Here is a 69,189-nt window from a genome sequence, read left to right as displayed (position 1 = left end):
CACTCACACACTCAGCCACGGCCCAGGCGACCACGCACACGTGCCGGGCACCGCACTCACCAGTGTGCACCTGGCACCTCACTGAACCCGGCACCGACCCACGAGGAAGGTTCTAGAACAGCCCCAGCTCACACACCTACTCCAGGAGCTCGGAGTCGGCCGGGCCCATGTCACCCTCCTCCTTCCAGAGCCTGGCTCCAGCTGAGACGCTCTCTCCAGCACCTCAGCCGAGGTCTCCCCCACCCCCATCCCCACCCCCGGACCAGCCCTGGGCCCAGGCTCCGTGCCACAGCCAGAGCGTCCCGGACAGCAGTGAGCTCCCGCCAGGGGAGGGTCAGCTGCCGCGGCGTCAGCCAGCACCCCCGCGTGACCGACGTCCCATACAGCAAACGAAGAGAACCCCATCGGCTGACACGCTCCGTCCGCACGGGGTTAGGGCCCAGCAGGAAGGGAAGGCGTTGAACCGAGACGCAGGCCTCGGCGCGGCCCCTGCCCTGGGGTCCCCGAAGCTTCCTCCTGGGCCCACAGAGCCAGGCCGCTGATTTGTGCCTTGTCCGTCCGTCTGTCCTGCCGCCCAGGCGCAAGGCCGCAGGCTGCTCCGAGGCCTCCCTGGCCGTGCGCGGGGGGGTGGGGGGGGGGGGACAGGTGGGACAGAGGACGCTGAGCGGGAGGCGTGACGGCGTGGCCCTGCCGTGGGGGACACTCCCTGCGGCGGGCATGTAAAAGGACTCATTCCTGGGGGGCGTGGCCGTCTCGTGCTGAACTGCACCCCGAAACCTGCCTGTCCCCTGGGGGCCCCTCTCTGCCTGCCTCCCGCCAGGCCCCTGCGCGCTTGGAGCCTGGGCAGGTGGCCCCGATGCCACGCCCTGCCCGTCTTCCTCCTGGTCAGTCGCTGCCACGGTGTCACTGCGAGCAGGACCCTCCCCGCCCGTGTCCTGCCGACGGCATTGATGGCGCCTCTCCTGGGGCCAGGCCTGGGTCCGAATGAGAGGCTCCTGCCCCACACGCTTGTCCCTCGCCAAAGCCATCATGTCCAGACACGAAGGACCATGCTGGGCGATCCCACTCACAGGCGGTCCCCGGAGCAGTCAGACCCACGGAGCCGGGGGGTGGGGGAGTGGGGGGCTGGGAGTGATTCAGGGGACGGACGGGTGGCGGCTGCACAGCGTGGATGCGGGTAATGCCGCTGCCATGGGCCCGAAAGCACGGCCTACACGGTACATTTACGGCGCGTGCGTTTGACCAGGATAAATGTAAACAGGCCGCAGGCACGCTGGGCCTGGGGGGCAGAGGGCCTCCCTCGCTGCTGCCAGGACTCAGCGCCGAGAACCTGCGGGCACAGCCCTGGGCCACCTGGGCAGGGGGCAGCGGAAAGCCCGCCGCCGGCCACCACGGCCTCGCCACCCGGAGAGGCAGGCCCACGCGGGGACTTCACCATCGTGTCAGCGTCACCGGCAACGTCAGGGGGCGTCCCCTTCTAAAGACACCCCCCTCTTTCCTGCCCGGCTCCCACCAGCGGCGCCAGGAAGCCCTCGGCGGCCCTGACTGGACACCAGGCTCGCGGCCGCTCCAGCCCGTGAGCAGCGGCCGGTCTGTCGGTCAGTCGGCCAGGGATCCGCCCGGTGCCGGCGGGAGGCGCGGAGCGGCCGCGAGCGCCGTAATTACAAGGAGATAAGACGATCAGGTGTAATTAAACCGCGTCCGCGGCCAGACCCTCCCCTCCCTGGACCGCAAAATAAATTACCCGGACGTCGGCAGGGCTGAGCTATGGAAACAATTAAACAGAAATTAAATCTAATTCCCGCCTGCTCCCAGCACAGAGGAGCGCGTGGCTTCCCTCTCCCTCCTCGCCGCTCGCCGCTGGGACGGTGACGGGAATTAATCACCGGGCAGGCGACGAACGCGATCATCACCCGCCAGCGCACCGGCCGACTGACCGCCGCTCTCGGCCGCTGGGAAATGCGGAGGAGACGCTGTCTGGGAGGAAGCAGGCCAGGCCGAGGGGGTGGCTGACAAGTGCGCCTGGCCCCGGGGACGGACCAGCTTCCTCCGGGCGGGGTCCAGCCGGAAGGAGGCGTGGAGACAGCCCGTGTCCCTGGGCCTTCATATCCTCCGAGCGAGGCGCACACGTGTGCATACACTCATGTACACGTGTGTGCGTGTGAATACACGTGCACATGCACAAACACGCATGCATGCACACACATGCACACCCCCCGCACCCCCCAGAGAGGCCCGGGGTTCGGCTCTGGATCCACGGCGCAGAGAGAACGGAGCCACGTTGGCGTCACCCACGAGGGGACGCACCAGGGAAGGACTCTGGAGCCAACGCTCCCTTGGTCTCGAGCAGAACCGGTGGCGACCGCCTCGCCTGCCCCACTTGCTCTCGGAGCCTCCGGAGCTGCCGCCCGGCCCGCCTCCGCCTCCCGGCGACCGTCCTCCCGCACTCGCCCTCCCCAGCCTGAGCGTCTCTCATTACCACTGCGCTCGGGGCCAGCCGGGCTCTGCACTCTGCACGCTGCCCACCCCCAGGCCTCACAAAATTACCGGCCTAAACGTGCGCCTGCTACAGACGGTCACACACTTTATCGCCCCGCCCGACGCCCGGGCAGGGCCAGACCGAGGGATTTCTCGGGCCTCCTACGGCCTGAGGGCCCGACGTTCCCCCCCCTGCGGTACGAGAAGCAGAGGGCGGGCGGCCCGTCCGTGCGCCTGGCGGTCCCGTGCGATCTCTCCCAGCCCCGACCCAGCTGGTTCTCGCACGTCTGTGGTGACGGGGGCGCCTGCTTCCCCACAGGCCCACGTGTGCGTGCCTACCCCGTCCTCCAAGGAGGCTCGCCGTGCACATGGCGCCGTCTGCAAACCGGGGGCCCCTCCATCTGCTCCCACGCTCCCCCCTTCCCCTGAGGAACTGCTCGGGGTGCCGTGCGCACAGCAGATGAGCCGACTATTTCTGTGACCCAGTTGGTCCTGGAGCGCCGGCAGCCACAATAATAGAAGCGCGCGCCCGGACCAAGTGAGGGGGGGGGTGGTTGCAGGCAGGTGGCCCCTCACTGGGACCAGCAGGGGGAGGGCTGGCCGAGGGGGGAGGGCATGGCCGGGTCCCAGCAGAGCAGCACTCAGAATCCCGCCCCCTCTGCTTGCTTGGGATTTGCAGGGTTCAATTGTGTGCGCCCCCCCCCGGCCCCCCAGCCCCCAGAACAATAGGGCCTAACCTCTGGTACCTTAGTGGGAACAGGGACTCTGCAGATGTGATTACGGTGTAGCTGAAGGCCGGCCGGCGTGGCTCAGTGGTTGAGCGTCCACCTAGGAACCAGGAGGTCCGGGTTCGATTCCCAGTCGGGGCACAGGCCCGGGTTGCGGGCTCCATCCCCAGTGTGGGGCGTGCAGGAGGCAGCCGATCCATGATTCTCTCTCATCAGGGATGTTTCTAACTCTCTCTCCCTCTCTCTTCCTCTTGAAAATCAATAAAAAATATTTTTTTAAAAAGATGTAGGTTAAGATGAGGTGATGCTGGCGTAGGCTGGGCCCTGGCCCCATATTATGGGCCCTTACAAGAGGAGGGGGCACGCAGGGAGGGGCCAGGTGAGGCTGGGGCTGCAGCCAGCAGGAGCCGGAGGGGGCGGACGGAACCTCCCCCAGAGGCTGCACACCAGCCGAGGCTGCCCAAGGCCCTCTCACCCCCCGACCCCGCACCCCCACAGGCTCTGTCCCCACTGCAGCCAGGCGGCCCCGCGGCCCCGCCCACAGGGCTCTCCCAGCGCCTCCCCTGCCCACCTGCGGCCTCACAGGTGTGGCAGAACTGGGGCAGCGTCTATTTTTAACGCCCACGGTGCCCTCACTCCCGCTTCAGGGCCTCAGGGAAGGCGCTCGAAACACACCTGCAGAAAGAAGGCGGGAGCTGAGTGGCCGCCCCGGAGGACGAGGGGGGGGGGGACGGACTAAGTGAGCAGGTGGAGATGAAAACACTGCTCAGTGTCAACCCCCGACGGTTCCCTCTAAGACCCCACTTCACGCCCCGAGGACGCTGCTGCCATCACACGCCCGCCGCCTGTCTGTACACACGTGTCCCTAGGACAGGGATGGCGAACCTTTTGAGCTCGGCGTGTCCGCATTTTGAAAAAGCCTAACTTAACTCTGGTGCCGTGTCACATAGAGAAATTTTCTGATATTTACAACCATAGTAAAACAAAGACTTATATTTTTGATATTTATTTTATATATTTAAATGCCACTTAACAAAGAAAAATCAACCAAAAAAATGAGTTCATGTGTCACCTCTGACACACGTGTCATAGGTTCGCCATCACTGCCCTAGGACATGGCCGCGTGTAGGCCCCACGTGTCCCCTGGGCGGCCGCACTGTGGCCTCCATTTAACCCTCGTGCCACGGAGTGGGGTCAGCGCCCGGTGTGACTCGGGACAGGAAGCCCAACGAGGCCAATCCCAGAGTCCAGATGGGGCCCAGGGGCCAGAACGGTGTCGGGGCAAAACCTCACTTGGGGAGAACTGAGGCTGTCAGGGACCCACCGCCAGCCACCCAGAGCGGGCAACGGGGGGTGGTCTCTCCCAGGGTTCACCCCTCACTCCAGCCTGCACAGCCCGGGCCTCGGGGGCAAATGAGACTGTGTCCGGCCTCGGGGTGCCCATGGCGGAGCTGGGGGGACGGCAATAAAGCCCAGATCAATCATCACAGAGCAGCCTGGCGCTCTGGCGGGTGTATGCCCCCTGGCGGGGTGAGCACGGAGCTGGGGGTCACAAAGGACGGCCCTGGGAGCCCGAGGAGCAGCGGATTCCAAGCAGCGTGGGGGTTAGTGGTGCAGAGTGGCACTGTATGTGGGGGGGCATTCTGATGCGTGCTCCGCCCCCCCAGGCCTTCAGGGCGTTGCCCCTGCAGGAGGGGGTCCCTGCGCCCAGGTCTGCGCACAGGTGCCTGCCCTTCGCTTCGGCCCTAGAGGCCCCAGGCGGGCGGGAAGCTGGCGGCACCAGCTCTCTCTCCAGCCTCAGCATCCCCGGCACCTGAGTCACCCCACTTTTAAGCGCCGGTGAAGGACAAGCACGCTGTGCGTGGAGAAGGCGCCGTGGCTGGGGCTCATCGAGGCATGGGGGGAGGGGGGCCGAGGAGCCGGATAGCCACCGTGTCCAGCCACGTGGGCGCTAGCTGGAGGGACCGCCTCTCCCACACGGAAAGTCGACGGCCCCTCCAAGGCCTGGCCCCGGCCCAGCCCCGAAGGCCAGCCCCCAGGCCACTGTTCCCCACCCAGGGGACCTCGGACCCCATCCCCCGCACCCCCTTCCCTTTCTCACATTTGGCTAAAAATATAGCAAAACACCCTCCCCCTCCCTCCCCCAACAGACGCTCCGGGAAGCCCGGCCAGGGAGAGCGCTGCCTCCGGAGCCCCGCTGGGCCCTGCAGATGCGTGTTGGGCAGGTTTTTGTCAACCATCCTGTCCTCCGTGACTCACCTGCACCCCGGACACGCTTCCCTCCGGCCAGCGGCCACCAGCCAGCCCCGCCCACACACGGGATGCGGGTCACGCACACGGCTCACGGCTCACGGCACACGGCACGCGGCCAGCGGTGCTGAGCAAACCCAGCCTGGGAAGGGTCACGGCTGGGAGAGAGAACGGCCAGGAAGGGGCAGACGGGTTCTCTGCGGTCACTCCTGTCTCATGCCAGTCGGGAGAGCAGCTCTCGGTGTGGCCCCGGGACCCGGGTGGGCATAGAGGTGCTGAGGGTCAGAGGGGCGACCGGGGTCCCCCCGGGTCGGGGAGACTGAGCTGCTTTTGGCAGGACCCGTGGTTATAATTTTGTCCTCGTTATAAAATAAAACACATTCACAGTAGAAAATGTAGACACTACACACATCGAAAAAAGAAACATTTAAAATAGCCCGTAATCCCACTCACCCGAAATAACTCCGTCCGCACTGCGGCACGCGGCCTCCCAGACGGGCCTGTGCGGAGCGCGTGGTCCCCGCGGACCGCTCTGTACGTTCCGGACGTTCCCCTCCGTGGCTTTTCCACTCAACGGTGTCTCAGACGGACCGGCAGGTCTGCCCCTGCAGCCTCCTCCTCGCGGCCGCCTTAGCCCACGCTCACGCTCACGGACAGGGCAACCGGGGCCGCGAGGGGAGCGCCACCAGCACGGAGCGCGGCAGGGAGGCATTAAGTAGGAAACTGCCCTTTACGAACAAGTGGGCTTTGTGATTGCAGAAAATATGGTTCAAAAAATTCTTTTAAATGTGTTTTCATTGATTTCAGAGAGGAAGGGAGAGGGGGAGAGAAACATCCATGATGAGAGAGAGAAACGGATAGGCCGCTTCCTGCACGCCCCACACGGGGAATCGAGCCCAGGGCGTGTGCCCTGGCCCGGAATTGAACTGAGACCTCCTGGTTCATGGGTTGATGCTCAACAACAGCCACGCCGGCCGGACTAAAATAATCATTTTTCTCTTTAGTCCAGATTCTGCAACATCAAAACACCAAGAATGCTGCCTGGCTTGAGGACATGACACTCAAAAGCGAGATGCCTCGGTCGGAGACACGTCTTCACCAGGACACGGCACCACGGGTCCGGAGGGCTGACCGCTTACGGCCAGGGCTGCGGCCTGAACATGTTCCCTCAAAATTCATCCGTTGACGCCCTGACCCTCAGTGTGACGATATTGGGAGATGAGCCCTTTGGGAGGTGGTTCGGGTTAGATGAGGTCATAAGGTCATAGGGGTGGGACCCCCATGATGAGATCAGTGCCCTTATGAAGAGTGACAGGCAGCCCTGGCTGAGCCCCTGGGCATGGGACGGCCTTGGTGCTGCAGGCATGGGTACCCTCTGCGGGAACTGTCGCCTAACCCGCGTGGCGTCAGGCTCTGCGCACCGGGTGCCCCAGAGGGGATGTCAGCCTCGCAGTCCGCCCTGATCTTTGTCCGGGACGCTCGGTGTGTGAGCTCTAACCAGCTTCCAATGGAGTGAGGACCGCGGCCTCAGCACAGACAGAGCACGGCCCGGCCTTCAGCCCCAGCCGGGAAAGAATTCATACGTTTCCTACTGGCCTCCGCCCCGCAATGAACAGGAGAAGTAAATTAGATTCCGGGCTCAGCGTATATTCATGCAATTTCATTACGTGCCCATGAGCCAGCCTGGTTTCCTCCAAGATAAAAACAAGCTCTCGGAAACACACGCTAAATGAATGGAGCGATTTAACCGCCTAACGGGGCGCGCGGGAGCGGAGCCGAGGACAGGTCACCCACAGGGACAGGACGAGAGGGGCTGACGCCCACCGCCCTGGCCGCGCGGAGGCCCCCGGCGTCCGAGCCTCGCGCCCGCGGTGCGTGCTGTGCCCGGCCCGTGAGCGGCAGCCGCTGCCCTCCGTGCTCTGGAGACTCAAGGGCAGGAGGGGACCCGGGTTGTCCCTGGTGATGCAGGGGCTGGTGCCACAGCCGCTCTGCACACGGGTCTGCAGGAAAGCAGGCCCCAGAGCCCCAGACCCCACGGGTCAGAGCGAGCCCTGGCCGTAAGGGGCGCCAGGGAGGCCCTGGGACGCGCCGCCTCCTGGTGCGGCCTGCGGTGTCCAGGTGGTGATGGTGTGGGGAGGAGGATCAAGGACATATGGGGGGGGGGGGCAGCTGCCGGGACTGAGATGGAGAATGAGGAGCAGGAAGGAAGGGGGGGGGGAGGAGCGACAGAGAGAACACTCCCCACAGCCCGGAGGCTGCTGCTCCCGCCGAAGCTGCCCCACACCCCACACCACACGCCCCACGCCCCACGCCCCACACCGCCCACCGCCCACCACCCACCGCCACGCCGACGGACACCCTGATGTCCACCTGTGGGGGCACCAGCTGCAGCACGGCCCCGGGCTCCCGGACGCCTTTCTGGAGGCCCTGAGGCGGACGTCCCTGCCTCCTGGCTCCATCGCGTCCCTGAGCCCCCCCGCCACACACACACACACACACACACCCGCACACACACTTACATAACTCGGGTCCGTCCTCACCCCACGCAGCACCGTCCTCAATCCCACCTCCTAGACACGGGGGTGTAACATCTGCTTGCACGTTCTCCCCAAGAGAACGCACGCCTCCCCACACCCGCACCCCAAACGCGAACACTGTCACCTCCCCACGCGGCCAGGGACAAGAAATAACACCCGCACCACCGCCCGCCACATCACTAAGGGCAAGAGAACGAGCCTGCAGAGCAAGCCTCTCGTTCTAGGAAGTCAGCAACGCAGCCTGGGGGCAGGAGGCGGGAGGGGACGGGACGCTCGCCCCCCCTGTCGCTGCGGAAGTCTCGTCCACAGGCCCCACTTTTATTTTTTACTTCTTTATTTTATTGATGTCAGAGAGGGAGGGAGGGGGAGGGGGAGAAACATCCATGATGAGAGAGAACCATGGATCAGCTGCCTCCTGCACGTCCTACACGGGATGGAGCCCACAACCCAGGCATGTGTCCTGACCGGGAATTGAACTGTGACCTCCTGGTTCCTAGGTCGACGCTCAACCACTGAGCCACACTGGCTGGGCATAGATCTTACGTTTTAAAAAAGAAAGAGAGGCGTTCGCGCAGATGTGGCGCCCACTGACGCTCCCCAATGCTCTGGGGGACGAGGTGTGGGGACGGGGTGTAGGGATGGGTGTGGGGATGGGTGTGGGGACGGGGTGTGGGGATGGGTGTGGGGATGGGGTGTGGGGACGGGGTGTGGGGATGGGGTGTGGGGACGAGGTGTGGGGATGGGGTGTGGGGACGGGGTGTGGGGACGGGGTGTGGGGATGGGGTGTGGGGACGAGGTGTGGGGACAGGGTGTGGGGACGAGGTGTAGGGATGGGTGTGGGGATGGGGTGTGGGGATGTGGGGATGGGGTGTGGGGACAGGGTGTGGGGATGGGGTGTGGGGACGAGGTGTGGGGACGGGGTGTGGGGACGGGGTGTGGGGATGGGGTGTGGGGACGAGGTGTGGGGACGAGGTGTGGGGATGGGGTGTGGGGACGAGGTGTGGGGATGGGGTGTGGGGATGGGGTGTGGGGACCGCAGTGAGGCCCGGCTGGCCACTCTCTCCCCAGAGGCAACCAGAGGCCACTCAGGCCCCTGGAGGCCGAGGGCGGGGCAGGGCGTGTGTGTCACACATTAGCAGACTCATTAGTAAAAGCAACTCTCACCCCAAACAGCTGTGATCGTGTGAAACGATGGCTTTCCCATGACCTATGGACCCTTTTTTAAAAATATTTTTTCATTGATTTCAGAGAAGAAGTGAGAGGGAGAGAGAAACATCAATGATGAGAGAGAATCAGGGATCGGCTGCCTCCTCTCGCGGGCACTGGGGTCTCCCCCTCTCTCCCCCCAAAATCAAGGAAGTGACAAGCTGAGCCGCGCAGGATGCCGATGAGCCTGCGTCCGTCCGGATAGAAATCGCGCACTGCTGGCCGGTCGGGGGGAGTCTGATTAGTTCTCGTCCCCCCGGCAGCACCAGCCACGACGGCTAAACATCTCACTCCGATTAGCCAGCGAGGCCGTGCTAAGCCCATACACACACGTCCCCGCAGCTCCTGGAACACGCCCGCGGCCCACACCTCCCCGGCCACGGCCACGGCCACGGCCACGGCAGAGTCTGGGAGGGGGCCCCTCCTCCCGGTCCGGGCCCCCAGGGATGGATCCGTGGGTGACGGGGCCCAGGTGAGGGGCTCCCACCCAGGATCCCAGCAGGAAGGACTCGGCGAGCGGCAGGGATTTTACCTCCGCAGAGCGACTGCCTGGATGCCAGCCTCCCCCCCTCCCCCCCCCTCCCCCGCTGGGGAGACCCGGCTGGGGCGGGAACCTGAGCCGAGGCCGGCACCCCACGGCCTCGCTGCCTCGGAGCAGGTGCGTGGGGGGGGGGGGGGGGAGCGGCCGCGGAGGCCTGACGTTTCTCCGGGAACATCTGAGACGATGTGGATCTGAGCAAACAAGCCGCCGGGATCAATAACCCACAGAAACCGCCACAACAAAGAGAGGCCTTAGCGTGTGGGAGCGCAGTCAGCGAGTCTTCGGGAAAAAATCGAAACCTCCGTGAGCAGGAAGAGGATGCCGGGCCCGAGGCTGAGGCCGGGCCGAGCGGGGACGCGCCCTCGGGAACGCGTGTCTGTCTGGGGGAAGGGCAGGGCCGCTGGCTACCCCCCACCCCCACCTTCGTGCAGCACCCTCCTCCATGAAGACAGACACTCCCTGCCCGGCCCGTGTGGCTCAGTGGTTGAGCATCGACCAGGAACCAAGAGGGTGCTGGTCCGATTTCCGGTCAGGGCACATGCTGGGGTGCGGGCTCCATTCCCAGGGGGGCGGGCAGGGGCGTGCAGGAGGCAGCCGATCCATGATTCCCTCCCATCAATGATGTTTCGCTCTCTCTCCCTCTCCCTTCCTCTCTGAAATCAATAAAAACGTATTTTTTATTGAAAAAAAGAGTACTTGTGTTGTGGTTTCTGAAACCCACCCTCCCCCCGACCCCACCTCCGGGCGAGGTAGGGGACAGCCAGGCGTGCCCTTACCCAGAACAAAAGGCAAACCCGGGCCCCTGGGAACTGGCCCAGCGGAGCCCCGGCCTGGCTCCCCCCCCCCCGGCCTGCCTGTCCCCCAGGCCGCCGCCCGCCTACACATCACGCAGCCCTGTTTCCATCTCCCTGGACGCCTGCTCCTTCCCCACAGGCCCCGACGGACACGAGTGTGTGAGGGTGCTTGTGCCGCGGCGTTCGGCCCGGGCGCTTAAACCCGGATGTCGGGCTGTAATGAAGTTTGTCTCCAGCGCAGTATCTCATGTGGTCTCGCGGCCTCGCGGCAAGCGCGAGGGTTCGGGGTTCGGGACACTCGGCCGGCCATGGGTGCTCGCGAACTTGACATGCGGGGTCTGGCTTCCTCCTCCCGCCCCTCCAGCCGTCTGACCAAGGACCCTCGCTGCCCACTGCCTAGCCCCCTCCTGCCCCGAGAGGAGAAGAATCTCACAGGGGCCACGGGAGAGGAGAGAGCCCCACGGGAGAGGAGACAGCCCCACGGGAGAGGAGACAGCCCCACGGGAGAGGAGAGAGCCCCACGGGAGAGGAGAGAGAGAGCCCCACGGGAGAGGAGAGAGCCCCACGGGAGAGGAGACAGCCCCACGGGAGAGGAGAGAGCCCCACGGGAGAGGAGAGAGAGCGCCCCACGGGAGAGGAGAGAGCCCCACGGGAGAGGAGAGAGAGCGCCCCACGGGAGAGGAGAGAGAGAGCCCCACGGGAGAGGAGAGAGCCCCACGGGAGAGGAGAGAGCCCCACGGGAGAGGAGACAGCCCCACGGGAGAGGAGACAGCCCCACGGGAGAGGAGAGAGCCCCACGGGAGAGGAGAGAGCCCCACGGGAGAGGAGAGAGCCCCACGGGAGAGGAGAGAGCCCCACGGGAGAGGAGAGAGAGAGCCCCACGGGAGAGGAGACAGCCCCACGGGAGAGGAGACAGCCCCACGGGAGAGGAGAGAGCCCCACGGGAGAGGAGAGAGCCCCACGGGAGAGGAGAGAGAGAGCCCCACGGGAGAGGAGACAGCCCCACGGGAGAGGAGACAGCCCCACGGGAGAGGAGACAGCCCCACGGGAGAGGAGACAGCCCCACGGGAGAGGAGAGAGAGAGCCCCACGGGAGAGGAGACAGCCCCACGGGAGAGGAGAGAGCCCCACGGGAGAGGAGAGCGCCCCACGGGAGAGGAGAGAGCCCCACGGGAGAGGAGACAGCCCCACGGGAGAGGAGAGAGCCCCACGGGAGAAGAGAGAGCCCCACGGGAGAGGAGAGAGAGAGCCCCACGGGAGAGGAGAGAGCCCCACGGGAGAGGAGAGAGAGAGCCCCACGGGAGAGGAGAGAGCCCCACGGGAGAGGAGACAGCCCCACGGGAGAGGAGAGAGAGAGCCCCACGGGAGAGGAGAGAGACAGCCCCACGGGAGAGGAGAGAGCCCCACGGGAGAGGAGAGAGAGAGCCCCACGGGAGAGGAGAGAGCCCCACGGGAGAGGAGACAGCCCCACGGGAGAGGAGAGAGCCCCACGGGAGAGGAGAGAGCCCCACGGGAGAGGAGAGAGCCCCACGGGAGAGGAGACAGCCCCACGGGAGAGGAGAGAGCCCCACGGGAGAGGAGAGAGCCCCACGGGAGAGGAGACAGCCCCACGGGAGAGGAGACAGCCCCACGGGAGAGAAGACAGCCCCACGGGAGAGGAGAGAGCCCCACGGGAGAGGAGAGAGCCCCACGGGAGAGGAGAGAGAGAGCCCCAAGGGAGAGGAGACAGCCCCACGGGAGAGGAGACAGCCCCACGGGAGAGGAGACAGCCCCACGGGAGAGGAGACAGCCCCACGGGAGAGGAGAGAGAGAGCCCCACGGGAGAGGAGAGAGCCCCACGGGAGAGGAGAGAGCCCCACGGGAGAGGAGAGAGCCCCACGGGAGAGGAGACAGCCCCACGGGAGAGGTGAGAGCCCCACGGGAGAAGAGAGAGCCCCACGGGAGAGGAGAGAGAGAGCCCCACGGGAGAGGAGACAGCCCCACGGGAGAAGAGAGAGCCCCACGGGAGAGGAGAGAGACAGCCCCACGGGAGAGGAGAGAGCCCCACGGGAGAGGAGACAGCCCCACGGGAGAGGAGAGAGAGAGCCCCACGGGAGAGGAGAGAGAGAGCCCCACGGGAGAGGAGAGAGAGAGCCCCACGGGAGAGGAGACAGCCCCACGGGAGAGGAGAGAGCCCCACGGGAGAAGAGAGAGCCCCTCGGGAGAGGAGAGAGAGAGCCCCACGGGAGAGGAGAGAGCCCCACGGGAGAAGAGAGAGCCCACGGGAGAGGAGAGAGAGAGCCCCACGGGAGATGAGAGAGCCCCACGGGAGAGGAGACAGCCCCACGGGAGAGGAGAGAGAGAGCCCCACGGGAGAGGAGAGAGACAGCCCCACGGGAGAGGAGAGAGAGAGCCCCACGGGAGAGGAGACAGCCCCACGGGAGATGAGAGAGCCCCACGGGAGAAGAGAGAGCCCCACGGGAGAGGAGAGAGAGAGCCCCACGGGAGAGGAGACAGCCCCACGGGAGAGGAGACAGCCCCATGGGAGAGGAGACAGCCCCACGGGAGAGGAGAGAGCCCCACGGGAGAGGAGACAGCCCACGGGAGAGGAGAGAGCCCCACGGGAGAGGAGACAGCCCCACGGGAGAGGAGACAGCCCCACGGGAGAGGAGAGAGACCCACGGGAGAGGAGACAGCCCCACGGGAGAGGAGAGAGCCCCACGGGAGAGGAGACAGCCCCACGGGAGAGGAGACAGCCCCATGGGAGAGGAGACAGCCCCACGGGAGAGGAGAGAGCCCCACGGGAGAGGAGACAGCCCCACGGGATAGGAGAGAGCCCCACGGGAGAGGAGACAGCCCCACGGGAGAGGAGAGGAGACAGCCCCACGGGAGAGGAGACAGCCCCACGGGAGAGGAGACAGCCCCACGGGAGAGGAGACAGCCCCACGGGAGAGGAGACAGCCCCACGGGAGAGGAGACAGCCCCACGGGAGAGGAGACAGCCCCACGGGAGAGGAGAGAGCCCCACGGGAGAGGAGACAGCCCCACGGGAGAGGAGAGAGCCCCACGGGAGACGGAACAAGCTCAGGACCCAGACCACAGGCTGCGCCCCCCGAACCCTCAATGATGCCCGCAGCTCCTTCCTCCAAACAGGTCCCCCCACAATTCTGCTGGGCAGACGAGCGGGGACTAGGAGAACCTGGTGGCGCGTGAGGTCGCCAAAGACACCCGGGACCCCAAGGGGTGGCCTCAGCAAGAAGGCGTCGGCCCCATAGGAGGAGGAGGGTGGCGGGGGTGCCTCGGGGGCCGGGGGGACTCCGGTGGCCAGGAAACCGCACCAGAGGGCACGGGCCTCTCCCAGCGCGTCTCAGCGCGCCAGGCTGCACGCCGCCTCCAAACTGAAGACTCAGGCTCCGCTTAAAGCCGCCTTTTGTTTGTTAATCCTCACCACACGATGCTTTTCCCTTAATGTTTTAGGGAGAGAGAGAGAGAGAGAGAGAGACATCGATGTGAGAGAAACACATCGATTGGTTGCCGCCTGCACGCACCCCGACCAGGGCCCAGGCCAGGGAGGAGCCTGCAACCAAGGTACATGTCCTTGACCGGAACCGAACCCGGGCCCGCAGGCCGACACTCTGCCCACTGGGCCACACCGGCCGGGGCTAAAACCATGTTAATGACATTACTTGTGGGGAGGGGGGCGCTTGTATTTCTAGCTCCCAGGTCCCCGGATGAGCAGCAGACGTTTCCCCAAGTGCAGCGTTAACCATGACAGCGCGCTCAGCCCATCCCGCCTGGCCCCGCCCGGCGCACGCACCCTGCGGCGCATCCTCGCTGCCGGTTCAGAATTGGCTCCGGCTCCCGGAGCAGCTGGTCACCCGCCTCCTCCTGGAAAAGCCCGGAGAAGGGGAAGGGGAAGCGGGAGCAGGAGGAGCAGGAGGGGCAGGAGGGGCAGGAGGGGCAGGAGGCCGGGGAGGTGCCCCCCGGACCGAGGTTATATGGTCTGCAGCGCCCTCCACGTTCACGCTCCAACCGCGGCCAGCCCAGGGCCCTGGCACGAGGGTGCCTCTGGGCCACAGCCATGGGGAGGGCTCTGCAGGGCCACCATGCGGGCCCAGCGTGGGCGGCACTGCCCACCAGCTCCTAAAATAAGCATCCGCTCAGCCCGGGCTCCCGCTGCCCCTGCACCTGGCCCCTCAGCACCCCGCTTCCTGCGGCAGGGCCGGCTGGCTCACGGAGGGCAGCACGAGGAGGCTCAGAGGGCGGAGGGCGCCGGGAACCCGGCCACCCGGAAGGGCCATTGGGGTGCCTCCCTCTGGCCTCCCTCGCCCACCGGGCCACCGCACAGTCCAGAGAAACCCGCGGCCCCGGGAGCGCCATGCGCAAGCCAGGCCTCGCTTCGCTCCTGGCCGGTCCGTGATGCAGAGCAGACGGCTGGCCGGGCACAGAGCAGGCGTGGACGGGGCGGACAGGAGGGCGAGCGCCGGCGTCCACGGCCCGAGGCCCCGGGCACAGGCCCTGCACTCCGCCCCGGTGGCCGCGGTCGGGGAGGTGGCTGCGGTGCCCGCACACGGACCGCCCTGTCCCTGAGGCCCGAGGCAAAGGCTAGGACTCTTACTGAAACCCCCTCCCGGGGCCATGAAACCCGCACCCGCCACCCCTTCCCGCATCCCCAACAGGGACCGCACGGCGAGATGCCCTCTGAATTCACGTCTGTGGGAAAGGAACTCCCCGGCTTGGCTTTAAAAATAGAATAAAAACTAAAAATGCAGCCCTCAGCTCCTTCGAGAAAGGCAGCGGCGAGGGAGCTGGTGTGGGAAGTGCTTGGCGTGTGGGTCTGAGCAAACCGGGGATCATTCCAGAATCCGGCCGTCCCCTGGGCACAGGGCCTGCGCCCACAGCTGACAGCGAGCGGGGCGCACCATCACCACGGACCCCCGGTCCATGACACCCCCCAGAAGCCGCGGCCGGGGGGGGAGAGGGCTGGCTGCACTTCAGACGTGGTGCTAGTCACCCCCAACGTCCCTCCTTTTTGCAGCCCCGAGTGTCCTGCTCGCGGACGCTGCCCCACGGCCTCTGCGTCCCCTCTTCCCCCCGATGGAGGAGCCCTGAGCCCCCGCTGCCTCCTGCCCGCTCTGCGTCCTGCTCCTGCCCTGCAGGCTGATCCCCGTGAACTCCGGAGACTTGTCTGCCGGGGTCGCCCCATCACTCCCCCCAGAAAAGCCCACAGAAGAGGGGGTGTCAAATCACTTGGCCTCAAGCTCCCCTAAAAAACAAGAACCGCCCCCATTTTTTGGTCTTGATACTCACATGTCCTTTTCCTTCTTTTGGCTATTCCTCACCTGAGGGTATTTTTCCATTGGTTTTAGAGAGAGAAGGAAGGGATATGGGGAGAGAGACACATCAATTGGTTGCCTCCCGCACACACTCCAACTGGGCTTGGGATCGAACCTGCGACCCAAGGACATGCCCTGGACGGGGACTCAAACCTGCGACCCTCCGTGCACAGTCCGACGCTCTAACCACTGAGCCACCAGCCAGGGCACATGTCATTTTCCACGACACCGGGCCTTGGGGCCAGCCTGGGGCAGGGCGGGGGGTGGGGGCCAAGATGCCAGAAGGAGGCAGAGCAGAGGTGAGAGGCCCCGCTGTCCTCTGGAAGCAGGGCGGGGGGCTGGCGCTTGGCTGCCGTGGACGGGCCTGAGGCTACAGGGGCCGCCAGGAGACACGCGGAACTGGCGACAGGTGCTCACACTTGGCCTTGGCTGTCCACCCCCCTCGGAGCCGTACTGGGCGGCATTTCCTGTCCTCCCTCCTCGCTGTGCGCCGCTCTAGAGGGAGAGAGGTTGGGGCCACAGGACCCATGGCCCCAAGGGTAAGCCTGCCCCAGATACCTTCCCGATCTCAGCTCATAAAACCGACCAGCAGCGCCACGCCCCGGCCTGGCTCCCGGCTGTCCTGCAGGCGCCCGCCCCACACTCCCTCCCACCGGGGACTGCCCAGTGCCACCTCGGCCCACCCTCACCCAGCGCGCCATCTCCTCCCCTGCCCCTCCTCTCTGAGGGTCGCTCTGGCCCTCAGTCCACCCTCAGTCCGTCACGGGCCGGAGAGCTCACCCTGTGCCCAGTCCACCGCCCTGACGGCCCGCGCCACCGGGGCACGGCCCGCGACGGCTCGGCAGGTGCCGCTGAATGAAGACAAGGTGCCCCCATCGCAGGGCGCCTGGGGAGAGGCCGACACAGGGTCGCAGCGGCTTTTAGCCGCAAAGATTTCTCGTGCTCACGGCATCGCCCCCACCACTGAGCCCTCGTACCTGGGCTGTGGAAGCAAGCAGAGCAGAGCACTATCCGGAACGTTCCCGGAGCTCCCGGCGGAGGAGAGAGGGCAGAGCGGACCCGCGCTCCAGCCTGACCTCTGCCTGGGAGCCAGGCACAGACCAGTGACTGTGATCCCTGACCCGAGAAGGTCACATGGTCCCTGACCCGAGACGCTCACGTGGCCCCTGACCCGAGACGCTCACGTGGCCCCTGACCCGAGACGCTCACGTGGCCCCTGACCCGAGACGCTCACGTGGCCCCTGACCCGAGACGCTCACGTGGCCCCTGACCCGAGAAGGTCACGTGGCCACGTGAGAATTCCAGAGTGTGCCCGACATTCGGGATTAAATAATGAGTCTGTCTCAACGCCAACGGAAGGCCAACGTGGACTGTGAGGGTTCGTGCACTGAGGGCAGCTCCAGTGCCGCTGGGCTTCCAGACCAGAAGGAGGGTTCCTGCCCCGGCTCCGTGGTCCCCTTGCCCTTCATCCACCAGCGAGGGGAGGCGGGGCGGACAGCCATCCCAGGAGCTGGACACGGGGACGGGAATAGATGGGCTGGCCCGGGAGACCGTGCGAGCCCCGGGGCACAGCTGTTCATTTCTGCGCCTGTGTGCGCAAGGTCAGAACCACGCCTCCGTCAAGGCCGCCGGCCCGCAGCTGCTCCCTGGCTGCGCCTGCCAGGCTGCAGGTGCTGCCACACTGTGTGGATCCAGGACAGGAAGCCTCCTGGTTTCCGCCAGCGAGGGGGAAGGCCCTTCTTGCACCCACAGCCTAGGGAGGCAGGTGTCACCTGCTCCTGCTCCAGCCCTGGCGTTCCCGGCAGCTGGGAAGCTGGGCCCACAGGGGCGTGGCCTGGTGTCCAGAGGTGCTGCCCTGCAGCAGGCCACTTTGATGAACTGTGCTGACCCAGAGGCAAGGTAGCCCCTGTTAGAACCACACACATGTGTGAGCATATGTTTACATGCCTGTGTGTGCGTGTGTGTGTGCATGGGAGTGATAGTGCACCAGCGCAAAGCGTGGGCCTCAGCAGGCACACTCACTTCCATTTCCTGCCTCAGAAACCAGCATTCTGGAGGATGAAAAACCACGTGCAGCAGACACCAGTCATCAAGTCCAGCCCACCTCCAGCCCACCCACCCCCTGAGCGGCCACAGGTGCATAGTGAGCCCAGATGAGATGGGTCAGGCAGGGCCCGGGTCAGCAAAGGTACCCAGCTGACCTGTGTAGACTCATGAGCAAGAAGAAACACTGTTGTTTCAAGCTACTGTGCTTGGGGTGGGGGGGACTTGCTTGTTATGCAGCAGTAGCTAACTGATACACTCTTCCCCTGGAGACATGAAGATGCGCCACAGTTTCATCCTGCTTCTCAGCATCAGAGAGAACCCAGCGGAGACAGGCAGCTGAAGCCATTCTGCTAGGGTTGATGACTGATTTCCTTGGTGAGATTTCTGGTTTGAATGTTTTTCTTCTGATACATTTTCAATCAGAAACGAAAGGAGCCGTTGGGACGTCCCTGCAGAGTTCCCGGGGCACCTTTCCCGGCTCCTCCGGGCGGTGGGGTGGTGGTGGTGGGGTTGTTGTTCGCGGGGAGCGTGTTCCCATGAGCTTGTCAGACGTTGCGTTTCCTCCGGCGGCATCCGGGGCCTCTGATCCTGGGAGGCGGGGGATGTGGCTGCGATTTGCTGTCAATATTCCTTCTGCGGCTCCGAATTGGCATCTGTGCGAGGCCGGTAATTCCTACCTCAGTGCCGAGCGCAGACCAGCGAAACCCATTTAAAGTAACGGAAAAGTCCACGCTGGAGGGGGCTTTTCTTCCCTTTGCCGCTGCAGATGGAGAAACGGTCCTGGCAAGGCCGTTCGGAATCCACTCCACAGCAGGCCCGGCCCCGAGACCCCGCGGCAGGGGCGGCGTGCGAGCCAGGAAGGCGGACCGGCCCAGCACACCAGCCCGGCACCACCTCTCCAGGCCGCTCAGCCCGAGAACGAGGAGAAGGGCCTCAGCCCACAGGATGAGCCACCGGGCCGGCACCCGGGCCGCACACGCCTGTCTGAGGTGCACGGGGAGGGGCCATGGGCCCGAGGATGGCGGGGAGGACGGCTGCCCGCGCTGGCACTGGCTCAGTCTGTCTGTCCTGCGTGTTCCCACATGAGGGGGGTGGGGGGGACCAGGCTCTAAGGCCCGAGGGCCGGGGGGGACCGCTGTCAGTGGCCAGGGTTGATATGGGATTTGGGCCAGGAGAAGGGACGTGACTCAAAGAGAGGGTTGTGGGGAGTGACAGCTTCGGAGAAAGAAGCCCTCAGATTTAAACAGGAAAGGAAAGAGGGGGTGCAGCTGGGGGGCGCCCTCCCCTCCCCTGGCCTCCCTGAGAATTTCCCGAGGGTGGGGCGCAGGAACCCAGAGAGCAACACACCCACACATCTGGGGCTCAGCTTTGCCCCAATTGCCCCACCCCTCTCACTGCCTTCCCCAACTGCCCCCCCCCGCCCCCGCCCCCACCACACACACACACACACTCCTCATTTACTTCCTAACTTTTTTAAAATATAATTTTATTGATTTCAGAGAGGAAGAGAGAGAGAGAAACATCAATGATGAGGGAGAATCATCGATGGGCCGCCTCCTGCATGCCCCACATTGGAGCCCACAACCCAGGCCTGTGCCCTGCCCGGGAATCCAACCGAGACCTCCTGGTTCATAGGTCGATGCTCAACCACTGAGCCACGCCGGCCGGGCTGCCGTCCTGATCTTCAATGCCAAGGATGGGGACCCCGGGTGACCAGGCCCGGGTGACAGACCCCCAGAGCTGGACAGCACAGATGTTCTGAACCTTTCCCAGATGTTTTGGAACTATCTGCCCTGTCGTAGGAAGAGGGTGGGCAGGAGGCTGGAGGGACCTGCACAGGAGCGGCCTTTCAGAGGCAAATGAACACCGCACGGAGCTGTGACTCCGCTTCGCACGGACACGCTTCCAAAAACCGCAGCCCGGTCGTTGCCGAGTTCGAGACGGTTATTCCCTTCCCCACCCCCTCGCCTTGGCTTCAACGGCCCCCAATGCAAACTGCCTTCCCTGGCGGCCCCGTGGGGCCAGACGCTGGTCCGAGAGAAAGAGGAGGCCTCCCTGGGAAAGACCTGAAGGTCAAGGGTGCCGAGGAAGGTCATGGCCGCCACGGAGCCCTGGCAGTGAAGCAGGTAACGGGACCTGCTCACCTATCTCCCCTGGAGGCTCCGTCCCACTCCCTGGTGGCCAGGTGGCCCCTTTCCCACCAGAAGGAAAGGGTGGGGGGGGGACACAGGGACATCCTCGCAGTCCTGGAGGTCCCTTTCCACCGTGGCCCACGGCATCACAGGGCTCAAGCGGACCCCACCCCCAACCACAAAGAAATCTTCCACGGCCCCCCTGGGACGGGAGGAGCTCAGGACGGGCTGAGGTGCCTTCCCGGGAGCACAGGGGGCCGGTGCCAAGAGACAAGTCCTCCCGAGGGTCCCCAGGCCCACACCAAAGGCTTGTCTATTTCCGGGAAGCGTGAGCCCTCCGCCCAGCCCCCGCCCCAGCCTGGCCCGTGAGAGCCAGCTTTCCTTTTTTTTTTTCTTTTTCAATATATTTTTACTGATGTCAGAGAGGAAGGGAGAGGGAGAGAGAGAGAGAAACATCCCTGATGAGAGAGAGTCATGGACCGGCTGCCTCCCGCACGCCCCACACTGGGGATGGAGCCTGCAACCCGGGCCTGTGCCCTGACCGGGAATCGAACCGTGACCTCCTGGGTCATAGGTCGATGCTCAGCCCCTGAGCCGCGCCGGCCAGGGAAGAGCCAGCTTCCCAAGCAGCCCCAGGACTCACCTGGGGACGTAGGCACCAGGAGGCCTTGGGGAGCGGAGGGCGGTGAGGGTGAGCCCTCGCCGTGGGCTCAGTGCCCTCAGGAAAGAGACGGCAGGAGCTCCCTCGTCCCCGCGCCTGCGAGGACCCAGCGGAAGGCGTGGCTGTGAACCTGTGAACCCACAGCTGGCCCTCTCCGGACCCGGAATCGGCCAGCCCCTTGAACTTCAAGCCCCCAGAACCGTTTGCTGTTGAGGCCCCACCGTCTATGAAAATGTGTCACAGCCCCTGAGGTCACAGACCGATGGCCTGGGCGTATCCAGAACCGTCTCCGCCACTGACCACAGCACCCGGGCGTCACGCCGAGACCGCGTTCCCTGCCCCCCCCCCCAAATCCCCCACCCCCCGCCTCCTTACTGCCCAGAAGGAGCCAGGCCCAGCCCACGTCCACCACACCCTGCCTAGCGCACCCCAAACCACAGCCTGCCCAGTGCAGCCAGATGAGAAAGGGGGCAGCTTGGAGACTGGCAGAGAGGGGACCCCAGCCCCTCGGCTCAGCCCCGATGGGTGCCACGCCCTCAGTGGCCCTGGGGCCCGGCGGCTGCAGGACAGGCGCAGGTGCGGAGAGAGGCCACCCCGCAGGCCCCCACGTGGGACACGGACAGTCACCCGCGTCCTGCCCGCTGCCCCCTTCCCTCTCTCTCCTGTAATTAAGCTCCTTTTGTTTTCCGAGGATCCCGCCACCCGTGCTCGCCGCACATGCGTGTCGAGCCTCTGCTGAGCGTTTAGTCCCCCGGGGCCTCGGTCCTGCAGGGTTGCGCTCAGCGCTGCGAGGCCTTCCCTCCAAGGAGCCTCCTCGTCATCCCCGGCAGGTCCCAGCCGGCGCAGCCAGGGAGCCTCTCCGGGCAGGGGGTGGGCGAGAGGGCGGCCGCGGGACGGGGAGAGGGACCTCCCCTCACCCGGTGCGCCACGGTCACCGCCTGCTGGGAACCGGAGTGGCGGTCGCTTTAGGTAACTCTAGGTGTGACTGTCTCCTACCGGCGTCAGGTTCCTCTTTGTCTCAGTTTTTAAGTGACGAGCGGAGCACAGGGAACCAAGAGAACCCGACGGCCACGCCGGGCACACGTGCAGGTCCCGGCTGCACAGGGGTCATCGGGCCGCACAGGGGTCATCGGGCCGCACAGGGGTCATCGGGCCGCACAGGGGTCATCGGGCTGCACAGGGATCATCGGGCTGCACGGGGGTCATCGGGCTGCACAGGGATCATCGGGCTGCACAGGATCATCGGGCCTGCACAGGGGTCATCGGGCTGCACCGGGTCATCGGGCTGCACGGGGTCATCGGGCTGCACGGGGGTCATCGGGCTGCACTGGGGTCATCGGGCTGCACCGGGGTCATCGGGCTGCACAGGGGTCATCCCGGCTGCACAGGGGTCACGCGGGCTGCACAGGGGGTCACGCGGGCTGCACTGGGGTCATCGGCTGCACAGGGGGTCATCGGGCTGCACGGGGTCACCCGGGCTGCACGGGGGTCACGCGGGCTGCACGGGGGTCACCCGGGCTGCACGGGGGTCACGCGGGCTGCACGGGGATCACCCGGGCTGCACGGGGGTCATCGGGCTGCACAGGGGTCATCCGGGCTGCACAGGGGTCACGCGGGCTGCACAGGGGTCATCCAGGCTGCACAGGGGTCATCGGGCTGCACAGGGGTCATCGCTCCGGCCCAGCTCGCGAGCTCCTGCTCCTGTCCTGAGGCCGACAGGGGACCGGGGGATGGCGGAGCCAGGGGCGCCAGGGCAGAAACCAAGCCTACTTGGAGGGGAGGCACGTGGCAGGACTTGGGCACCTTGGGAATCCGTCCGTCAAACCCTCCCTCTCCCCCTCCCTCTTTCTCCCTCCCTCCCCCTTCCTCCTTCCTCCCTCACCCTCCACCTGGAATCCGCTGCTTTAAGGTTCAGGGGATGTGGAGGGAGGGATGCGACTGAGGAGAACAAAGCTTTCCCCACCTACACGCTCAGGACAGAAGGACAGTTCCCTCGCGCTGCCCTGCAATGTTTATTAAGCACCTACTATGTGCCAGAGGGGTGAGCGGCTGGTCGAACCCTGAGCGAAGGGCTGAGACTGTGCCCGAATGCTCCCTAACCCCAGGGGAGCTTTCGGAGACGGAGGGTGTGTGTCCAGGAACAAGGCATTCATTCTAGAAGGTTCTGCGTAGGGCGCTGTGGGATGGGGCCCCCGAGCAGCACCCAGGCCGCAGGACGGACAGAGAAGGCAACAGACCTTTGTCTGCAGACCCCGAGAATTCTCTGGAAGCTTCTTTCACCCCTCTCTGGGCCCATCCTGCTCCCCACCCTTCATTTGTCTGGTGTTTAAATCCAGGCACCACAGAGCCCTGGACAAGCACGGGGAGGGCAGCCTGATGACCCCTGTGCGGCCCGATGACCCCTGTGCAGCCCGATGACCCCGGTGCAGCCCGATGACCCCGGTGCAGCCACCTCCAGGCCCCAAGCGCGGGGCACAGCCAGCAAGCCTCGCGGTCCTGCCCCGGCCCTGAGTCCGTGTGACCCCGCAGTGCCCTCTGGGAGGGCAGCCTGAGCACGGCCAATAGTTTCAATATAAAAATTCGAGCCGATACACCGTCCAATAGAAGGCACCTTAGGCCTCAAGGTCATTTTATAAACTTTGGCGCCAAGGAGCACTGAGGTGCCCAGGCTGAGATGCTAAAGTGGGGGCGGGGGTACCACACAGCCTTCCAGGGGCCCCCAAAGGTGCGAGGGTCCGTGTGTTCCAGGCACAGACTCCGGCACAGGAACCCAGCCCCCTAGCCCAGCCCCGCAGCTCCTCACCCAGCTCCTCACCCAGCAAGTGCGGACTGAGCACCTACTGTGCCGGGCACTGCGTCAGCCCTGAGAACACGGGACAAGGACACTGCACCTGTGTGTGTGTCTCCATATTAAAACACCCAGACTGCTCTGCAGCCTTCCCTCCTCGCCCATTTCAGAGCCCACCGTCCGAACAGCCCGGTCTTTTTGACCGGTTCTAACCCACCCCCTCCCTCGGGGGGTGGGGGGGAGGCTGTGAGGCGTGTGCCAGCGCCGGCGGGGAGAGGGCAGGTGCCGGGAGGATGGCCCTGGCACCTCGCCCTGCGCCGGCCGCCAAGTCACGAGGGGCTCTCGTGCGTTCCAACAGCCCTCCTGGAGGGAGCGCAAGGTGGCAGCCCTTGGCCCGCGGACAGCACATTCTTGGATCCCGCAAAGTGTAATTGTGGAGGCCAATCTGCCCGCGAAGGAGTATGCAGCACACGCCACATATGAATAATATCGACTCATTTGCCATCGCGAGTTACCCGTCCACTTCTGCCTGCATCAGCATCAATAATCACAAGCTGACTCCCCTGTAAACGGGCTACATGGCACCCTGAAGACGCAGCCAGCCCCAGGGTCGGGCATCTAGGGGTCTCAGGCTGTCTTCCAGAGCAGTCCGGCACCTTCCAGCACCTTCCAGAATAGTCCAGCACCCTCCTAGGCATTTCCCCTCCCTTCCATCGACTTCCCACTCTGGGCCCAGCAGAGAAGGTGGCTCGGGCACGCACCTGGCCCCCTTTTTGGAGGCATGCTGCTCTCCTGGCAGCCGACCCTGGTTCTGGGAAAGCAGAGGCACACGATGCAGGGTTCACGTCCAGGCTGCAGGGCAGGAAGCGGATAAGGCTGGACACACAGCCCAGCTGCACCTGCAGGGCACCGCCTCGCTGTGGCCAGCCCAGCGGGAGGACCGGGGCCCGCTTCCTCTCCGGGCCGGACGCCACGAGGCTTTCCGATGGAGCAGCGGGCTCCTCGCCCCTCTGGCAGCACCCGCCCCAGGCCGGGCACACCCTCCAACGCCACCAGGACGCAGCGCGCTGCTAGCGACGCAATCAGGGCTCGGTAACCCCCGGGCCCCGCACCAGCCAGGACGGGGGGTGGGGGGGAGCTGGCGCAGCACAAAGCCCTCTCCCCACCCGCCCACCAGCTGCCGGCATCCGGCATCCGCAGTGCTGACGGGACCCCCGTGGGTGGAGGCGTCCTCCGTCCTGGGAAGCAGAGGCCCTGCCTCCGAAGCATCGACAACCGAATGCGCAACAGGTGCGCGCCCGCCAGGACGCGGCTTCTCGTGCCTCCTCGTCAGGCTGATGCGGCTCTGGGAAGCCGGGCTGTCAGGCCCCAGGAGGCCGGGAGGGGCCTCCGAGGACGGCTCCCGTGTCCTGTGTGACAGTGTGGCCGTGCGGCCACGCCTGCTGCTCTGCCCAGGACCCTGGAAGGACCCAGAGCCTGCCCATTGGCCTTCCCCACCGCCCTCGCGGCCAAGGCGACCCGTCCATCAGTGAGGGAGGCAGGCAGGCAGGCGGGCGAGGGCACGGCTGGTGTTTCAGCCGCCCGGGCCGAGCCTGGGCCGAACCTGGGCCAAGCCTGGACCCAGCGCTGCCTGGACCCCACCCAGCCCGGCAGATGACCCCTCGACCCAGCCTGAGGGCCCTCCTGCTGTGCAGAGAGCAGTCCGGACAGAGGGAATCGTGGTCTGGCTTCTATCTCCTGCCTTGACCCCCTTTTCCCACCATCCCTACAGATTCTCCCCAAAACCCTGCGGATTCACCACCTGATAGTGCAGTGTGGGCACATGCTCTCTGGGCTGCGGCCGCCCTCACACGCGTGGCCAGGTACAAGCAAGCACCCTGCCCCCGCAGCCTGCGCCGTGGCAGGGACTGGAGCGCCTGTGCACACGCAGCCCGCCTCGCTGGTGGGGCCGGGAGTGACGTAGTCTGTTCTCCGCTATAATTATTTTCGTGTGGGAGACAGAATCTGTCTCCCGTTTCTCCTAGTTTCTACCCTGGAACATCGCATCGCCAGGGCCCAGGAAACCTCACGGCTTCCCCGCCCTTCCCTCCACGGAGTGCACCGCCCAGGCCACGGCCACGCATGGAGGGCTGAGGGCTGAGTGCCTGCCCCAAGCCGCCCCACTTACAGTGAGGCCGCGGGAACCACGCATGCGGGTAACCATGGCAACTTCCAGAAGTTAAAAAAAATAAGTTTGTGAGTTGTTGGTTGCTATTCAGTGCTTGAGTGGGTTTGGTGCTTTCTTTCCCTTTTAGGATAAGAAGGTTCCCTGCGCAACCCCCTACGAGTTTGGGGTTCAGGGTCCCTCGACCTCTAAGCTACCTTCCGAGGGGGTGGGGGTCTCGTCTGAGCCTCCTCGGCACAGGCCCGCTCTGTCCTCCATGGGGGCTGCTCTCCGTGGGAGCAGTGCGCCTCCCCGGCCGCAGGAGCCTCGACAGAGGCGATCCCCAACCTCAGAGTCCCACCCAGGGGCAAAGACACCGTTCACACGCCCGGGAGAGGGTCGGGCAGCCCCTGCAAGGCCCTAGTCCCCGCGCGCAGTCGCACACACTCACACACACGCGTGCGGGTAAACTACACACCCCACCAACGAAGTCCTGCCCAACTCAGAACCGCCCCCCACGGGCAAGGTGGCCTCAGTGGATGCCCCTGGGAGCCCCGGCCCTGGGCACGGACCTTCCCTGTAAAGCTGACAGGAGCAGGCTCTCCACGCCAGGGGACACGCTCACGCGCGGGTGGGGTGCGCGCACGCGCGCACACACACACACACACACACACACACACTGTTGTTCCGTGGGAAGTCACGCGCAGGCAGTGCGGCTCCCATGCACGCTGCCCTGTTGTCTGCAGAGCACCCCCCGCAGGACAGTGCTGGGCCCGCCCACCCGCGCTGTCTGCCGCGTGAACCTGGATCCCAGTCTTGACCCCACCGCCAGGCCCCGCGTCAGGGCTGTGCTGCGCACGGGCAAGCGCGTGGCTGTGGATAACGGAACCTTTTTTTAAGGCAGAAAAACCCTAAATGGCCCCTCCAGGCTTGCGGCGCGTAATTGTAGTGTGCGAGCTAATGAAAGGCCCGGGCCAGCTACGAACACCCGCTCATGCCCGCCCGCCTCGCGTGAGCCGCCACCGCGGGGAAACCGGGCCCCAGTGGGGAGGTGGGAGGGCCGGGGAGGAGGTGGGGAGACGCAGGGGATAAAGCGCGTTTCCAGGAATGCCAACGCTCCCACGCGGGTCCGATCGGCAATTAGCCGCGGGAGGGCCCAGCAGCGCCTGGCATCTCATCCCGTCTCCTTGAGGAGCCCGCCAGGCTCCCGGGCACCGGCAGGACGCAGAACAAGTGAGGGGGGGACTGCGGGGCTTGGCGGGGCTCAGAGGCCCGGCCCGCAGCCGGCAGGGGAGTGTGCGTTCATACCGGGGAGCCTGGGAGTGTCCAGGAGCTAAGCACACGCAACACACACATGCACGCACCTGCGTACACACACACACATGTCATGTGCACAGCATGCACACGTATGTGCACACATGTGCATTGCACACACGAGTACATGTACACATATGCTGTGTGTCGTTGCCTGAGCATGCACACACAATGCACACGTGTGTGTGTGAACAGGTGCAGGCGTACATACAAGCACACACTTGCACACTCTAATCCCAGGCGGGGTCATATCTGACACACAGACATCCCACTTTGTGGCTCTCACGGTGCCCAGTGCTCAGGAGACAAACCCCCTTCAAATGTGTGACCCAGAACTTGCCCACGGGCCCCACCGCTCACCCCCACTGTGAGGAGACCCGGGGTCTCCAGGCCCCACCCCGATGGCGCTCAGAGTCCATCAGACCCCTCAACAGGCTCCCCACACCCACCCAGGAGCTCCCGCCTCAACGGCCCCGGAGAGGGAAGGTGACTGACTCATCCCCACTGTCCTGACCCCTGGCACAGCCTCCGCCAGCCGCGCGGCTGTAACTGTCCATGAGCAGGGCAGCAGGGACCGTAAATCTTTCCTCCCGCGGCTCTGTGCTCGGGCACGGCAGCCCTGCCAGCACCAAGCCCTCGCCACTCTGAAGGTGACGGAGGGGGAGGGGTGGGGCAGGAGGGGAGAGGCCGGTGGCGTCAGAGAGGAGGCAGAGCGAGCGGGGCGGAGAGCAGGCAGCCATGGCCGCGTGCTGGGCTGCACACGCGGAGGCCTCTCTGCAGCCTCAAGGGGAGGTGGCCGAGGGTGCGGTGTGTGCGGGCCCAGCTCGCAGGCAGCCCGAGTCTCCCCTAAAGCCAGACCCTGGGGGCCTCTCGCATCCCCTCTCCTCGCTGGACCCCCACACAGCCCCGAGCGAAGCCCGTGGGGAGGGAAGAACCTCCTCCATCCGGGCCTCCCTGGGCACAGCTGGGCGCCGGCTGCGGGCACAGCGACCTCCCGTATGAGGCGGGCACAGAGCCCCGGGGACGGCGCTGGCCCAGGAGGCGGGGCCTCGGGCTCCAAAGCACGCCCCCTCCCTCCCCTCAACAGACCCAGTGCCTCCTGGAATCTGGGGTACATGAATGCATTCCAAAGCGGCCAGCATCACAGCTATGATTATGACCGACACGCTTCCTTCACAGCCTCGTTTTCCAGCGCTCGTTGCTTCCTGAAAAATCACCCTGGGGTTCGATGTTCCCAGCCTGGTCTTAGGCGTGTTCTTCTTAGGATCTGAGCAAAACATGCGCTCACGTCCACGGCAGGAAGGGGGGTGATGATGCTCCCTCTGTCAGTCTCCGTGGTGACGTGTCACAAGGACAGAGGACACCTGGGGCGGGCAGGGAGCAGGCCGCCCTGTGAGCGTAAACGCTGCCACCCTCCCCGATGGCCCGGGGGCAGCTCTGCCTGTCTGCGCTGCGCAAGTTCTACTTTTTTTATTTTTTAATATTTTTATTGATTTCAGAGGAAGGGAGAGGGAGAGAGAGAGAAACGTCCATGATGAGGAAGAATCACTGTTCAGCTGCCTCCTGCATGCCCCACACTGGGGATCAAGCCCACAACCTGGGCATGTGCCCTGACCAGGAATCGAACCATGACCTCCTGGTTCATAGGTCAACGCTCAACCACTGAGCCACGCCGGCCGGGCACAAGTTCTACTTTTAAAAGGAGGTTTGAACCCTCGGGGGAAGCCCCCGCGGACAGTCCGTCTACCCGCTGACGCATGGGCCAGCCAGGGACGCGGTGCTCTTTGCAATATTGTCAGACGTACATGTGCGGCGTGGACTTGCCAACAGCAGGCAAAGGTGCGCGGAGACCCAGCCACGGCCGGGGCAGCAGGGCGAGGCTGAGAACGCGGGCTCGGTGCGGTCTCCCTCATCGGCGGGGGCAGGCCGGCCCGCGAGAGAAAAAAAGCGCTCACCAGAGCCGGCCTTAGTCACGCTGGAGGTTTCCCAGACTCCAACCCGAGGCTCGCACAAGGGCAACAGCTTCCCCATCGAACGAGATCACCCTGAGCTTCCTGTCCCTCCCGTGGGTCCACGTTCACGGCTGTCAATGCATCAGGCAGACGTCTGGGCGCTAAGACTGGATACACCCGGCTGTCTGGGTGCCGATGACAAGACACTCCCCTAAAAACAACAATCTGCACCCTCCACGTCCTGCCGCTTCTCTGTCCTCCGAAGATCCCCCATCTTAGCGGAATGTGCCCTGGCCAGCACCCCCAGAGGTGGGCACACGCACCCCAGTCTCCCAGGGGCCTGGGGAGAGTGCCTTGTCCCTGCAGCGGGACCCGCCAGGCCCGACGGCATCACGTGGTCCCTCCAATGAGGAGTCAGGATTCCTGGGAGACACGCACACTTCATGTTCACTGCTCATGGGTTTTGCAAAGCCATGTCTCGGTGGGCCACGCACTGAGCGAGAAGCAGACGCGTCCTCGCACTGAATGGTGGCCGGGCAGGCAGAGTCGCCGTCTGAGAGCACGTGCCATGCGGCATCCGCAGGCTCTCGCCGCGGGCGTCAAGGGGGAGCCGCCCCGGGAGGAGCTCATCAGGGGCCTGGCTCCTCCTGGCGCTGGTTTTGGTGGAGGGGGAATGCTGAGGGGAGACCAGAGGCCTGGGACGGATGGAGGCGCACGGGCCTCTCCCCTCCCTCAGACAAACCCCCGCTGGACGGCATCGAGGCCTCGCCCGGAAGGAGTGGGCGGCAGGCCAGCGGGCCGGCGGAAGGTGTCTGTCCCCAGGCCGTGCGCGCCTCTGCAAGCGGATGGGTTTCTACAGCAGGCATCCCTGACCCCCGCCTCTCCTCCTGGTCCCCAGGCTCAGCCCAGCTCCACGCTGGACGGGAAGGGCCGGCTGACTCCCCCAAGCGTCAGGCAGGGACCCGCGCACGGCGCCGATGGCCGGGCGTGGATGCGGGGGGGGGGGGGGGCGGGGGGGCGCCTGGCAGCTGCCTCGCCCACGCCGCTGCTATTCTAGAACCTTGGGAGGAAGCGCTTAGTACAACCACTAACCAAAGCCACGCAGGAAAATTCCGCTAAAATGGTGTACAGTCTCCCTCTTTTTCGCTGCTAGGAAGATGCTCGGACTTTAAACAATTAAACCTTCAAAAAAAAAGCCTTCCAAAAGGAACTGCTCTGCTCTTGGTCCTCAGAGGAAGCCAGAGTCCAGCCCCCCTGCAGCCCGAGCTGACCAGTGAGAGCCCCCCACCCCCACCCCCAGGCGGAGCGGCCGGCACCGGCCTGAGCGACGCAGAGCGGAGTCTCAGCGCAGAGCAAGCTGCCCCTGCCGCACAGGGCACACCGCCAGGCCCTGCGTTTCCGGTGAAATGGACAGTCCTGCCCAGGCCCCGAGGACCCCGCCGGCTGGCCGTCCCCAGGGTGGCCACCTGGCTCCTGAGAGATCAGCCGTTCTCCCCGCCGCCCGCCACCCCCGACTCTGCGACACCGTCCAAAGAGCAATGTACAGACCGCAAGCGCTTTCAAATAAAGTGACAGCCTGGCCAGCGCGGCCCAGGGGCTGAGCCTCGACCTAGGAACCAGGAGGTCACGGTTCGATTCCCGGTCAGGGCACAGGCCCGGCTGCGGGCTCCATCCCCAGTGGGGGGCGTGCAGGAGGCAGCCGATCCATGATTCTCTCTCCCCATTGACGATTCTATCTCCCTCTCCCTTCCTCTCTGAAATCAATAAAATATATATTTAAAAATAATAATAAAGTGACAGGCCTTGGGCTCTTTATTATCTCGTCACCTTCCACGGCATATTCCCGTGTCAGCTCATGTGTTGGAGAAACTGTGATTCCAAATTAACGGCCTAAGTGCCTGGCACTTACAAAGATGTATTTTGTGAGCCAAAGCCATCCACGTCTCGAGGTGTTTCTTTAAGCGAGATTCTCACCTCTCTGTCTGTGGGTCCCCAGCACAGAACAAGACCCCACCGCGTGCTCAGTACCACTGCTGTCCAGGGACGCCCTGAGGGTCACCCCACCTCGCACAGGTGCCACTCGGACAGGACAGGGGTGGGGGGAGACACGGACAGCCAGGGCAGAGGGGGATGGGGCAGCCGTTATAAATAAATAAGATGAGGCGGCGGCTTCGAGGGGAAGCTCTGCAGAGAGGCGGCAGAGAGAAAGCGCTGGCTGCGGGATGTTTCATGAGCCCACGGAGATAGCGTGTCGCTCTGTGAAAGCCGGGGGGGGGGGGGCGCGGGGGGCAGCCAGTGAAAGAGACTGGGTGCGGGCGGGCTGCGTTTGGAGCCGGTGCCCGGTGCTGCAGGCGGGGAGGTGGGGAGAGGCAGGTGCCCAGGGGGGCGCCCCGTCCCAGGTGCAGGAGGGGAAGCTGAGAGATGGTTGTTCTCCTTCACTTGTTTAAAAATAAAAAATCCCTCACCCCGTGTCAGCCGCGCGTCAGCTTCCATTTGTCTCGATAACAGAGTAGGGAGCAGGAGTGTGGACATAAATAAACACACAGCCACACAACGCAGGCCGGACAGGAGGCGAGCCCCCACTGCCACCTGGAAAAACATTTCAATTTCGAGTGCGACGCTGTGGCCGCCGCCTGCACGCGCTCCCCGGGTCCCTTTCCAGCGCCCCGGCCGCCGCCACCCTGGCACCTCCGGGCGGGGTAGGCCCTTCTTTCTCTCCTAATCGCACAAGCGGCGGACAGCTGTGTGCACAGGAGGGGGAAACCCGCCGACTCCCCACCCAGGAGCAAGCCTCCAGCTTCCAGGCGGCACAGCAGGGGGCCTCAGGCAGGTTGGGGGCGGGGGGTGGCTATCAGAGAGGGGTGCAGGGGAGAGGCAGCACCTGACCTGGACCAGCCAGGTGAGGGCCGGACTGGAGACGGCAGCCCCCCCACCACCACCCCAGCTCAGCCCCCGTCAGCCCGCCGTCTCTCTCCATGTCTCCCAGGAGCCATGGTGGCGATGCTCAGAGCTGAGTGGGCCCGGGAACAGCCAGGTCCCCTCTGACCTGGTCCCAGGAGCCTTCCCACCTGCCTCTGCCCCACCTGCCTCTGCGGGCCTGAGCTCTGCATGGGCCTAGCAGCCCTCCCGGTGCCCGCAGGGTCGTGGGGAGCTCTCAGCGCCCCGAGTGGCAGGGGGGCACCCAGGCCGCCGCCTTCGCTCCAGCCCAGCCTCTGGTCCCCGGGGAAGGGCAGTAGCTACACCCAGGCTCGCTTGCAGGGGAGGCCAGCGGCTCAGAGCGGTCACTGGAGTCCTCTTGTTATGGGGGAGGGGACCCTGTTGGGACTCTGACCCGAAAACCCCAGCCGCGGAGCAAACAACCCCCACGCCATGGACCAACCCTCCCGGGCACCCCAGGCCCAGGCGGTCTCCGCTAAGTGCGCCCCTGCGCCTCTCCCCGCGGGGTTCCCACCTCACCTCGCTGGGGGCGGCCTGCCCCTCCCAGAAGCTCCCAGCGGGAATGAGGGCTTAAGCGCCGCCCCAGGAGCGTGCCCTGCGCCCCCAACCTGTGCCCACGCGGGGAGGCCTCCAGCTCCAGGAGGGACCGCAGGGGCGGCCTTGGCCCTCAGCACGGAGCGCGCTCGCGCCCAGGAGCAGCGGGAGGAGGGGGGACGCGCCCCGAAGCCCCCGCCACCCCAGGGCGCTCCTCCGCCAGGGGAAGCCCCCACCTGCACCCCAGCGCCTCGGCAGGCGGCGCTTTCCCTGAAGTTTCTCGCTCTCCGGCCGGGGCTCCCCGGGAGGGTCCGGGTGCCTCGGTGTAACCCCCTTCCTCCCCCCTCCCGCCCCCACCACCCCCCCCCCAACCGCGCGCCTAATGAGGACGCCCCGCGGCTGCGCGCGCACCGAGGGAGCAGGTTCTGCCGCAAATGTTTCCACTTGTTAATGACGCTGGTATTTGCGGACCAGGAGCCGCAGCCGCTTCGCCTGCCCCCGCCTGGCGCCGAGGGCACCCCACGCCCCTGTGCTCCCGCAGAAAATTAGCGACAAGCGACCGAACCTGGGGGCGGGGGCGGGGGGCGGGGGCCCGGGACGGAGGCCCAGTGCCTGTGGGTCGGCGCCGCGGAGCCCCTTCTAGGGTGACGAGGGAACAAGCCAGCCCCTGGGAGCTGTGGCGCTGGGCAGGGCGGGTGTGACTCCCAGGAACCCCCCACCCCACGGAAGACCGGACCCCAGGCCGCTGGGGGCAGGACAAGAGCCCAGTGTCCCTCCGCGCCCGCGCCCCCGCGCCCCGGGCGCTGCAGAAACGCAGCGGGGGAGGCTCCGAGCCCGGCGTCTGCGACCTCCGAGGACACCCCAGACCCCAGGACTCCTGGGGCCACCGGGGAAGAAAGTTTGGCCGGGGCTGTGCCTGCCCCTAGGGTCACCCGGCGCTGCCGGGAGCCTGGGTTCCGCCGGAGCCCCCTAAGGCCGCTCGGAGACTCGCCGGAGTCGCCCCCGCCGCTCCCCCTCCAGCGCCGCCCTCCTTGGGGCCACCGCCTCCTCAGTGAGCCCTCCTTCGGGGGGGCCGGGGGCAGCAGAGCCATGCACCCCGCGGGGTCCCGGCAGGGCCGGGATCTCCGTGCGCCGGCCCCCCGCCCCCCTCCCGCCGGGAGTTCCCGGTGCCTCCTCCGGCCGCCGCCGCGACACCACCGCCAGCCCCACCGCCACGCGGGACTCCCAGCGTCTCCATGGAGCCGGCCTCCGCGTTCACAGCATCGCCCGCCGGCCCCGCTGGGCCACGTGCCCGGACCCCAACCGGGAGGGACCGGGAGCCCCGACCCTGCGCGGAGACCCTGACCCCGAGGGCGCCACCCCTGGGCCGCCCCTGCGCCAGGCCCCCCCCCCCGCCGCCGCCTGCGGGGTCCTGGGGCCCCTACCGGAGCCGTGCCCCCCCCCCCCCCCCGGTGGTCATGACCGCGAGCTCAGCGCGGAGAGGGCCGGCTACTCACGGGCTCAGCGCTCCCCGCGGCGGGGGACGGGGTCCGGGCGGCCATGCCCCGGCTGATCCTGGCGCCGAGCGGGCGGGGTCCCGGGCGCGGGCAGGGCGGGCGGCAGCGAGGGCCAGGGGTGGGCTCCGGCGGCCGCCGCGTCTCCTGGCCTCCTGCGACCGCGCGGCTGCGGGCGGCGGGCGGCGGGCCGCGGTCCTCGGAGGCTCTGCCGGCTCCCAGCGCCGCTCGCTCCTTCCTCGCAGCCTCTGCCTCCCGCCCCTCCCGCTCTCTCCTCCCTCCTCCCCTCTCTCTCCTCTCCCTCGTTCCTCTGCCTGGAGCCGGAGCGAGGAGACAGCAGGCGCTGGGCTGTGTGCGCAGCGCGCCCGAGGGAGGGGGCTCCGCCTGCGGCCTCGCGGGGAGGGCGGCGGCGGGGAGGGCGGCCGGCTGCACCAGACGTGCCCAGGCGCCCGCAGCCCAGCCCCGCAGAGCCGAGCGCCCGGGCGATGGGTAAGGCGGGGGTCGCGGGGATCGTAGGGGGGGGGTCTCCCGCCAGCGCCGCTCTCCGCCCAGAGCCCCGCCTCGGCGCCCTCCTCCAGCCGCTGGTGGGAGCCAGCAGCCCCGGTCAGGACCCTGCCCTCCCACCCCTGGCGCTGGCCCAGAAAGGACCACACCGGGGAGCCCATAAATGGAACTCCGGTCGCGGGGTGAAAGCCCCCACTCCTCTGCCCGCGGTCCGCGCCTCCTCTCACTGTCCCCGCAACTCCCCCCGCCCACCCCATTAGGGCCTGAAAGCCGGACCCTGGCCTCCCTGAGGGAGGGAGCCGCCACACAGGGGCCCCGCTGGAGCGTTAGTTAGTCCCGGTGCCAAATCAGTGGGTTTAAACATGTCTTCCCTCCCTGTCTGAGGTCAGCTTAGGATTTGCCTAAAATCGGAAGAGCGGGAGGTCCCTGTCCCCACTCCCAGGCCTCCCTAACCCTGGGGGGGAAGGGGCCGGGGGTAGGCCAGGGAGGGTCTCCAGCCTGGGGCCGATGGACTGGGGACCCTGGGCTGACCGGCTGTGAAGGGCAGCGGGGCAGTGAGGGCGCCCCCAGCTCCAGGCAGGCCAGAGGCCTGGACTGTCCCAAGCAGGAGGCAGGTCGGGCAGGGCCTCCGTCCTGTTTCTAAGCAAAAGACAGACAGGCGGACACAGTGCCCAGAACCCGCCACCCATGGGCGGGGCGGGGGAGGGGTGCTGCACCCTAAGACACCCTCCATCTAAAAACAAGTGGAGGCGGACGGGCTGTGGGCTCGGTCCCCGGGGTGGGACGTGCAGGAGGCAGCCGACCCATGATCCTCTCTCACCACTGTCTCTCTCTCCCTCTCCCTTCCGCTCTGAAATCAATAAACATATTTTTTAAAAAAATAAAAATTAATAAAAGCAAATGGGAACGGGCCCAGGTTGTTCCCTCCTGGATGCTGCTCCTGGACAGGGACCTCCTCCTCATGTCTGACCGCCTGCTTTTCCACGTGAGGCCAAAGCTGGACAGGGAACCTGGGTTGGCGAGGCCCGGGAGATTCGAGCCGTGAGGAGAGGGCCACAGCCCAGCTCCTGGGTGCCCGGTGCCCGGTGCCTGGCCCCCGCCCCGCCCCGCCCCGCCTCCCCTGCAGAGCACGGAGGCCAGACAGCGCCCGAGACGAGGGGCTGCTGCTCGCTGAGGAGCCTGGTGCTGTGGGCCCGCCCCCGGCCTTTCCGGTCACTGACCTGTTGGCCAGCAGGGATCGCGCCGTATAATTTGGAATTAGCCGCTCGGCCTGCAGCTGAGCCCCGGTAAATGCCCTGTCTCGGAGCAAGGCAGCTGCCGGCGGATTGAACTCTGCGGCCCCCATGTTTGAACCGGCACGTCCCCACTCACAAGGCCTACCGGCTCCCTGCCCTCTGCCGCCAGGCCCCGAGCGCCTGGACCCAAGGCTGAGAACGCCCTCCCCATCACCCACTGCCTCCCTCGGAGGCCTCTTCACGTAAACACGGCAGAAGCTCCACCAGGACCAGCCAGTGCTGCGCACACAGTAGGTCCACTCAGCACACAGTAGGTCCACTCAGGCTCCTTGCAGGTGGGTTGGAGTTGGCATCTGTGGCCTCAGGAACTGGGATCAGGTCCCTGGGGGGGGACGGAGCCCAGCAGGGTGGCCTCGTGACAAGCCCAGGGAACCTGCCTTCCAGCCAGCGAGGGGGCGGCTGTCTGTCTGTGTGTCCTTGTATGAGGCCGGCCAGGCGGTGGGTAGAACCCTACAAATGTCGGATTTGGAATTTTCGTTTTCAAAGTGAGAACATGGCAGGAGCAGGGAACGGTGCTTGGCAATAATAATTAGGGCAGAAACACAGGAGAGTCAGTCCCTAAAATGACAACTGAACACGAATAGCTACTTTTGCTCCCCCCGACAAGCCCCCTAACACTAGCAAGAAAGGCTGTTTTGAAGCCAGAAACCCCCGAGGACCTGGAGAACTGGGAAGGAAACCCCGCGAGGTGGGTCCAGGTGCAAAGGGACAGCGGAGTGGGCCTCCCAGGGCCGGGTCCTGAGCCCACGAGGGGGGTGGGGGGGCGAGAAACAGACCCTGCAAAGGCTCGGAACAGGTGGGGCAGGCGGCCCAGAGCAGCTCCCTAAAGAGCCCCCAGATCCCAGGTGGCTGCCCACCCCAGATCCCTGGGGGGGGGGGGTATTCACGGGGGAAGTGACGCAGGCCCCTGGGCAGGGGGACTTCGTGAACGGGACAGAGGGGTGTCCGCACTGCAAGGCCGGCCGAGGGGCCGCTCGGCCCCCAGCGTCTCCCCTTCTCCTGTGGGTGGAGGAGAACCTGAGGGTGTCTGCGCTGTCTCCCGGCCCGGGAGGCTCTCCCTTCAGGAGGCCCCAGGACAAGCCGGGGGCCTGGAGCCCTCAGCCGAGCGGGGCCTCCATCCATGTGAGCAAACAGCCTTGGGAGGAAGAGCCACCCGCAGCCCGGGGCGGGGGCCCAGGGAGCAGAAAGCCTCGGGAGGCGTGTCTGTGCACCCGGAGCAGCATCCGGAACCAGAGCCGGGAGCAGGTGCTATTTTAAGGAGGACATTTGGGGAACAAAAGAATGGCTGCAAGACTAAAGCGGGAGAACAGCAAGAGAAGCCTCGACAGACGGGGACAGACGGGGGACAGCAGGATGCAAAGCCGAAACACGCGGAGAGAAGGGAGAGGGGAGGGCAGGCTGGAGGAGCGAGGACAGGTCACGTGTGGGTGGGAGAGCGAGAGGGTCGTCAATGATGTAATTCAAGGAACTTCCCCAGAAGTGAGTTGCCACGTTCTCCACTCGATGGAGGGGCGGCGCCCACGCGGAGGCATCTCCTCATGGGAAACCAAGCCCGGGGCCGAGCACGGTCCCCTGCGTCCAGGCCCACGGAGGACCCGCCGGGGCGGGAATGCGCTGCGGAGCTCAGTGCGACGGGGTGACCGCTGGGGCCGGGCCTTCCACTCGCGGGGGGGGGGGGGGGGGGGGGGGGGGGGGCCAGGCTTTCTGGCCTGGAACCGCCTCCTGGGCCCAGTCAACAACCAAACGTGAGACTAAAGTGAAGACGCACGAGTGGGCGCTCAGACAAACACGCTCCCCAGGCCCCGCCCCAGGAGGCTCCTGGAGGACTCGCGCCAGCACAACCAGGGCGTCTCGCGTGGAGGAGGCCAAGGGGAGAGGACACACTGGGTGGTGAGAGGGAGTGAGGAGGCGAACCCACGGGCGGGCGGGAGAAGGGCCACCACTGAGAGGGCGGGGTCCAGATGAGGGCAGGTCACATGCCCCCCCCCCCCCCCCCCCGTGACACCAGATGAGCCGGGGCGGGGTCTCGCCTGCACGTGGCCGCTCGGACCAGGTCCCCGTGGACGGCCTGCCCTGCTCTCCACACGTGGCCATAAAACACACAGAAAAGAACTGTCCCTCGACGCTGCGCCCCCCAATAGCCTCTGCCATCATCTCCCCGCCTCCTCCCCACACCCCACGGGAACGGGTCACCAGGGGGGTCGCCGGGCAAACTAGCCTGTGGCCCCTCCTCAGTGCACTTGGTCATTTCACGCAGGTGGCCTGCCATCCGCTCCGTTTCTAGAAAGTTCCTCCTCCTCCTTCACCACAGCACTGCCCCGGAGGCCGCTCTCTGCACCTCCATTTGCTTCCCCGTCTCAGAGCCGGGCGCGAGGCCAGGGGTCCTCTGGTACAGCCCATGCTACAGGTGAGACAACCGGGCCGGCGACCTCGCCTGCGGGCCTCCTGCACAGGGGCAGCCCTCCAGGCCGCGGCCTCGACCCTGCACACCCGCATCGCCCACGCCGGGAGATGGCACGCGTCTGCCCTGTCGCACACAAGCCCAGACGTCGTCTTTGATTGAAGAGAGAGCAGCTCTGTGTCGGTCCCGGCTGCTTGCCGTCCTGACATTTATCTCCTGGAGAGGAGGGTGAACTAAGGGCTCGCAAAGCGTCCCCGTCCCCTCCCGCGAGGATGGGAAAGGCCAGCGGGAGAGCCGGGCAGCGCGGGGCCGCAGCCGCAGGGCCACACTTCACTCCCCTTGGGCCGCGGGACCCCACAGCGGCCCGGAGAGCCCGGGCGGCCTGGGCAGGTGTGCGCGGACGGAGCAGAGGGTCCCCGGCGCCTCCTACCCAGCCGCCGCGGTCCATGCGGCCGGTGGGGCCTCCCCTCCTTCTCGGCCCTACTTGCTGAGTGGGACGCACGCCATATCTTTGAGCTCAGCCTGCGCTCGCACAATAACACCCGCCCAGAAAACAAATTAAAAATAGGAAAAATCCATCCCAGCCGGCTCTGCCGAGGCAGAGTGCGGTCGGATTGCTAGGCAACCCCGCAGTCCTGTGGGAAGAGGCCTCGCAGAGCCCGCTGCGCGGAAATGGCGCTCTGGGCCCGGGTGTGGATGCGCCACCAGGACCCACGGACAGCAGAGGACAGAGAACGCGCTGGGGTGTCGGGATGCGACAGCTGGACCCACAGGAAAATGCACCCCGTTTCTCCGTGTTTCCAACATCCAGGTGTTCCGAACGGTGCGGGCAAAACGCCTGCATTTTCTCGGATCCCCCGTCCCCTCCCAGTTTCCTCATCATCTTCAAGGAGGGGCGACTGGGCAGGTTGGGGAGCTGGAGACGGCGGAGAAGTGCGGGGTGGGTGGGTGCGGGGCTCAGCGCGGGGAGTGGAGAGCTGGTGCGCGGGCCGGGCGGGCGCTGCGGGCGCTGTGGGCGCTGTGGGCGCCGTGCTCCCTCCCGGGGCTGAGGGACGCACCTGCTCTATTCTCACAGCTCAGTCCTCACCAGAACCACACGAAAACGTGGGTGTTGCCGAAACCGGTTTGGCTCAGCGGATAGAGTGTCGGCCTGCGGACTGAGGGGTCCCAGGTTCAATTCCGGTCAGGGGCATGTACCTGGGTTGCAGGCATATCCCCAGTAGGAGATGTGCAGGAGGCAGCTGATCGATGTTTCTCTCTCATCGATGTTTCTAACTCTCTATCTCTCTCCCTTCCTCTCTGTAAAAAATCAATAAAATATATTAAAAAAAAAAAAAACAAAAAAAAGAACAAGGCTGGGAGGTCAGCGTCGTCACTCGCGCAGACCAGCAGGGCCGGCTCAGGGTCAGGGCCAGCGGGACCCCGAGCATAAGCAGGGCGGGAGGCGGAGCTCTGAGTGGGAGCGGGGACCCCCAGCCCTGCCCGCGCCTCCTTCCTCGAACACATCTCAGAACCGGCAGACGAGTCCATCGGGAGGCCCAGCGCTAATTAAATTTACTGGGATCACCGAAGGGGAATTATTTAATATTCCGAACAGATTTAATATGTGAAGCGTGGAGGCCCAGGCTCGTCACGCATGGCTCTCTGCCACGCGGGGTGACACGGGGGGATCCGCGCACAAGCTGGGCTCGGGCGTCCCGTCGGGGGCCGGGAGGAGCCCGCAGCCCCGGGGCCAGCACAGCCTGGAGCCCTGGGTGACTTCCCGGATGCTGCACTTGACGTGGGTCAGCCCTGCCCGCCTGGCACGGGAGCCTCTGCCAGCAGCTGCGAACGCCCCCTCCCCTCCCTGCAGGTCCTCACAAGCCAGTCACAGAGCAACCCCCCCCACCCCGTACCCCGGCTTCCATTCCCAGGACCTGAAGGCCGGTCCCAGCTGCTCCCCAAGACAGACTCAAACCCACCTCCCAGCGGATCTTCTGGGCACAGTGAAGTGTGCACACAGGGCCCAGCCTGCAAGGCCAATGACCATCCACAGGGGTTCATAAAGCACCCACTGTGTGCTCAGCTCAGTCTAATCAGTCGGGTGACAGAGAGCAGCAGGTCCAGACCGTCCTCCGGAGCCTCCTGGGAAGCCGGCTCAGAGAGGACGTGAGCTGTGAGGGGCCAGCACTGGGGACAGGGGCCTGGCGTCCAGGCCTCCCGACCTGCCCTCTACCGTCTGTGGGTCCCTGACTTCCTCAGCCAGAAAACGGACTGACATCCATGGCCACTAGGGTTCCCGACGGTACAGTCCTCTGCCTTTGTATTCAGGTCTGAGGTGTGAGGCGGGGATGCGACAGGCCCAGAGCCCGGGGGCCCTGGTCCATGATTGGGGGCTCCCTGGAGGGCTTCCTGGCATCCCCAAGGCAGCCTGCGCACATGCCTGGCACAGGGGCCATTTCTTGACCGGTCGCGTGGCAACCTGAATGCTCTGCACTTTTGGAGGCTGGAGAGCGTGGCTGTGAGTCCAGGACGCCCAGGGCCTGGTAGGTAAGAGCCCAGGTGAGGGCACCCCCAGGTGAGAGCACCCCCAAGTGAGAGCACCCCCAGGGGGAACACCCCCAGGGAGAACACCCCCAGGTGAGGGCACATTGCCTCCCTGCCCCTCCCTAACCCCCCCACCCCCCGGAGAGCATGAAGCTAGGGAGGCCAAAAGTCACTTTCACTAGAAAATGACACGATGGATTCTATTTTAATCGCTGGAGTGGAGAAGGATTAAATGTCACATAACACACAGAAGCCAGAAAAAGAAAAAGGAAAAGCCTTTTGACTAAAAGATGAGCAACTTCTCTATAGAAAAATAAATACTATCACCGTTAAAAGGAAAAGTACACCGTGAGAAAGAGGTCTGTAGCGTGCATGACTGAAGACTGATCCTTCATAAATAAAGAGTGGTGGCAAATGAATCAGTAAAGGACACAACCAATAGAGACACACGTTCCCGGAGAAATAGAAAAGTCCATTAAACGGGGGGGCGGGATGCTCCACCCACCCATCACTTTAACATTCAACTAATACGAGGCCACTAAACACTCAAAGTGCCGGTGCCGACGGGAATGGGTGAGCAGACACCCTCGATGGGCAGCAGATGGGCTGAGCTGGTAAACCTTTGGGAAGGGCTATCTGACGATATGTATTAATTTTTTTAAAATATATTTTTATTGATTTCAGAGAGGAAGGGAGAGGGAGAGAGAGAGATAGAAACACCAATGATGAGAGAGAACCATTGACCGGCTGCCTCCTGCACGCCCCCCACTGGGGATCGAGCCCGAAACCCGGGCCTGTGCCCTTGACCGGAATCAGACCTGAGACCCTTCCGTCCATAGGCCGATGCTCTATCCACTGAACCAAACTGGCCAGGGTGACATGTGTTAATTTTTGAACCCACGTGCCTTTGATCAAACAATTCCACTTCCAGGAACCTATTTACCCTCAAAGTAAGCCAACATGTACATACAATATACTCAGCGCAATATTGTTACAGCAGCAGGAAACGCACGTGGGGGTTCCCCTCGGACATAAATTATGGGACACCCACATGATGGCATCGTCAACAACCTTTTGTTACATTTCTATTTATTTATGATACGTTTTACTTATTTTAGAGAGAGAGAAAGGGAGAGAGAGAGAAAAAACATCAATGACGAGAACCATCAATCGGCCGCCTCCCGCACGCCCCCTACTGGGGATCGAGCCCGCAACCCGGGCCTGTGCCCTTGGCCGGGAATCGAACCAGCGACCTCCTGGAGCTGGGACGATGCTCAACCGCTGAGCCGCGCCGGGCAGGGCGGGGCCTTTTTGTTCAACAAGGGAGAGCTGCATGTCTCATAGGTCTCCGCGGCTAAGGAAGAGGGTCACCAAACAAGGAGGTTCCAGAACATCATCAGATCCCACCTGCGTAGGAGAAAAGGCGCTTCACATGTAAGACATTTTCTGGGGGAATGAACCAGCAGCGCCACCGGGCGGCGGGGACGGAGCGCCAAAGGCGGGGTGTCGGCCGGGAGCTCTTAGTTTCCACTTTTGAACTTTTCTCCACGGTGTTCATGTTCTTGCCACGAGCGAACCTTTTCCCAGAAAACCAGCTTTAAAAGAGATGAGAAACCCACACTTCTGGTGTCCTCGCTGATTTAATTATGTCTCCCGCTCTGCTCTCGTATGTTAATGTCATAGGAGCTTATTGTAGCGGAAAAAGTAGAAAGCACAGCTTTTTCAAATCGAGACAAAAATTCTAAAAACCTCCCTGATCCCGTCATGAAAATAGAACCGCGACTGACGCTGGGGGTTCTCTCCAGCTTGGCGATGCGCGCCCAGGCGTGGTGTGGACGGACACGTGCGGCGTCTTCTGGAGCTCATGCTTTTCGGCACACCCTCTGTCCTCCCCCTTGGGACCTAAACATGCTCGCGAGCTGGTTTGGCTCAATGGGTAGAGCGTCGGCCTGTGGACTGAAGGGTCCTGGGTTTGCTTCTGGCCAAGGGCATGTACCCAGGTTGCAGGCTCGATCCCTGGCCCTGCAGGAGGCAACTGATCGATGTGTCTCTCTCACATCAATGTTCCTTTCTCCGTGTCTCTCCCCTCCCCTCCACTCTCTCTAAAACCAATGGAAAAATGTCCTCCGGTGAGGATTAACCCAAAATATCCTATATAATAAGAGGCTAATATGCAAATAGACCAAACGGTGGAACAACCAAACAACCAGTTGCTATGACGTGCCCTGACCACCAGGGGGCGTGTGCGGAACATGGCGGGCATTGGCCACGGCGGGATGGTGGAGCATGTGAGCAGGGGCGCCGGACCAAGGCAGGGCACCGGTCACTGTCACTGAGGCCAGCCTCTGGTGGTTCCTGACAATTCTTTGCTCCTGCTCACCATGGTCTCACCTGGCGCTCGCATCTGCTGCCAGCACCGGAGCCACCGCTCGCACCCACTGCTGGCACCCGGTGCCGGTCCCGATTGCTTGGCGCCGTCAGCAGGTGCGAGTGGTGGCTGCTGGCCCTGATCATTCCTGAGGGCTTCCCCGCCTCCCCCTGTTCCTGAGGGGCCATCGGAGCAGCAGCCGCTGCTTGCGCCCACTGACGGCACCGGCCTCGCTCACAACCGCTGCTGGTGCCGGCCCCAATCGCTCTGCGCCGTCAGTGGGTGCAAGCAGGACCGGCACCATCAGCACATGGGAGCAGCGACAGGGGGAACAGGGCTGCTGGCAGAGAGGGGACCGGGGGCCTCGGCAGGAGGGGCCGGGTAGGGGTGCGGAGGATGGGCCAAGACCTACCCCTGTGCCCACTGCAGGCCACACCTTCTGGACAGAGCCCCCCAAGGCCACAGGAGCCAGCAGGGTTAGAGGAGTGAGACACCGTGCTTCTGTGGAAATGACAAGCCGGGCTCTGGCTTCAGGGCCCCACGGGCGCAGCGAAGGGCTGCTCTGCTCGCGGTTTGGTGTTAAGTTGAGCATCTATGATTCTATACTAATAAAAGGGTAATATGCTAATTAGACCGGAAGTCCTTCCTGACAAAGCTGGGCCCGGGCAAAGCTGCCCTCCCTGCCTTCCTGGGCGCCAGCACCTGCGGCCTGGGAGACGGAGAAAAGCCGCCCTCTTCGCGATCCCGGGCGCCTGCGACTGGCCAGAGGAGGGATTCGGGGGTCCCGGGTGCGGGGCCAAGGCAGAGGCAGTTAGGGGCAATCAGGCCGGGCTGAGGGACACCCCCCCCACATGCACGAATTTCATGCACCGGGCCACTAGTTCACTATAAAAGGGAAGGATTCTGGAGCCCATAAAAGAGGAAGACGGAGGGTGTAGAGCCCGTCGGGAGCCACTCTGTTCTCTGTCCCCTAATTTACACGCGGACAGCGGTGCCCATCCCGCCTCCCCCGGCCCCTCCCTCGTCCTGCGTCCCACCATCCCCGCGGTCCCCCAGGCGCCCGTCCCCCATCACACGCCCACGCGCTGGGCCTGCTCGGGCTCCATGTGTCCGTCCTTCTGTTGGAATATTTCTGAGCTGCCCTTTGGGATGAACGTGGTTGGGAACCGCCGAACCTCGCAGCTCAGCTCCCGGGCGGGGTGTCGGCCTCGGGGTAAGCGTGCAGGTGCCCCCAAGGCTTCTCAGAGGAGAGCGGGTTAAGCTCGGGACGCGGGGAGAGCGATGCCCGGACCGTGCGGGGAGCTCCCGTGAAGCGGGTGGGAAATTGGGGGACAGGCCAGTTGCCAGGATGCCCAGAGAAATCCCTCCCGCTCTGCACCCCTTCTCCCCCCACCAGACCTCCCGGCCCTCCTTTCCCCTCACCCCCTCACCCCTCCCCCTTCCCCCCTCCCCCCTCTCTGAGCCAAAGTGAGAGAAGGAAAGACAGTGCCCAGTGCCGGGAAGGCAGGCGCCGGCCGCCTAGGAAATCTGACCTGCAGCCCCATTTCTCTCCCAGGCGCCATGGCACCTCCTGTAATGAATGGCCAGGTTTTAATTAAATATTGATTAGCTGCTAATTCGTCTAATGATTAGTCTGGGGGGGGGCGGGGCTGTCAGAGCCCGTGGAGGAGGCTCCTGGGGGTGGAGGCGCGGCTTCTCCCTCCCTCCAGGCCCCGTTTCTGTGAGTCGCAGGCCCGGGGATGAACGAGGCTTCCAGCTGAAGTCGCCCCTTTGGGCCGAGGGCCATGAAGTCCGGGACTGACAGGCCCGGGCGCTTTCGCTTCCTTCTGGACAGGGAGCGCCGCTCCCTGTGCGCTCCCAGCAGGACGCCCGGCCCCGAGGGTCTGCCCTGGGCCCAGCTCAGCGTGTGGGCGCTGCAAGGGAACCTGCGGGCCCGGCCAGTGTGGCTCAGTGGATAGAGCGTCGGCCCAGAGACTGAAGGGTCCCGGGTTGGATTCCAGTCAAGGGCATGTACCTGGGTGGCAGGCTCGAGCCCAGCCCGGTCAGGGTGCGTGCAGGAGGCAGCCAATGGATGTGTCTCTCTCACATCGATGTTTCTCTCTCTCTTCCCCTCCCTCCACTCTCTCTAAGAATCAGTGGAAAATACCCTCAGGTGAGGATCAAAATACCATACAGCGACCCGCGAACACGCCCCGTGCGGCGCCCGAGGGGCAGGAGGAGGAACGTGAAGATCGTGGTCAATCGTCCCCAACGCGCGTTTCCCCAGTTTGGCTTTTTGCACCCACTCCTGCCGCTGTCCCCGGAGCCTCTCTCTCGCCCATCTGCTGGTGTGGCTCTGTGCCTGGGGTACTTCAGGGACCCCTCCAACCCGTGAGCACGGGCCACGCGCAGGCTGCCAAGAGGGGCCGGCAGACCCCAGACCAGTGCCCGGCCCCGAGCCCCGGGGACACAGGCCCCGCAGGACAGGAGCAGGCCCGGGTCCACGCCTCCCCTCGCCTCATTGCAGTTCAGCCCCAGGTGGACGAGAGAAGGCCCACCAGGGCGGGGAGCAGATGGGGCTGCTCCGGACCCCCGCGCGGCCCGCCATCTGTCCTGACAGTCAGCCGTCTGCCCGGGCAGCCCCTCCTCGGGCCACCATCTGCCACAGGCCTGGCCCTCCTCCCAGCTCCGCCAGGGCCCCGGAAAGGGGTGGGGGGCCAGCCAGAGCCAGGCCTGCTGCCTTGGACCAGCCCCATCTGGCACCCCTGCCGGGAAGCGGGCAGGAGCCTGGACAGAGCAGAAGGGCAGGAGGAGAGGGGCAGGGGGAGAAGGGCAGGGGGAGAGGGGCAGGGGGAGAAGGGCAGGGGGAGAGGGGCAGGGGGAGGGGCAGGGGGAGAAGGGCAGGGGGAGAGGGGCAGGGGGAGAAGGGCAGGGGGAGAAGGACAGGGGGAGAGGGGCAGAGGGAGAGGGGCAGGGGGAGAGGGGCAGGGGGAGAGGGGCAGGGGGAGAAGGGCAGGGGGAGAGGGGCAGGGGGAGAAGGGCAGGGGGAGAGGGGCAGGGGGAGAAGGGCAGGAGGAGAAGGGCAGGGGGAGAGGGCAGGAGGGAGGGGCAGGGGGAGAAGGACAGGGGGAGAGGGGCAGGGGGAGGGGCAGGAGGGAGGGTCCCGCCTTGTCAGGCAGCCCTGCTGGGACTCAGCTCCCCCTCCCTGGCTGGCAGCCTCGGGGTCCCGGGTGCTGGTCTGCCCCCTCCCCCCAACATGAGCCCAGGGCGGGCTGGTGAGGGAGCAGGACACCGGAGCCCAGCTCCGCCTCAGGGCCCCACAGCCGGGTCCAGGCCCCGAGCAGCACCCCAAGTCCCCCCGGCACTTGCTCAGTGGAAACTGACGCTGAGGGGCCCGGGCTGCTTGGGGAGCCCCCCTCAGGCACACGCAGAGGGCCCCTGGGGGACGGCGGCTGAGCCCTGCCTGGCGGCTGGAGCGTGCGGGCAGTGCACCCACGAGGTCGGGGTGTCAGAGGGGACCCCAACCCTTCCTCTGCCTCGGGTCCCCCCTCGCTCATGGAAACGCCCCCCAGCCCTCCTCCCTGCTCCCCCCACACAGCAAGATCGCTCTCCACAGCCGAAACGTCAGGGCGGGGTCCTACCCGGTGAGGGGTGCCGGGGGCACAGGGAGGAGGTGCCCCCCACCCTCATGGACCCGCTGGAGGCTGCGGCCTGTCTGGTCCCACAGGCCCCCACTGTCCGCCTGCTCTGAGCCCCCAGGACGGCACCCAACCGAGAGGGTGCCCAGGCGGCCAGGGGACAGGAGCGGGGCCCAGAGCCTTGAATGCCCAGCACCCCCACCAACTCGGCCCCTCACTCCAGTGACACCCAGTGTCCCCCGAGCCTCGGGCCCCCATTGAGGGTCGGGGAGGGCGCAGACACCCAGCAAACATCTGTCTTCCTTGCAGAAGCGGCCGGTGGACAGAGCCAGGGCCTGTCCCTGGTCGGGGGGGCGGGGGGGGGGCTTGGGCTTTAGCTGGCACTGGTGGGGGCACGAGCTTGTGGGCGTCGGGATGGCACCAAGCCCACCTCCCCGCCCCAACCCGGCGCCTGAGACCAAAGCCGCTGCGTCCGTGGCCGGACAGCGCCACCTGGTGGGCCTGTGGGAGACTGCAAGCCAGGCCTGGCTTTCATCCCCATCCCAGAGGGAGAGAGGGGGGAGAGAGAAGCATAGATGATGAGAATCAGGGATCCCCTGCCTCCTGCACGCCCTGCCCTGGGGACCAAGCCCACAGCCCGGGCCTGTGCCCTACGGGGAATTGCACCCTGACCGCCCGGGTCATAGGTCGGAGCTCAGCCCGGAGGCAGGGCGGGGCTTTGGGTGGGTGGGTTTGTAACCCCCCATCCTGGCTCTCCAGCAGGGTCTGTGGTCGGCACCCCGCCTGCTCTCACCGGATTCTGCTGAGACGCTGGTTGTCAGGGGCCAACCCGGGCAGGAAGGTCACCCCAGAGACACAGCCTCTCCCCCTTGGGCCCCCCCAATGCGGCACCCCTCACCCACTGTCCTCGCTTCCTGCGGGCGCCTCTGAGGGGCATCGGGAGGCCCTGGCCCACAACGGCAAAGCCAGCCCAGAAAGGAACGGTGGCTGCACGTGGCTGAGACCACGGGACACGCGACCGCAGGTGGACACACGGAAAGGGACGAGGAGAAGCCGCGGGAGAGCCCATACGACGCTGGACGTGGGAACTGCTGACTGAAGGACATGGATGAGGGTCCCTCCTGGATGCAGGTCACGTCCCCGCCAATCCCAGGAACCAGGCCGGTTTCTCCACGGAATTCCGGCTGCGCTGGGAGCGGAGGGCGGAGGAGCCACTGGCTGGCACCCCTGCCCCGGTCCTCCTCTCAGCGGGTAGGGGTGGCGCTGACCTTACAAACATCGATGCCGGGGCCGTGCCCACCTGGGCCCACTGACCAGCGAAGCCCAGGGGGTGGGGGGAGAGTGGAGGGGGGAGGGGGGCCAGTGGGCAGCCCCGCCCACTTTACTTCCATTTCCAGGAACCAAGGGGACAGAGCAACGCCCCAAGGAAGCGGTCAGACAGGGAGCGAGTGGGCAGCCTGGCCCCAGCCCTGGGACTGTGGCTCCTCACTGGGCAGCTGCGAGGGACTTGCTGGCCTGGCGTCCTCTGATCGCCCGCCGCCAGCTGCCTATGCTCGCAGCACCGCCCCGGTTGGCAACGCGCTTTCTCCAGCCCTGACGGCCCATCCCTGGCGGCCAAGACCCCCCTCTTTCCACGGCCGGGCGGGCTCCGGCCTGAGTGCCCCACGCAGCCCTCAGCGTCTGCATCCTGGGCCCCGGCTCCGTGGGAGGGGGTGGCGGTTACAGAATCCTGCGCCCCCGGTCCTTTAGGCAGCAGCTCCTCTGCCTTCGGCCTCCGCACAGCAGGTGCCCAGCACAGGCCGCTGAGCAGAGCGCCCCCAGCCGCGCCCGCTGCGACGGGAGGGTCTCGGGGCGCACGCTGAGCAGCGGGGCCGCGGTGGCCGGTTCAGGAGGCTGAGCTGATGGACACAACTCCTCGTGGGGGTCCCCGGGGCGGGGGCACGAGGAGGGCCCCACGCTCTTGCTCCCCATCGTCCGTCAGGCCCGCGGGTCCTGGTGGCCGGCAAGCGCAGCCCCAGCTCGGCCCCCCCCGCACCTGCCATGGCCCCGCGCACTGGGCCGGTCACCCACGCTGGGCCGGCGGCAGGGCCGGTGCGGGCAACCACCTGCCCCAGGACCTTCACTGCAGGCGGCCCGCGCCCCTGAGCCCGGATGGGGTGATGCGTTGGGAGGAGCAGACCTGGCAGGGACATCCCGGCCGCCCCTTATCCACCATCGTGGCCAAAGGTAGTCGCTTATCTGCCTCGAATGTTCCTCTTCACTATCAAGTGGCTGTAAAACAGACCGTCCTGGAGATAGCTGCCCCCCAGCCGCGGGGGGGGGGGGGGGGGGGCGCGGGCATAACCGCCCCATAAACAGATGGCACCTGGCATCCGGCAAAGTCAGCACCCGCCCCACCCCCACCTTCGAACCTCCTAGAGCCGCGGCCCTCACCCCCCCCCCCCCCCCAGGCTGGAAAGGCCCAGACGCTGCCCTGCGGCCCCCTCCCCTGCCCGTCAGAGCTCAGTGGCTGGACAACAGAAAGCTTTGAGAGCCGCACACGCAGGAAAAACTGTCTGGAAGGTTCCAGGCCTGAGTCCGAGCCCCTGGAGGACCCGGGAACAGTGAGGACCACGGCGACGCAGGCTGAGGGGGGGCCTGACAGAGTCACTGCGTGGGGACCAGGGGATCCGCGGGGACTCGACTTGCAAAGGGGGTGGCAGCACGCATGGGTCCTGCAGCCCTCCCCCCCACTCCCACCCCCACCCCCGTGGCCCTGCCCTGTCTCCTGGGGGCCAGCGGCTCCAAGAGGCGGGCCCTGCACAGAGGGGGCCCCTCCCGTCGGTGGAAGCACAGGGTGTGGGCCCAGGAGGGAGCCCCAGAACCCAAGTGAGGGCAGGGCCAGCTCACGTTCATCAAACTGTGGTTCAGGCCCGGCCGGCGTGGCTCAGGGGCTGAGCGTTGACCTATGAACCAGGAGGTCACGGTTCAACTCCCCGTCAGGGCACAGGCCCGGGGTGCGGGCTCGATCCCCGGTGTGGGGCCTGCAGGAGGCAGCCCATCTGTGGTTCTCTCTCATCATCGATGTCACTCTCTCTCTCTCTCTCTCTCTCTCACCCTCTCCCTTCCCCTCTCTGACATCAATAAAAACACATTAAAAATACAAAAGAAAAAAGAAAAACCTTTGGTGCAAACTGAAAATCTTTTGAGGTGAAAGATCAAGGTGTGGCGCTGGGAGATTTGGAGGCCGCGTCGCCCAGGGGCTGAGGGGCTGGGCCACGGGGGCGGCCGAAAAGCAGCCTCTCCTGCTCTCTCTCCCTCTCCCCTCTCTCCTCCCCTCTCCTCTCCCCATCTCTCTCCCCCTCTCACACCCCCCATCTCTCTTCCCCTCCACCCCCCCATCTCTCTTTCTCCCTCTCTCTCCCCCCATCTCTCTCTCTCTCTCTCCCCCCCCTCTCACCCCCCCCATCTCTCTCTCTCCCTCTCCCCCCCTTCTCTCTCTCTCTCTCTCTCTCCCTCTCTCCCCCCCATCTCTCTTTCTCACTCGTTCCAGCCTCACCTTCCTCCTTTCTCCCCACGGCGGTCCAGCTGCTGACCCAGGACACAGTCTGCAGTGCCCATGGAGACCTCGCTGCCAGGCCGCCCCCCCCATGACTCACCTGCTCTCTGAGACAAACCAGCCCCCCCAGATCCCCCATCCCCTGCTCCCCCACCCCACTCCAGAGTCTGAAAAAGGTGGCCCAGCCAGAGACCCGCACCTCCCGCCCCCCCTCCCCCGAGGCTGAGGGAGGGGAGAGGCTGTGAGGGTGGAGAGTGCCCCATGTCCCCAGAGAGCGCTGTAGCAGCACATAATCCTGTTAAAATATTAATCCTCATTCAAGGCGGCTGCTGAGATAAAGCCCTAAGAAGCGATAAAGGTCCAGGGCCATTGATACAGGGACCTTCGCGCTGATAAACCCGCCATTGGGACAGCAGGCCCCAGCCTCCGCGGGGGGGGGGGGGGGGGGGGGGGCTCCTAATCCCTCCCAGGCTGGAGCCGCCCCCCAGCTGACCCTGCTCCCCTCACCAGCCCAGGGCCGCACGGTGGCCGCCCAGCCCGAGCAAGTCCTGTTTGTAGGATGTCCTGCTGCACAGCCCAGGAGAGCAGGGTCAGTCAGGGGCGGCCCTGGGGGGGCCTGCTCATCTCACCCTGTGTTCTTTCGTTCACGCATTCAAGGGTCCTGCCATGCCTACTGTGCGCCGGGCACTGTGCCAGGAGGCGGGGCCCAGCGTCCCTCGCGGAGATGACCGCGTGGCGGCTCCTTCACACCAGGTTAGGAAGGAGGACAGGTGGCCGGGACCCGGACGCTGGCCTTAGGGGACAAGCCTGCACGTCCCTCTGCCCAGTGGAAACTGGCCCAGGGCTGGGCAGCTGGTTCTTCCTGGCCCGGGCCCCACGCGTGGCTCAACGGCACGGGGTACACGTGCACCTGTGTACGGGGCAAACCCGCCTGCTCCCCGGGAGCCGATCGGCCCGGGCTCTGGGCTTCACGTCCACCCAGCTCAGCGGGGATGACGACTCTAAACTGTGTTACCAGCTGGGCCGGCGTGGCTCAGGGGTTGGGCGTTGACCTATGAACCAGGAGGTCACGGTTCGATTCCCGGTCAGGGCACGTGCCCGGGTTGTGGGCTCCATCCCCAGTGCGGGGCGTGCAGGAGGCAGCAGACCCATGATTCTCTCTTATCATTGATGCTTCTCTCTCTCCCTCTCCCTTCCTCTCTGAAATCAACAAAAACATGTCTTTTAAAAAAAGGAAAGACCAGCCCAGGTGAGTGCCCAGCCCCGCCTCACCCGTGACCGTGGGGCAGCCCCTCACGCATGCCCGTACCCCCCCTGCCCTGGCAGCAGCCGGCACCGCAGCCACCCGCCTACACCCAGCACCCATGGTCCCAGCATCGCGTGGGTCGGGTCCTGTGGCCAGTGACACAAAACCCAGGACACGGCTGGTTCTCTCCGGGGGGCGCCGGCCCCACCCCAGGCCGCGCCCCTCCTCTTCGCGGCTCGGCTCAGGGCAGCTCTGAGCTCGGGGACCAGGGGGAGCAGAATCAGAACGGGGTGCAGCACACCTGAACTGTGGCAGAGGCCCAGGCGGGCTCATCATCTTGTCTTTGGTCCCATTGGCCAGCATGTAGTCACATGGCCAAGCCTCGCTGCAGAGAATGCTGGGAAATGTAGTCTTTCTCCTTGGAGGCCATCTTCTTGGGAAGAATGGGATTTTACATTAAATGTTATATTAGGTATTAGATTGGATTCGCATAGAATCCAGGCTCCTCTGCGGCCGGCCTCCCGCTTCAGCCCGAGCGCGCCCCTCCTGCCCCTCGTCCGTGCCCTGCTCCTCCCGTGACCTCCCGCTGACCCCCGTCACAGGTGACACCGTCACCCCAGCTGCTCCGTGGGAACTGGGCATCCCCGAGCTGCTCCCTTTCCTTGGCTCCCACGGCCCCACCGTGTCTGGGCCACGGCCATGGCCTGAGGACGGCACCACCACTCGCCGCCCAGCACCCAGCCCACTCCTGCCTCCTGCCCACACCCTGACCTGCAGCGGGCTGCCCCTCTGTTAGACCCGCGGGTGCCAGGCCCTGCTTGCCCGCTGCAGGGCTATGGACGCGGACTGCACACCATGGCCTCGGCCCCCCAGAACCACCCTCTCAGGAGGCCCTGCCCACCGCCCACCAGGTGCTGCCCACGGTCACCCGATCCGTCTCCTGCTTCACTCCCCGTGGCGACTCACTGCTGCCTGTCCCACTCGTGTCCTTTTACTGTGTGTGTCCCCAGCGAGATGGACGCAGTCAGGAGCACGCCTGCCGCCCTCACGCGGGGTCCCCGGAGCTTAGAGCAGTGTCCGGTACAAAGAGCAGCTCCATCAGGTGGTGGTGGGGTATGAACCAGGGTCACCCCAATAAATTCAACTTTTTTAAAAAGGGTGGTAAGTCCTAGCCGGTTTGGCTCAGTGGACAGAGCGTCAGCCTGTGGACCAAAGGGTCCCAGGTTCGATTCCAGTCAAGGGCATTAAAAAAAAAAAAAAGGTTGGTAGGGAGAGAGACACAGAAAAGACACAGAGATGGAGAGATAGGGAGAGAAGGGAGATAAAGACAGAGAGATAAAGCTAGAGAGACAGAGATACAGCGAGAGAGATAAAGATAGAGATAGAGAGAATAAAGATAGAGAGACAGAGATAGAGAGAGACAAGATAGTAGCAGAACCGTGCCCCGCCCAGGGCTCCCCTCACACTCTCCCCCACCCATGAGCACAGGTGACAAGGGAACCCCTCTCTGTCCACCTTGCTGACGAGGCTGCCCAAGCCCGCGCCTCCCTGAGGCTCCACAGGGACAGGGGGAGGCGAGGCTATGCTGACCAGGCCCCCAGGGTGGCTCCGCCCACCCCGTCCCAGGAGACCCCTCACCTGAGCAGCCAGGGGTCTCCCAGGGTGGGCTCCCCGTGGCCCTCGGTCCCCTGACCCTGGGAAGCCCCTCCCACAGCCCTGGCCCAGGCAGGCCCGAGGCCCGCAGACCCCAGAGGCCTCCCCACATGTCAGGCTGTGGGTCAGAGTGAGCAGGGCCCGGGGACCGAGAGAGCGGGTGGAGGCCAGGCCACCCCATGGAGGGCCCCTTCTGCTCTCTGATCCTCGGGCCTGGCCCCACCCCTCCCAGGAGGGCACACGCCCACGGGGGAGGAGCGTGGGCAATAAAGGCAGGCGACACGGCCACGGGCCACCAGGGCCTCCTCCTGAGACACAGGTAAGAGCACAGTCTCGCTCGCGAAGGCGCACGGATCGGAGGCCCGGTGACCCTGGGACTTTGCTCTGCTCCGTCCGCGGCAGGAACACGCCCGGCCCTGGCGCCTCCGACAACCCCCCATGAGCCTCCCGGCTGCCCTCCTGGCCGCGGCCCTGGCCGCCCTGCTCGCCCCGGGGGCCGGGGCGCCCGTGGGCCGGCAGGGCGCCCGGCACAAGCTGCTCCTGGTGTCCTTTGACGGCTTCCGCTGGGACTACGACCAGGACGTGGACACCCCCAACCTGGACGCTATGGCTCTGGACGGCGTGAAGGCGCGCCACATGACGCCCCCCTTCGTCACCATGACCAGCCCCTGCCACTTCACCCTGGTCACCGGTGAGTGCGCCTGCGACGGGGCCTGGGCGGCGGGGGCTGAGAAGCCGGGGGACAGGGTGTGCACACAGCCGTCCCGGGCCCCGCGTGGGGACAAAGGGGAGCCAGGAGGGGACACTCGTGGGGAGAACAGCCCCCAGCATTGGTGGCATCTGATAGCGGATAAACACGGGCCGTGGTCTCTCTGGCAACAGCCTGGGGGCGACCCAGGAGGCCGCCCAGAGGAGCTGAGTGTGGCCGGGACTCAGAGATGAATCTGCGGCTCCAGCTTCATCTTTTTTTAAAAAAAATCCTCACTCAGGGTATTTTTCCATTGATTTTTAGAGAGAGTGAGGGAGGGAGAGGGAAAGACAGAGAGAAACATTGATGTGAGAGAGACACATCGATTGGTTGCCTCCTGCACGACCCTGACCAGGGCCCGGGCCGGGCCGGAGCCTGCAACCGAGGTACATGCCCTTGACGGGAATCGAACCCAGGACACGTGGATCTACAGGCCGGCGCTCTAGCCACTGGGCCACGCCGGCTGGGCTCCCCTTCATCTTAACCTAACACATCACATCTGCCATGACCCCATCTGCAAACAAGGTCGCCTTCTGAGACGCTGGTGGCACGACTTTGGGGGCCACTATTCCGTGCAGGCGGCTCGTCCTCACGCCAGCGTTTCTGTGACCACAGCCCTGACACCCACCACAGCACCGGCTGTCCCGCCTGCGCGCCACCTTTTCACTTCACGCATCGCGGGGGGGGGGGGGGGCAGCGCACGCCCTCACGGCGCCTCCTCCTGCACCCGAGCTCCCGTGTGGGCGTTTCCACGCAACACAAACTGGAGCGGCCCATCCACGCGCCTGGCTCTGCTGGGGCTGGATCCTGGTTGCATCATTATCCCTCCCGAGAGCCACACGGGCACCACCAGTTTTTTTTAAATTGATTTCAGAGAGGAAGGGAGAGGGAGAGAAACATCAATGACGAGAGAGAATCATTGATCGGCTGCCTCCTGCACACCCCCACTGGGGATCGAGCCTGCAACCCCGGCCTGTGCCCTTGATGGGAATAGACCCCAGGATCCTTCAGTCTGCAGGCCGACGCTCTGTTCACTGAGCCACACCAGCTAGGGCCACACTGATCTTTTGCTAAAACTGATGAGGCTGCAAGCGATGCCTCCCAGTGGGTACTGCACGGGCACGGGGTGGGGCAGGGCGGGGCGGGGCCACCGGGTTGGAGCACGTGCCCGTGCCCGTGGTGACAAGCCTGGCCCGTTCCCTCCGCCTCCCCGCAGGCAAGTACATCGAGAACCACGGGGTGGTGCACAACATGTTCTATAACACCAGCAGCAAGCTCAAGCTGCCCTACCACGCCACGCTGGGCGTCCAGCGCTGGTGGGACAACGGCAGCGTGCCCATCTGGATCACCGCCCAGAGGCAGGTACGCCCTCCTCCCGCCCGAGCACGGGCAGGCCATGGCCCCCGGGGAGGCCCAGGCTCCCGGCACAGAAGGGCGGGCAGCGTGGTCCCCGGGGCGGGCGCCGGGAAGTCATGGGATCTGCCGGGGGCTGCCCAGTCCTGCCCGGTGTCCCCCCGGAGCCTGGGACCCAGAGGGGCGGCTCCATCCTCCCAGTCAGACAGGAAGCCACCCCTGGGGACCCTTTGGCATTTGGGGAAGGGGTCGCACGGGAAAAGGACCCCACGCACGGGAAAAGGACCCCACGCGACACAAAGGGGTGTGACCACAAAACGGCTTTGTCCCCTCCCCCGCCCGCACCCCTCACAGGCTGGGCAGCTAGACCCCGGGGGCGAAGGTAAAATAAATGGAGCTGTCGTGTCAGCCCAGGAACCCCATCACCCCGAAATGTCCTGGGGGCTTCCTAGCCCTGGGGGTGTTGCTCCTTGTCAGTGATGTCCAGTGGAGGGCACCCCCCAAGTCTGAGCCCCCAGCTCCAAATGGAGCTGCCCAACGCCGGGCTCAGGCACCCCATGGCCATCGGGCCCCATGCCCCGGCCTGCGCCCCCGCCCTGCACCAAGGCTGAGAGCTTGGCCTGGGGGGCTGCACGGGCAGTGGCCACATGGGACAGGCAGCTGGGGGGGCAGGTGGGTCTGTGTAAATAGAGCAGCAGGTGGTTGATGGAAAGACGGACGGACAGATGACCAGGCTGAAGGCTGGAAGGACAGGGTGGGGCACGGTGGAGGGGCCGACGCACTCCTGGATGTGAACATGGCAGGGAGAGGCCGGGCTGCAGGCCAGAAAGGGGGGCTCTTGGGGCACCCCAGCCCCCGGGCAGCACCCTGGGGCCCGTGGCAGTGAGGACACCGCATATCTGGGGACACCTGTCTGTCATCTCATTAGTGCGGAGTCCGCCGCGCACCTGCTCCCTCCTCTGTAGTCTCGGCCCGGCCCAGATAGGGAGGCCTCTCAGACGATGAGGAGGCTCGCCCGGCTGGTGTGGCTCAGCAGTCGAGCAGCGACCCAGGAGCCAGGTCACCGGTCCGATTCCTGGATCCCTGGTCAGGGCACATGCCCGGGTTATGGGCGCGCTCCCCTGTGGGGAGTGTGCAGGAGGCAGCCATTCGATGATGTTTCTGTCATTGATGTTTCCATCTCTCTATCCCTCTCCCCTCCTCTCTAAAAATCAATAAGAACATATATTTTTTAAAAGAGTAAGTCCAACAGGGTTGCAGGATACCAAGTCAATATACAAAAAATCAATTTAAATAAAAAGAAAATGAAAAGGTTCGGACAGCGGTAGGCGCGGGGATGGGCGAGCGGGCAGACACACGCCGGGCAGGGGCGCCCTGTGCCGGGGGCGGGGGACGCGAGGGGGGGCCGGCGGCGGGGTTGTGCGTCATGGCTGCCTCCCCGCAGGGCCTGAAGGCCGGCTCCTTCTTCTTCCCCGGCGGCAACGTCACCTACCAAGGCACGGCCGTGACGCTGAGCCGCAAGGAAGGCATCCTGCACAACTACAAGGACGAGGCGGAGTGGAGGGCCAACGTGGACACGGTGATGCGCTGGTTCACGCAGGACGGCCTGGACCTGGTCACGCTCTACTTCGGGGAGCCCGACTCCACGGGCCACAAGTTCGGGCCCGAGTCCCCGCAGAGGAAGGCCATGGTGCAGCAGGTGGACAGGACGGTGGGCTACCTGCGCGACAGCATCCGGCGCAGCGGCCTGGAGCGCAGCCTCAACCTCATCATCACGTCCGACCACGGCATGACCACCGTGCACAAGAAGGCCGGCGACCTGGTGGAGTTCCACAAGTTCCCCAACTTCACCTTCAAGGACATCGAGTTCGAGCTCCTGGACTACGGGCCCAACGGGATGCTGCTCCCCAAGGAGGGGCGGCTGGAGAAGGTGTACGAGGCGCTCAAGGACGCGCACCCCAAACTCCACGTCTACAAGAAGGAGGACTTCCCCAAGTCCTTCCACTACGCCAACCACCCCCGGATCACGCCCCTGCTCATGTACAGTGACCCTGGCTACGTCATCCACGGGGTGAGCTGCCTGCGTGTGCACGTGGTGGGGCGCGGGGGCCGGGGGGGGGGCTGCTGGGTCTCTTCCCAGCCCTATGAAGAGCACCCCCTATTTCTAGCTATTCCCCAAGCTGAGGGACATTGACCATCAAAGGGATGCAGTCATCACTATGCAATAGGTGTGCGTGCATGTACATGGGCACATGTGTGTGCACGCCCTGTGTTTGTGTAATGTTACGTGTGCATGTGTGTTGGTGCACTGTGTGCTTAGGTGTGCATGAGCGCCTATGTAGGTGTTGCACATGAGTGTGTTTGTGTACATGTGTGTTTGTGTATGCATATACCTGTGTGTGCTTATGTGCACGTCTGTGTGTTTTGTGTGCATGTGTGTGCGTGTGTGCACATGCATGTAGGGTGACGTGTGGAGAGATCAGCCATAAGAGTGACAGGGACAAAGCCGCTCAGAGAGGCCAGGGTGGTGCTCAGGGAAGCGAGACGCAGGCAGCGGGAGGGGCCGGGAGGAAGTGCTGGCGGCAGAGCCCGTGCGGCTGGGGCAGCTCCGCCTGCCTGCTGGGGTCCCCGGTGCTGGGGTCCCCGTTTATGTCACGGGTCCTGGCAGAGGCGCTGGCTTTAGGCCACCAACCTTTTAAGGCTCAGAACCCCCCGCCCCCACGTCCGAACTCTTTGGGGCTCCTCTGCCCGCGCTGCGGGGGCGCTGAGGGGAAGGGGGGCTGGCGGAGGGCCGGGAGTCCCACGAGGACTCAGGACGCCCCCCGCCCCCACCTCGCAGAGGGTGAACGTGCAGTTCAACAACGGGGAGCACGGCTTCGACAACGGGGTCCTGGACATGAAGACCATCTTCCGGGCGGTGGGCCCCAGCTTCCGGCGGGGCCTGGAGGTGGAGCCCTTCGAGAGCGTCCACGTGTACGAGCTGCTGTGCCAGCTGCTGCGCATCGTGCCCGAGGCCAACGACGGGGACCCCCGCGCCCTGCTGCCCATGCTCATGCCCGAGGGCGACGGCGGCCCCAGCACCCCGTCCACCACCACCCACTCAGGTGAGGCCCGCCCTCCCCTGCACCGCCCCCCGTGGCTGCAGACGGGGTGCCTGCCCTGAACAGGTGCCCCCCAGCCACGTGGGGCGCCTTCTCCTTCCCTGTCCTCAGCAGAGTGGGAGGGTGAACAGGGACAGGAGCGTGTTCAAGGCGCCAGGCTGAGGACCAGGGGTGTCGGCCCAGGGGCAGGCTTTGGGGTGAAGCCCCTCCAGGCTCCTGGTCCCGGGGGGCCCAGGCTCCACAGAGGGATTCCTTCCTGGAGTCACCCTCTGCCAGCTCCCCACCCCCACCCCCTGACCCGTCTCAGTGGCAAAGGTCATCTGGGAGCTGGACCACAGGGGGGAGGGGAGGAGGGGGGGCACTGGGGAGGGGAACAAGAGGGGTGCTGAGGTGACTTCAGGGGGCTCGTGGGGCGGCTCTGGGAGCAGTTGGGGTGGTGACACGCTCCCCCGTCCCTCACCCACGGGGCCCTCCGACTCTCCATAGGGTCTGCCCCCCTGGCTGGCGGCTGCCCCGCCCTGATGACAGGCCTGCTGGTGGCTGCAGTTCTCCTGGCCAAGGTCGCATAATGCCCATCGCTCAAGGTCAGGGCCCAGGAGGTGGAGGGAGGGTGGGACCCCTGGGGCCCCGTTGGGAGCCAGGAGGCAACAGGACAAAGGGAACCATGGCCGAGAGGACGGGGCGTGGGGGGGGGGGTGCCGCAGGGCCGCGCCAGGGTCTGACGTGGTGACTAAATGGGCACAGACACGGGGCAGGAGCACAGGTAGGGACAGGCACTGCCAGTTCGGAGGTCACCCGAGGTCAGAGGTCACCCCAGGTCAGGGCAGCACATCTTGGTGGCAGGGTGAAGGGGGGCAATGAACCGATTCCGATGCGTTAAGGGCGGGCCTTGGGGTGGAGGTGGGTGGAGTGGAGGACACAGGAAATGGGCCTGAGGCTGGGTGGGGTGCGAGGCCCTGGGGGTGCCTGAAGCCCTGGGGGTGCCTGAGCCCATGAAGGACGGAGCATCTGAGCCGCGAGGAGGTCGGGGCAGCGAGACGGAGAGGGATGGGCCCACACGCCTGGTTCCCACCCACACTCCCCACACGCCTCCTCTCCCCAGCGGCCCGTCCTCATCCCCCCCATCCTCTCTGCCAGGAGCCTCCGCAGCTGCCCTGGTGATGCCGGACGCCGTGGACTGCCTGCCCAGCTGTCCAGAGATGGCGCCCGCGGGCCTCAGTGTCCCCTCAGCCCCGGCCCATGCTCCGTTATGGCGCTGGCAGTCCGGCCCCTGCCCAGGCTTAGGTTCTGCGAACACACAGGCCCAGACGGCACCTGGCACTTCCCTCCTCCCTTCTCCCTCCTCCCTCCTCCCTCTGCGGGGCCTGTCCCTGAAGCGGTGCCTCCATCTGTAGCCACACGAGGGCGCGCGGGAGCCCGCTCGGGAAGGTATCACGGGCAGGAGGGTCGCGCTGGACCCTGTCCTGGACCACAGACCGGACCGTGGCCTCCAGCCCCGGAGGGGGCCAGGCAGGCAGCCGGAAGCTTTGCCCCTCGAACTCCCGGCCTCGGGCCCGTCCCCGTCGGGGCTGGCCAGCTGCTGCTCCCGGGCGCAGTCACAGGAGGACGCTGCGCCCCAGAAAGCGCCCATGGGATAAGGACACGCCTGCGCCTTAGGAGGCACCGGGCCAGCGTGGGTGCGGCTCCCTCCCGAAGCCTGCCGCTGCCGGGGGGAATAAACGCCTGGTCCTCAGGACATCACAGCGCGGCACCATTCATTCCGGTGGACGCCAGGGACAGGTGGTGGCGGCGTGGGCCGCACGTGAAAAGAAAAGGGCTGGGGGACAAGAGGGCTCCTGTGACAAGATGGGGAACGAGAACCCCCGAGCCACATTGTTCAGCAAAAAGCACGTTAAAACGCGGCAAATAGCAGCGCCCTGTGGGGGGAAGGGGGTGTGAGCACATGTGTGAGCCTGTGGGGGCGACTAGGAATAAACACACCCCTGGGGGCTCTCAAGAGAGAGTGGGCATCACCTGTCTCCAGGGGGGCGGGGGGGCCAGGCCAGGACCCGAAGGGGCACTGTCCAGCCCCTAGTCACCCAGACGCACGGACGCTGAGCCACTTCAAGGGCTGTGCGCTCAAACCCACTGGTTAAGAGTCAGACCAGCTCCTGCCCCAGCCTGTCTCCCACTATGGGCCCCCCAGGACCTGCCTGCTCCTCACCTGTGACTCCCTCCTCCCCGCCTGGGCCTCTGGCTTCTCCCTGTGGCCGGAGCGCCATCCGGTCTCTGGATCCATCCCAGCCTCCCCCCACAGCGGCCTAACCGGCAGCTCCGCCTGAAGGCTGCAGCGCCGTGGCCCTCACCCAAGGGTCCTGGAAGCGCCCCCCACGCCCGCTGCCTGCAGCCCAGCCCCAACCGACGCCCAGGCCAGCCCGCCCGCACTGAGGACCGGCCTCCTGTCCTTACCTGGTCGCGGGGCCAGGCGATGTCTCTAAGTGCATCCACCTCCCAGGTGCCGTGAGCGCTCGCTGGTGCCGGTGCCGGAGCGGCCAAACCGGCCCCCAGGTCCCCCAAAGGTGCCCAGCCTGACGCTGCCAAGAGCCCACAAGGGCCGGGCCTGCTTGGCCTAGCCTCTTGATTGGCTTTTCAAACAGAAAAGAGAAAGAACCTGGTCCGTCCCACATGAAGAACTGCCAGCCCAGGCGTCTGGTGTCACAGGTGACCCCTAAAAGCCCCATGGGTTGGCTGACGCGGGGGCAGGAACGAGGGGCCTGAGCCGGCTTCGGGCTGCATGGCTGAGGGCAGCGAGTATGCGGGCGCCACCTGAGCCCCACTCCAACACTCCGCAGCTCCGGGCTCTGCGGCCGGCGGCAGGCGGCTGACCGCTCCGGCCTCAGCTGTGCGTCAGGGCTGGCGGCACCTGCCTCACCTGGGCCAGTGAGCAGAGCAGTTAACAGCTCAGCCCTCAGCGCAGGCGGGGGAGGCCCGCGTGCTCCACGTGCTCCACGTGCTCCATTCAGGAGCTACACCCCCCCCCCCCCCAGCCTGTTTCTCCAGCAGAGTCTCTGGTCCGAGATCCTAGGCCAGTGATGGCGAACCTTTTGAGCTCGGCGTGTCCGCATTTTGAAAAACCCTAACTTAACTCTGGTGCCGTGTCACATAGAGAAATTTTTTGATACTTGCAACCATAGTAAAACAAAGACTTTTATTTTAGATATTTAAATGCCATCTACCAAAGAAAAATCAACCAAAAAAATGAGTTCGCGTGTCACCTCTGACACGCGTGTCATAGGTTCGCCATCACTGCCCTAGGCCTTGGGCACCTCCCCGGTGCAGCCGCAGGCCCCGGGCCCAGAGCCCTTGGGGCAGCTGCCAGGACGCAGCGTTGCACGTGTCATGTGCGTGGTACCTGTTTCCATGATCACCTTTAGGTTTGGGCAAGTGCTACTGTTTGTCCACTTACTTTATTTTAAAATTAACTGAAGTCAAAGCCTGGCCAGTGTGGCTCAGTGGTTGAGTGTTGACCTATGAACCAGGAGGTCACGGTTTGATTCCCGGTCAGGGCACGTGCCCGGGTTGAGGGTTCGATCCCCAGTGGGGGGCGTGCAGGAGGCAGCCAATCAGTGATGTTCCTCTCTCATCATTGATCTCTCTCTCTCTCTCTCTCTCTCCCCCTCTCCTTTCCTCTCTGAAATCAATAAAGACATATTAAAAAAAAAAGACCAAGTTGCGTTAAAAGCAGTGAGTGAGTAACAGCGCGGGTGTCTGAGGGCCTGACCCAGTGGATCAAGGAGGCTGGGCCGCGAACCTGTGCAGGCTGCCCACGCTCCTGGCTGCCTCCTCTGCCTGCCCGGGGTGTGGTCACCCGGGACGCTTCCGGAAGGCAGCACTCGGCCTCCCGTGGCCGGCGTGCAGGACTCCCTCTGCGGACTGGCCCTGTGGCCCCCAGGCGCCCTGCACCTTCCCGGCCGCGGGGCAGAGGCGCTCGGGAAGGGCAGCCTGGAAACCGACGCTGCACTTCACCGTCCAAGTTCATGGACTCGACCGGGGTCTGGAGAAAGTCCCGGCCCGGCCACGCCTCGCGGCCGGTCCAGGTGCTGGCGACCGTGGCTGACTCACCGCCTCCCGCCGGCCTTCCTGATCCTTCCCGCGAAAGCTCCTTGTCGGAGGCCGTCTCCTCTAGAGCAGCCCCGCAGGGTCACCAGGAGGCGGCGCCCCCTTCCCCAAGCAGCCTCTGAAGTCGAGGGGCGCCTGGGACCCGCCGGGCAGCTCCTCGTGCGCCTCCCCTCCCCCCATCTGCGGTCCGGTCCCGGGGTGAACAGCGCACGCCCCCACCCAGCCACCCCGGCCTCCCGGGGCTGCAGGAGCATCCGTTGCCATGGTTACCCGCCACTCTCAGCTGGCGCGGGTTGACTGAGGGCAGCGGGCACCTCAGTCCTCTGAGCCCTGAGCTGGGGGCTCGGGAGGGAGGGGTGGTGTGCAGGAGGCAGCCGGTCCGTGATTCTCTCTCATCATTGATGTTTCTCTCTCTCCCTCTCCCTTCCTCTCTGACATCAGTGAAATATGTCGTTTTTAAATAGAAATGGGAGCAGACAGTGTGGAATGCCTTGTGCCGGCCGCTCCCTGAGCATGGCCCTCGGAGACGTGTCCAGGTGCCGCTTCACCCGTGATCTCCTGTGGCTGCTGCCGCCCACCGTCCCTCCACGGCTGTTCCCAACCCCGTGGACCCTCGGACCCACACCGGCTGCTTCCACTTTGGGGCTGTCATGAATGAAGCTGCTGTGATCCGTGTGGACATGTGTTTTCAATCCCCTTGGATGGAGGCCTAGGTTCCCACTTCCCACCCCCTCCCCGCACCCGCACCCCCACCCCCACCAGCCCATCAGTCTCCCCATCCTATCTACTCCTGCCTGTGGAGATGTGATTTTTAAAATAAATCCTCACCCAAGGATAAGTTTAGAGAGAAAAAGGGAGAAACATTGATCGGCTGCTCGCGTGCATGCGCGCGCGCGCACGCACGCACACACACACACACACACACACACACACTCCTGCACGCTCTTCCCCACACGCCCTGCTATGTCTCCTGTTTCGTGGCGTCCTGACCAGGCCGGGGCCTGCAGGCTCCCACTTGGGGGTGTGCCGCCTCCTGGCCGAGGGCGTAAGTTTACAAACGTCGGACTGGACGCTGAAAGGGAATGTGGCCGTGGGTGGAGGGAGGGGCACCCGTGCAGGCGAGGAAGGCCCCACACTCCTGTCCCGCGTGTCTGCCATCGCGTCCGTACGTCCATGCGTCTTTCTGTGCGTCTCCGAACGGCTCTCCCTGTCCTAGGGTCTCCCTCGGGTGTGGGATGCCCCGTGACAGGGCACGCGTGACACGGAGGACCCAGGCTCCTCGGCAAGCGGGTTTCCACAGACACCAAGGCCACGGGGGCCCACCCGCGGAGCGCGCCGCCTGCCGTGGGCTGCCCTGCTCCTTCCGGGGCCTTTAAACGGGCTCTCATCTAACTGAGGACTTGAGGGTTTAAAATAGCAAACACGGTCCCAGGGGGAATTCGCCCCGTGCCTGCCTTCAACAGCTCATCGACGTTCCTCTCTCCCCCCTCCCTTCCTCTCTGAAATCAATAAAAATACATTTTAAAAGATTTAAAAGGTGAGGAAGGGCCCTTCCCCAGAGCCTTCGAAGGGAGCGCAGCCAGGCCCACACCTGGACTCCGGACTCCTGGCCCCGGGGCTGCAGGAAAATCAATTAGAAGTCCCGCTGAGAAATATGGAACGGAGGTGTCCATGGTAGCCCCCCTCGCGTCTGTGGCCAGGACGTGGGACACAGAAGGTTCCAGCCCCAAACGGGAATGTCCTTTAATCAAAAGTACCGCTACAGACGGTGGCCATGCCACAGTGTCGGCAGCGTGTGCTCACGGAACCAGCGGGGACACGAGAGTCCAAGTGGGGGGGGGGGGGCGGGGAAGGGGGAGACGCCGCGTCTGTGCGCCGAGTTAAAGGGAAGCGTCGCAGCCGGGCTGTCTCCGGCCCATCACAGTCACCTCCTCTGCGGCCTGCATCTCTCCACGTCTCGTGTACAGAAAAGCTGGTTTTTAAACAAATGCCACTCATTGCGGCCAAGAGCTGAACATCGGACCAACTCACCTGCCCTTGGCGGCCCCCACGTGGGGAACGGGAGGGAGGGCAGGTTTCGGGGTGTCCTCTGAGCCTTTGAATCCAGCACCTGGCCTGGCCCACTGTCTGTGGGGAGCGGCTACAGCGTTTGGACAGGTTCAAGCCTCGGACTAATGAGAGGGCACGGTCCTCTCGTGGCAAAGCCACGTGCAAGTCCCCGCACAACGACAGCCAGAGGCCGTGGCTGTGAGCTTGACCTTATGGTCCGAACCTGTGGGCCCACGTCGCTGAGTGATGTGGGCAGCAGGAGGTGCAGCAAGGAAACAGAGCTTGACCAGGTGCCTGTCATTGAGTGGATTTGAAACCTGCGAGAACGTTGTAGCTGTCTTGACGTCGCCCTTGCTTTGCCTCCTGGAATCTGGCTATAAAATAGAGACTCGGCTTGCAGGCCGTGGCGCTATCAGAGGGCAGCATCCCACCGACCCCAGCTTTCTTCTCTTGTCTGTCTTCTCCATCCTTCACCGCCCCCCCCCCCCTCAAGGCTCACCCCTGGCCATGCCGGCTCGGCACACTGTCCTTGCTGAGTTGAGGGCCACAGAGGCTGGAGGTGGGGCGGAGCAGACCTCCAGGCAGTGTGGCTCGGTGGCTGGCGAGATGCTGCCCAGCAGGGCCGGGAGCCGAGGCTCAGAGGCCAACAGCCTGCACACCCCGCCTGGCCCCTGGCCGCCCGCAGCTCACGGTCCCTCCCAGCCCCACATTCCCTGACTCCAAATGCCATGTCTCCAATTATCACTGAAACTTCTGCCAACCAGAAGCAGGAAAAGGAGCTTTTAAGAATATGTGGGATGTGAGGGCGATCTGGCTGCGACATCTGTCACCCCATTGATCGCCAGGGTTGATTCGGCTGATCTGGCTGGCTAGGCGGGTGTCCCCCTCCTCCCTCACAGATCCATGTGCGTCCCTCCCAAAGCTGCGCGCTCCGTCGAAGAGGACGACCTCCCCCCCCCCCCCAGGAGAGGACCAGTCTTCGGTCAAGGGTATACGAGTAGCTGCACTCCCCTGCTAGAACCTCCAAACAAGCTCTCAAGAATATGTGTCCTGTGCCCGGCCGGCGTGGCTCAGTGGTTGAGTGTCCACCTCTGAACCAGGAGGTCAGGGTTCGATTCCCGGTCGGGGCACAGGCCGGGCTGCGGGCTCCATCCCCAGTGTGGGGGGCGCAGGAGGCGGCCGGTCCATGATTCTCTATCGTCATTGCTGTTTCTCTCCCTCTCCCTTCTCCTCTGAAATCAGTAAAAATATGTATTTAAAAAGAAAAGGACACGTATCCTTGGACCACGGCTCAGCCCAAAGCGGCAGGATTGACGGAAACAACCCGCCCGTTTGCGGCGGGTGACATTCTCTCGGGGCTCCTTGACCTCAGGAGTCGGCAGCTGAGGGGGGGAAGCTGCACCTGCGTTTGGCTCTGAGGGGGATTCGCAGTGAAGCCCTGAGAGCCAGGCCTCCCTCCCCAAGCCACGGGGTCACCCACGGTGCCCGGGGCCACGGAGGCCGCGCGATCGCCTGTGACCCGAGAACAGCCGGCACACCCGTGAGCGCGGATCCGTTTGCCACTCTGAGTAACGGCTTCGCTCCAGATTTCAGGACTTGGTGACGTGTGAGCTATTTCTAAGTTTGTGAAAATAATGCATTTCACACCGAAAGGCCATGCTCAATGGCTTTACACCTAACCGCCCTGCAGCCGGAGCGGCCTGGAGACACGCAGCCGGGGCGTGGGCTGGGTATGACTGACCCGCGTGATGCAGAGTCGCCGAAACCCGCTCCGCGTCCAGCAAGTCCGCCAGCGCTCTCCGCCGACTCCTCACTCCCAGCCCGCTGGCAAAGTGGACAGAGGCCACCCCGCTGGTGGGGGCGGGTGGGGGGAGATTAGTGAAGCCCCTGGGGGGGCTGGTAGCGAGACCCCATATGCTTTAACGGGCACCCAGTGCTGCCCCCGGTGTGGGCACGGCGCAGGTGCAAAGGGAGACTGTCCAGGCACTGCTTCTGGTGTAAAAAACTGCAACCAGGCCCGGCCGGCACGGCTCAGTGGCTGAGCGTCGACCTACGAACTAGGACAGTGGTCAGCAAACTCATTAGTCAACAGAGCCAAACAGCAACAGTACAACGATTGGAATGTCTTTCTTTTTTTTTTAAATATATTTTATTGATTTTTTACAGAGAGGAAGGGAGAGAGATAGAGAGTTAGAAACATCGATGGGAGAGAAACATCAATCAGCCGCCTCCTGCACATCTCCTACTGGGTACGTGCCCGCAACCCAGGTACATGCCCTTGACCGGAATCGAACCTGGGACCTTTCAATCCGCAGGCTGACGCTCTATCCACTGAGCCAAACCGGTTTCGACTGGAATTTCTTTTGAGAGCCAAATTTTTTAAACTTAAACTACATAAATAGGTACATTGTTATTAACTTAATTAGGGTGCTCCTAAGGCTTAGGAAGAGCCACACTCAAGGGGCCAAAGAGCCGCATGTGGCTCGCGAGCAGCAGTTTGCCGGCCACGGAACTAGGAGGCCACGGTTTGATTCCCGGTCAGGGCACATGCAGGGTTGCGGGCTCGATGCCCAGGAGGCAGCCAATCAATGACTCCCCCTCATCAGTGATGTTTCTAACTCTCTCTCGCTTCCTCTCTGAAGTCAATAAAAAATATTTTTTAAAAGAACTGCACCCAGAGACTGGTCCGATTGCAAACTTAACCAACGCCACCTCTGAAATAAAAGCTAATGCACACAGACCTCCCATGGGAGCTGCGGGCTGGTCTCCACATCACGGAGGGCGAAGGGCTTGGCTGGTTGACTGTCGGTTTCTGCCTCCAATTAGCAACGATCCTTGCCCTCCCTGCCCCCAGGACCCAAGGGCGGCCAGTGTGTGCAGGTCTTTAGGGCCGAGCAGTCGGCTGGTGCCCAGTCCCAGGCGCTGAGGCTTCGGCTGCCTCCTTCCACCCAGAGCCCACAGAGCGCCCACCCCACCCCACCAGGCACCCGTGGGAAACGCCAGGAACACGCTCCGTGGCCTGAGGCCACGCAGGGCTCCTGCTCCTGCGTAAACCGAGGCTGGGACAGGCTGCCCCTTGTAAGAATGGTCCAAACCGTGTCCGCTGCACCCAGCCCCCGGGGCTCTTGGGCCGGGCTCTGGGGCGGGGTCCCAGGTTGGTCTCTGCCTGTGCCCCCGGGAGGTCTCAGGCAAACCGCAAGCTGAGACCTCGTGCGGCACCTCCGTGTGCTTGTTGTTGCCTAAACACTGGGGGTCCCACGGGTAATAGTTCCCCGTGACACACCGATCACACCTCTCTCCTGCCAGCCTGCGGGCCCCTGGGCGGGGACACACCATCACATTAGACTAAAGACTGTGTGCAACGTGTTGCTTGCCCTGCCTTTCTCCCGGGCCCGCCTTGGGGACGCCTCTGCAATAACGAGGCGGCGGTATTTGCAGGGACCCTGCGCCCGCGGAAGCTGCTTAGTGGCTGCCGGACTGAGGCGGGGCGGCTCATCTCAGCCCCTGCCCCTTCCAGCGTGCGAGGGGCGCTGTCTTTTTTTTGTTGTTGTTGTTGCCTCAGTCGTATGTTGGATTTTCAGTCCACAGGAGCAGCACGAACACGCACATTTCAGCAGCGATGACCTACCGTGTGCATAGAATGCGGCACCGAGTGGAGCCTGTAGCCCGAGTGGGCGCCCGTTGCCCGCACTCTGAATCGCTTCTGTACATTTTAAACCACTGGCACGTGTGACAGAGCACAAGTGCAAGTGAGGGTGCACTATTCATGTTCCAGGGTTCACCGGGTGACTGCATTCCTGTTGCTTAAAACATGTTTAGGGTGTATCCCTTGCATTCCTATGAGCCAGTCCTGTCTGGTATGTGTCCACTAGCTGTAGCTCTCTTTATTTAACGTGAACTGATTTGAGAGAGACATTGATGTGAGAGAGAAACACCGATGGGCTGCCTCCCACACCCCCCGCCCTGGGATTGCACCGAACCTGGGGGCGCCCCCTGACCCAAATTCAAACCGCCACCTATCTGATCATTTAATTCCACTGAAATCGGTCACATTTGTTTCTTCAAATAAATCACCTAAACATTATTTTAGCCAAACTGAGCATTCATCGCTGGACCGATGCCGTGAGTGGCAGGCTGGCCCGTGTCCCGTGCTGCCGGTTCTGTGTGTCACGGGGAAACACTACCCGAGGGGACCCGCAGTGTTTAGGTGTCAGAACCCGAGTGACAATAAGCAGCGAGGAGCTTGCAGGGTCTCAGCTTGCGGCTACATCTCCCAAGAAACTGACCCCCCCCCCCCCATGGGTTAGGACCAACTTCTAGAAAAATGTATTTAAGGGAAGAAAGAATTCCCTTTACAAAGCTTTATCTCCTTAAAAAAAAAAATAGGCAAGTGTCCAGGATACCATGTATCCCCAAGAGGAAACGTAAGTGCGAGGCAAAGCCTCATCAGCCCTCCCCCAGCAAGGAGCCCAAGCCGCCCAGCGCTTCGCCCAGTAACAGCAAGGACGCCTCCCGCCTCCGCCCACAACGGGCTGCCCAGCTCCACACGATGGGAGCCAGAGGAACTGCCTGCAGCCTCTTTCCACCCCAGGGGGGGCAGGTTTCACCCCCAAACCAGGGTCCCCAGCTGGCGGGCCCTCCCCAGGGAGCAATCCTTTCCCCCCAGCCCCACCCCAAGCGAACCTTCCTTCTCCCCACCTCCTTCGCAAGCAACACCGGAGTTGGCAAAGCAACACCGGAGTTGGCAAAGGTCGCCCCAGGTCTTTCCAGGACTTCGGTTGAAGGGAACCTATTTCACCAAATAAATGGAAAACATGCCGAATCGCAGAGGGCTCCCTCAGCTCC

The 69,189-nt window shown here is 64.7% G+C and overlaps 1 protein-coding gene across 1 annotated transcript; it reads left to right on the top strand.

Annotated features, from left to right (window-relative positions):
• The first annotated feature begins 53,397 nt into the window (after positions 1-53,397).
• ENPP7 (ectonucleotide pyrophosphatase/phosphodiesterase 7) lies at positions 53,398-60,004 on the top strand. The gene is made up of 6 exons (XM_036341864.1): positions 53,398-53,686; positions 54,960-55,105; positions 56,541-57,167; positions 57,936-58,200; positions 58,684-58,781; positions 59,335-60,004. The coding sequence occupies exons 1-5, from the start codon at positions 53,434-53,436 to the stop codon at positions 58,764-58,766; spliced, it is 1,374 nt and encodes a 457-aa protein (XP_036197757.1). The 5' UTR covers positions 53,398-53,433; the 3' UTR covers positions 58,767-58,781; positions 59,335-60,004.
• The last annotated feature ends 9,185 nt before the right edge of the window (positions 60,005-69,189 follow it).

This window comes from Myotis myotis, unplaced genomic scaffold, assembly GCF_014108235.1.
Source record: "Myotis myotis isolate mMyoMyo1 unplaced genomic scaffold, mMyoMyo1.p scaffold_m19_p_17, whole genome shotgun sequence".
Lineage (NCBI taxonomy): Eukaryota > Metazoa > Chordata > Mammalia > Chiroptera > Vespertilionidae > Myotis > Myotis myotis.
The sequence above is the reverse complement of the archived record's forward strand: the minus strand, read 5'-3'. Positions and strand labels throughout refer to the sequence as shown.

What these genes read in the sequence shown, in the direction of transcription:
- ENPP7 (XM_036341864.1), top strand. Translation starts at nt 53,434, where the DNA reads ATGAGCCTCCCGGCTGCCCTCCTGGCCGCGGCCCTGGCCGCCCTGCTC. An exon ending in CCACTTCACCCTGGTCACCG is followed by an intron (nt 53,687 to 54,959) that starts GTGAGTGCGCCT and finishes GCCTCCCCGCAG; the next exon opens with GCAAGTACATCGAGAACCAC. An exon ending in GGATCACCGCCCAGAGGCAG is followed by an intron (nt 55,106 to 56,540) that starts GTACGCCCTCCT and finishes GCCTCCCCGCAG; the next exon opens with GGCCTGAAGGCCGGCTCCTT.